The 72,089-nt window shown below is 40.6% G+C and overlaps 1 protein-coding gene across 1 annotated transcript; it reads left to right on the top strand.

The window, feature by feature from the left end:
- Positions 1–17,617: 17,617 nt before the first annotated feature.
- DHX15 (DEAH-box helicase 15) lies at positions 17,618–44,031 on the top strand. Its single transcript, XM_075194747.1, has 14 exons — positions 17,618–17,810; positions 19,928–20,261; positions 22,118–22,311; positions 23,244–23,403; positions 24,671–24,889; positions 30,532–30,699; positions 31,904–31,990; positions 32,231–32,380; positions 33,567–33,675; positions 35,396–35,587; positions 38,052–38,174; positions 39,699–39,889; positions 42,246–42,415; positions 43,472–44,031. The coding sequence occupies exons 1-14, from the start codon at positions 17,746–17,748 to the stop codon at positions 43,587–43,589; spliced, it is 2,280 nt and encodes a 759-aa protein (XP_075050848.1). The 5' UTR covers positions 17,618–17,745; the 3' UTR covers positions 43,590–44,031.
- The last annotated feature ends 28,058 nt before the right edge of the window (positions 44,032–72,089 follow it).

Genomic DNA, 72,089 nt, shown 5'->3' with positions numbered 1-72,089 from the left:
GCAGAAAGTCGCAGCTATTATCAGATGAATATTGTTGCAGGCTGCAAAACTGGAGTCCACAATTAAGAACAATAAGGCTAGGAGACTTCTATACAGAAGATCCTGACCTCATACCAGCTCTCAGGTGTAGGCAAACTTATTAATCCCCCGACCCTCCATGGCAGAAGTCTGACTTTCCCAACCATATCTAGATAAATAATTAAATTCTAAATGGCGGGTGTCTGAACAATGTATTAAATGAATAGAAAAAGGCTGGAGAGCCATATACGGCCTAGATATCCTTCGAAGCATTACCTTCTTTCATTAGTTTACCCCATTAAAAAGGCATGGGATGTTTCCAAATTAAACCTAATCTCTATCAAGTAATATTTCAAAGAATCAATTGCCCATTTTTCTGCCAACCATTACTTCTCAATGACTAAATATTTTGTTTCCCTATCCCATAATCTTCTTGGCCAATCCTTAAAATTAGACTTTTCGAGGCTACCTCCACTAGCAGTCGGCCATGTTGTATCATAAGTGTCTGTCAGCTGTAGGATCACTTTCACTCAAAAAGGCACTCATGGGTTAAATGAGGGTTGGAACAGAGACTTAATCGCGTTAATTTTCACTACATGACAAATAGGTGCACTCAGTTTATGTTTAGCTCTATTGCTGCTCAGATCGGCTAATTTAGCCACATGCAACCTTTTGTGCTAGCAAGGAAACTCGTTTTCCCTCTGGGTTCGGAATCACTAACACAGACAACTGGCAATGTACACTTGTACTTTATATAAAAATATATCTATTTACAGTTCATACAAAGGTGCATGCAATTAACAAACAGTCAGGTGGCTCACACACAAGGAAACTTGTTTGGCCAACCCTACATCAAATTGTCACAAATCGGGATCTTAGCCGCACTTACCTCATCCGCCGCTGTCATATCACGGCTACCTGGGTCCCTTCTGGCCATCTGCAGCATTCCCATCCTCCACACCTCCGTTCGTAAACAAACACATACTGTTTGTTCTGCTGCATGGGCGCGGCCATCTTGGATGCAGTCAGGTGATCATTCCAGACCAATCAGATTCTGCAGCTGTGATCACATGAACTGATCAGCCAATAGTTGTTTGGGACACCCTATTTAAACCTGCTGCTGTGATCTGTTCATTGCCAGAACAACACACTTCTCTCCAGAGGATAGTTCTTGGCTCCAGTGATCCTGTCTGCACTCCTAAGTGCAGTGTTCCTGACTGCATTACAAGTGCAGTGTTCCTGACTGCATTACAAGTGCAGTGTTCCTGACTGCATTACAAGTGCAGTGTTCCTGTCTACATTTCCAGACTGCTAATTCCCCTGCTATATTCTACAATCAGCAAGAACATGAGCAAGAAGTTCATCCAGGCTGCTAAGTTCTGTTTCACTCCTGCTCCAGCTAGTCCCAAGGGTCCCGAATCGGATCAAGAAATTCAGACGACCGTGACAGTTTCTTCTGGCCCAATGGATCCGCTAGGGGAACATACCCCGAGGGAGGACTCTGTCCAAATATTAGCTGGACGCATTGAGAGACAAGAAACTAACCAGGGGCAAATTTTGAGATTGCTGCAGGATGTTTCTACACGTATGGATACCTTGCAGTTATTCCGCAGTCAACCATCCCATACTCCGCCTGAGCCAGTATTACCTGCTTCACTACCCACTTCATCCGGACTCCATCTTCCCACGCCAGCTAAATACAATGGCGATCCGAAGAATTGCCGCGGGTTTCTCAACCAGTGTAGTATACACTTTGAATTACAACCCGGGAATTTCCCTACTGCACGTACCAAAACTGCTTATATTGTTTCGCTACTATCAGGGCAAGCTCTGGCATGGGCATCACCACTCTGGGAAAAATCTGACCCAATTTTATCTGATATTGATAGCTTCCTGTCTACCTTCCGCAGAATATTCGACGAGCCTGGAAGAACAGCGTCAGCCGCTTTAGATATTCTGCGGCTTCGGCAAGGGCAGCAGACCGTGGGCCAGTATGCCGTTCAATTTCAAACACTTTCCTCTGAGCTGTCTTGGAATAACGATGCTCTTGTTGCGGTCTTCTGGCAGGGCCTGTCTGACCACATTAAAGATGTATTAGCATCTCGGGATTTACCTACAACGCTAGACCAATTGATTGCCATCTGCAATCGGGTTGATATTCGGTTCAGAGAGAGAGCTCTAGAAAAGAGGAGGCTGAAACACCCCAAGTTCCTCCCTATTCAACGGGTCTGCGCATTGTCTCCTTTCCCTGAAGGACCCATGCAACTAAGCAAAGCACGTCTTTCACCCACCGAACGACAACGGCGAGTTAGAGAGAAACTTTGCTTATACTGTGCCAGTTCCGGACATCTGCTACATTATTGTCCTCGCAAACCAGGTAAACATACCCTCCTAGCTGACTATGAGGAGGTGAGCCTAGGAGTGGCCCTTCGCTCCCCACAAGGCAAGGACTGTATTATCCCAGTCACCCTGAAACACGCTCAAGACTCCCAATACATTTCAGCCCTGCTGGATTCAGGAGCAGCTGGGAATTTCATGTCTGCCAAATTAGCTGCTGAACTAGCCATTCCACTAGTGAAAATTCCAGTAACCATCTTTCTCTCTGCGGTTGATGGTAGCCATATTCCAGGGGGTACCATTACCCATCAGACTTCTCCAGTGACTCTCCAAATAGGAGTTCTGCATTCTGAATCCCTTACCTTTTTGGTCATCCCAGAAGCCACTAGTCCTGTGGTTCTCGGGTTTCCATGGCTTCAATTGCATAACCCCCATATCGACTGGTCGACTCCACAAATCTTGGCGTGGGCTCCAACTTGTTTCGAGTCCTGTTTACGTGTTCTTCCACATTGCTCCACCTCTGATAAAGAAGTTTCGACAGTTCCTTCTGCCTACCAAGAGTTCACAGACGTTTTCAGTAAGCAGGCTGCTGAAACTCTACCACCTCATCGGGATTGGGACTGTCCCATTGATCTAGTTCCAGGTAAAACCGCACCACGTGGCAGAGTCTACCCTCTTTCTATCCCTGAGACAAACTCTATGTCTGAATATATAAAAGAGAACTTGAAAAGGGGTTTCATTCGTCCATCCTCTTCACCAGCAGGAGCCGGGTTCTTTTTTGTAAAGAAAAAGGATGGTGGATTACGTCCCTGCATCGATTACAGAGGTCTCAATGACATTACCATCAAGAACCGGTATCCTCTGCCCCTAATCACAGAGTTATTTGACAGAGTCAAAGGTGCCCAAATATTCACAAAGTTGGATCTCCGCGGGGCCTACAATTTGATTCGCATTAGGCGTGGCGTCGAATGGAAAACCGCCTTTAACACCAGGACTGGGCACTACGAATATCTAGTCATGCCATTCGGTCTGAGCAATGCCCCAGCAGTTTTTCAGAATTTCATAAATGAAATATTTCGGGACTTACTGTACCATACTATTGTGGTATATTTGGACGATATCCTCGTTTTCTCCTCTGATATCCAGTCCCATCGCAGACATGTTAAAGAGGTCCTCAGCCGTCTCAGAAGGAATAAACTGTATTGCAAGCTTGAAAAATGCACCTTCGAAGTTAAATCCATCCCATTCTTGGGGTATATCATCTCAGGTACTGGTCTCCGTATGGACCCAGAGAAGGTGCAAGCTATTCTTAACTGGCCTCAACCATCTACACTAAAGGCAGTACAGCGATTTCTGGGATTCGCGAACTATTATCGAAAATTTATTCGTGGCTACTCTACTGTAGTAGCACCACTCACCGCCCTCACCAGAAAAGGAGCTAATCCTGCCAAGTGGTCTGAAGAAGCCCAAACAGCTTTTCAACTTCTGAAACAAGCATTTATTTCTGCTCCCATACTCAGGCAACCAGATTTAACCTGTCCATTCTACTTGGAAGTTGATGCCTCATCTGTCGGAGTAGGGGCAGTTCTTTCCCAAAAACCAGCTGATGAGCAATGGCATCCCTGCGGGTTCTTCTCCAGGAAATTTTTACCAGCTGAACGAAATTATGCCATAGGGGACAAAGAACTGCTTGCCATCAAATTGGCGCTTGAAGAGTGGAGGCATTTACTTGAGGGAGCTCGTTATCCTGTCACAATATACACGGATCACAAGAATCTGCTCTACCTTAAAACTGCACAGTGCATGAATCCACGACAGGCCCGATGGACACTATTCTTTTCTCGATTTGATATCCATGTCACCTTCCGTCCCGGTTCCAAAAATCGCAAGGCCGATGCTCTGTCACGTTCTATGGTGAAAGAGGAAGATTCCATCACTGTGGATCCACGGCCTATTATCAGCCCACTCAGCATCGCAGTCAGTAGACCCGACAATACACCTCCCCAGGGAAAAACTTTTGTTTCTGAGAATCTGCGTAAAAAATTGCTCCAATGGGCACATTGTTCTAGATTTGCCGGTCATGCGGGCATCCGCAAAACTCAATCTTTCATATCGAGAAGCTACTGGTGGCCTACTCTTCATCAGGATGTTCAGCAATTTGTTTCCGCATGTGGCAGCTGTGCCCAACATAAAAGTTCAAGACAATCTTCAGCGGGTCAACTTTTGCCTCTGCCTATTCCCACCAAACCCTGGACCCATATTTCTATGGACTTTGTTTCTGATTTGCCAAATTCTAATAATTTCAATACCATCTGGGTCATCGTTGACCGATTCTCTAAAATGGCGCATTTTGTTCCTCTCCGTGGCCTCCCATCAGCACCTATACTGGCTCAGCAATTTATAAAGGAGATCTTCCGTTTGCATGGGTGTCCTGAAGAAATCGTCTCAGATAGAGGAGTTCAGTTTGTGGCGAAATTCTGGAGATCCTTATGCCAAGCACTACAGATCAAACTAAACTTCTCTTCGGCCTATCATCCACAGTCCAACGAGCAAACGGAAAGAGTCAATCAGGACCTAGAAACATTTCTCCGTTTGTACATATCTTCTTCTCAAGACAACTGGGTAGATCTGCTTCCTTGGGCAGAATTTGCTCATAATAATCATTATCACGAATCTTCTGCTTCCACTCCATTTCATACGGTCTATGGCCTACACCCCAGGGTACCCTTGTTTACTCCACTTCCTACAGCCTCAGTACCTGCCTCTGAAGTTTTCCTAAAGAATTTTTCAGGCCACTGGCGCCAAGTACGGGAATCTCTACTTAAAGCGTCCCAACGCTACAAAATTCAGGCCTACAAAAAGCGACGAGCCATTCCAAGCTTGAAACCGGGAGACAGAGTATGGCTGTCTACTCGCAATCTACGCCTCAGAGTTCCATCTATGAAATTCGCTCCCCGCTTTATTGGACCGTTTAACATCTCCCGGGTCATCAATCCAGTGTCCTACAAATTACATTTACCATCTTACCTCAAGGTACCCAACTCCTTCCATATTTCTCTCTTAAAACCACTGGTGCTAAATCGGTTTTATACACCCAAACTGGTTTCTCCTGAAGTGCAGACTGAACATGGTGATGAATATGAAATTAAAGAGATCTTGGACTCTCGGTTTCGACATAAGACCTTACAATATCTAGTCGACTGGAAGGGCTATGGTCCAGAAGAGAGAGCCTGGATCAAAGCTTCTGATGTCCATGCTCCATCTCTCATCAGAAAATTTCACCGAAAGTTTCCAACTAAACCCCAATCTAAGTGTCCAGTGGCCACTCGTAAGGGAGGGGGTACTGTCACAAATCGGGATCTTAGCCGCACTTACCTCATCCGCCGCTGTCATATCACGGCTACCTGGGTCCCTTCTGGCCGTCTGCAGCATTCCCATCCTCCACACCTCCGTTCGTAAACAAACACATACTGTTTGTTCTGCTGCATGGGCGCGGCCATCTTGGATGCAGTCAGGTGATCATTCCAGACCAATCAGATTCTGCAGCTGTGATCACATGAACTGATCAGCCAATAGTTGTTTGGGACACCCTATTTAAACCTGCTGCTGTGATCTGTTCATTGCCAGAACAACACACTTCTCTCCAGAGGATAGTTCTTGGCTCCAGTGATCTGGTCTGCACTCCTAAGTGCAGTGTTCCTGACTGCATTACAAGTGCAGTGTTCCTGACTGCATTACAAGTGCAGTGTTCCTGACTGCATTACAAGTGCAGTGTTCCTGTCTACATTTCCAGACTGCTAATTCCCCTGCTATATTCTACAATCAGCAAGAACATGAGGGGGGGGCCCGCTCGTTTTTTTCGGCGGACCCCACTCCCTAGGAAATCCAGCCCAGCGCTGAACAGTCTAGGGTTGGTTAGTCATTATGGCAGGGGGACCCCTGCCGCGCGTCTCCCTGCTATAGTGCCGCCAACCCTGGCTGGTTTGCCTAGTGCTGGTAAAGTGAAAATCGGGGGAACCCCACGCAAAATTTTTCCCCGATTTTCACGGGACCAGCACTAGACAGGCAGCACTAGGGTTAAGCATTAATAGTGGGGGGACCTCACGCTTTTTTTTTTTTCAACTTTTATCTATTCTTTACAGTTTTAACACTGCCAGGGCAGTGTAACAGTGATGTGTTTGTACAACACGCTGCTATCAAGCAGCGTGTTGTATCTGGCGTATTTTGAAGCAAACTCTCCTGAGTTTACTAACTCGCAGCTTCATACATTTGAGAGCTGTATAGCTGCAGTGGCAAACAGTCGGGAGTTGGATCTCTGGCGATTTTGCAAACAGCGATTTTGACAGAAGCAGAACTCTGGCGATTTTGCATGAAATCTCAGCTTCATACATCGGCGAGTTTCAACTCTCCCGAGAAAATCGCTGGAGTTGCAAAATCGCACTTTGATACATTTACCCCCCAGTCTCTTCCTACAAGTACTGGTGCTGTGAAAAACAAAGTTCCACTTAATCTATAGCTATTTTACCCTGGAGATCCACAAATGAAGAGGGATATGGTTTTGTATCCTGGTATATACAAGTAATAATCAATTTATCCCTGATGACCTTTGTCCTTGGGATGCCAGGATCAAAGTTTTTTTCAGAGCCTGAGTTCTGTATTTGTGGGTCTTTCTTTCGCCTGGAGGAACCAGATCATGTGGGACGTGTAACGTTTGGTAAAGGCACAATCATTTTGTGGGCACTCTTCTTCCTTCTTGAAACGAAAGTTTTCCAGAGGTGAAGGTGCCAGGAATAGAAAAGCTGGCTCCAGGAACTTGGGTGTAGCTGTCTGTTTCTGGGTTCATTCTAAAAATGAGCGGGCAACTCATCTTAGCAGGAGCCCTTGCCAGGGTAGGGCTTTAGAAACTTGGTTCAGCTGTGAACATGATTCAACCATGCTTGTGTCCCTGGTCGTGGTCTATCAGACTCTGACAACATCAGGATCTGACATCAATGCCCAGAAGTTGCATGGGACTGATGGTTTCTCCAGTACTCATGGCATTGGCTAGTCAAGCACGGTTTCTCCAGGTATCCTACCAGGGTCCTGTAGAAGTGTCAGTTTTAGTGTCCAAAATGAATGTGACTGATGACCCTGATGCATTTCTTACTAAATTTGTACATCCTCGAACATTCTGAAGCACTCATGATGATTTTGACTAGTGTGATCTTAGTGAGTAAAGAATTACATTGTTGTAACCAGACCCAGCAACTTAAAGAAGGTTGGAGATCTTGGGTAAATTGTTCTAGAACAGTGAGCTCAACAATATGTTTCTTAGACAGTGACTGTGGTCTAACCCATTTAGAACAAATTAGAAATAAAGATTATTCTGCGCTCAGATCTACAGCAGGTCTTTGTTGTGTCTAATGAGTTTTGTCCAGTATAGGTGGGAAACTGAAATTGTGGCAAATGGTACAGTACACTCTGCTGAATTGTGTAGTTGTAAAGTCCCTTGTTACACAGAGAACTGTTACTTATTTCATGGTAAATGTGTTGATAGTCCTTCAAATTCACCATTCATATTTTTCACTACTTAGAAGCCAGATCCATCAGACTGTGTGCCAATGCCCAGGACAGGGTAGCAGAGGTGAATCAAAACAAAATTTAAGACAATAGGCTTCAGGACTAAGCCCTAAAGTATCAGCAATGGCCTCTTAATTTAGCATAGCCCACGTTTTCTTTGACTGAAAGCTACTTGAGCATCCACACACTGCAGTGGAGCAGTTCGAGTTGCCCAGGTGGTAGGGGGTCAATCTTGGGCCATAGTCAGATGTTCAAATATTGTGAGAAATGTGTCTCTTGGGCAATAAAGCTACAGGAGCCTGCAGGAAACGTATCTTTAATTTTCTCATTTCTTCCTAGTTTTTGGCTTTCCCCCTCTAGAGCAGAGTTGATAAACCCTGGGTGTGATGTTTTAGTCGTCCTTGCTGAGGACCTTTACTTTCCTTTGTTTTAAGAATAACTTCTTCATGACCACCTCCTTCTTGGCTTTTATCAGTTGAAGGTATAGACTAATACTTCTAATACCAACTGCAAACGTGGAGTCCAAGGTCAAAAAGTCTCCAGGGCAAGTTTTTTTTATGCTTTATTCCCTCTATAAGAAGTGTTCCACAAATAATTAAAGCACTTTAGCAGCAACATAAGTTAGACCTTCCTTGGTTTAGTGGAAGACTGTGAGGATGATGCCAACAATGATGTTAAATATTACAATGTCATGGACAGATAAGTAAAGGAAATCTACAAATATACAAAAACAGAACAGACAGACCTAATAAAACAGTGTAGGCAGAGGGTGCTGATACTGTGGGATGGAGGAGCTGACACTGCCTTAATTAGAAAAGTGGCAATAGCAAAGGAGACAGGGCAATGTCATGCAGTCATAAACCTGGCTAATGCATTATTTTCATTCTCTATAGAGATGTGGTAACACTTTAAAGCCAATCTTCAGGAATACCTACACCCTCCTATCATATGTCATGGACTGGTGGTTAGTGACTTAAGCATGCTCAACTGGATGTGAGTACTTTATATTAACAGCATGGTCCGACGACTAAGGCCAAAATGAAAGAAGCTCTCTCTAAACTAATCGCTCAGATGGAGATTATAGAATGGACAAGAACGAGGACAATGTGGAGGGACCTGGCCAAGAGTTAACATTTCTTAGTATAGTGTTGTCTGGACCCCAGTGCAAAATTGTGTAAAAAGTTATACAAATTGTGCCGGGTCAAGAACAAAAAGAGGCCCAACAGTTATGTTCTGGATATCTTCATACCCCATCTAGGACTGATTACATAACAGTTAGCTGAGCTGTTCACTTTCACTTCTGATCAACAAGATGTGGCCACCTCCATACTCCAACATCCTCAATGAAGGAGACCATACCATTCAAAGAACTGAATAAAAATAAGAAAAAAAACCTGTGGCTCACTAATGGGTCAGCCAGTGATATAATGGATTGCTGCCTCCTACTGTACCTAGTAGAATTGATGCAGTTTTGAAGGCAAAGAATAGTCGCACCAAATATTGATTTGATTTAGATTTCTCTTCTGTTCATTCACTTTGCATTTTGTTAATTGATAAAAAATTAAACTATTAACACTTCTATTTTTGAAAGCATTCTTACTTTGCAGCATTTTTTGGACACCTGCTTAAAACACATGATTTCTAGAGAGGGTGTTTCCATGCCACGCCACTATAGTTGTGAACATCATGCAAGGGGGCATGGGTATAATTTTGTTAGGCCCCTCTCCAACCCTTTCCCATTCTATTCATATACATGGGAAATGCTGCATAAACTAGTGTTAGGTGCCTGCAGATCCTCCTTTTCAAATAAAGCAGTGTGAACCTGGACATATCTCTTGACTGTCACTTCAGATTGGATAAAATGTTGACTGAGGACAGTCACCCAAAATCAGTCCCAGGAGAATCAGGACAGTTGGCAGACTGTCATGCTCTCTCCTACTTGTGCTTGCAGCTTTCACTACCTGCGGCTGCTGGTATCTTAAGCTCATTTGTTGCTTGACTGGATCCTGGAATGTTGGGGTCCTGTTTGGAGAAAGGATAGTTACATGATATATTAAATTAATAGTATTAACATTTAATAAATACACCTATTCCCCCCCCCAAAGAGCCCTGACATTAAATAATTGGTATTCACATTAAATAAATATTATTATTATCGTTTATTTGTAAGGCGCCACATGGTTTCCGCAGCGCCGTACACAGTACAAACAGTAGACCATACAGGGCAAAACAGTACAGAACATTAAACATAAAATACCAATACTTCGTAAACTCCGGGCAGGCAAATACAGTAGAGACGGAGTGGAAGAACAGGTATGGAGACAGGAGGAAAGAGGGCCCTGCTCATACGAGCTTACATCCTAAGGGAGGGTGGAATAGACCTCCTTTGCCTCAAACTCAGCCCCAAATTCAATAAATAGCCCCCAAACCACCCTAGCATTAAAGTAATCATCTCATTATACAACGTTAAATTAAAAGCCACTATCATAAGCCCCTTATTAAATTAAATAGCTCCGATATCAAATCAATTGCCCTCACTAATACATTAATATCACCCATAACATATTAAATTAGCCACTGCCATAAGATATAAATGTATAGCCCACTGACCCATCCACATTACATGAAGACCACTCCCTGCTTCCACACTCACCTTTTTGCATATGGCTCTGTAAGTTTCAGAGGCACTCTTCTGTCTGCTTCTCTTGAATGCCCCGAGTCCCCTGCAACTGGCTCGCCCGACACAGCCAGCAATGAGCTGGCTTCCCCCAACTGCTTTCGCAGCATGATACCAGCAAGCAGACGGAGAAAGACCATTTTCTTTTGAGTGTCACAAATATGTGCCACTGCTTACTTAATAGTGGATAAATAAGCCATAGTGCAGTTGTTACAGGTACTGAAAGTACATCTTTAGCGGTAGTTTGTTTTCTTTAATCGTCATACCTTGGAAACTGGGCAAAGCTGTGATGTTTTTCATTATATCTCCCATTGCCACAACCATCCTATAATATTCCAAACCTAGTTCCACCACTGCCATTTAATGTGGGCTACAGAACTTTTCCAACATACAAAAGTAGAGGTATTAAGCTCTTCAGCTATTGTAATGCCACATATTATACTATTGGTATTATTAATAATGATAATGACAATAATGATAACTAGAATAACATCAAAAACAACAATGGCTATGTAGCACTTCTTTACTTGTGCCTCAAAGTGGTTTATAGTTTATATGCAGTTATATAGATGGAAGAAAACTGCATCAGAGAACAGGAAAAGGATATTGTAGTGTGAAAATAAATAACCTTAACATGGGTCTTCCTCAATTTTAATATTTAAATGTACATAAATTTATACAATAGACAAATTGAATATTTTCTTGATGAGAGCCCCTACCCTAGTTATAATCTTTTGTTAGATACAATATATCTACTATATAAATGCCTAGTGGCGTGTGTGAAAAAAAAAAAACCAAGCTGCAGCGCCACCTGCTGGGCAGAGTTATACACTGACCTATATATTTCTTGAAGGAGAAGTGACAGTTGGGAGTGGTTGGTGGTTGCCGGGGGTGACAGTGGGGAGTTTTTAACACCTTAAGTAGCTTGATGAAGGATGTGGCGATGAAGATGAAGGATGAGGTGATGGAGAAAAATGATGAGGTGGTGACATGTGGACAAAACCACGTTAAAAAAGGGCGCTTGCGTCGGGAAGTAACGCTCTTCCCCTGAGGAGGCATGGGCTAGGCCCAAATGCATGACAAGAACCTTTTTAACACCTTAAGTAGCTTGATTTGACTAGAATGCATGAGTATCATGCACGGGTTAACTTGTTTATATATATATATATATATATATATATATATATATATGTGTGTGTGTGTGTGTGTGTGTGTGTGAACTTAAAAGATAGTTAATTTACTGTAAAAAATAACTACAATATGCTTGACTTAACGTCAATAGCGATAGGACAGTAGTTGTTTTTGTTAAATAGGTTTTGCTTGGGGACGTCTTTGTCACAGTGCCCTAGAGATAGTCATCACTGGCGGTAGCCTTTAATAGGCGGAAGCCCTATATGCAGTGAAAACACACATTTTCGCTGGAGAAAGGGTATTTCATTTAATAAATAGACCCCCAAGTAAAAATTGTTTAATATATGAAGAGGATTCTTATTTACAGATCAATTGAGTAGTAATGGGTATGATTTTGCACCAAGATTTTCAAATTCATTTATTTTATATTTGGCACAGTAATGGTTTTACACAATAATGAGTTTTCTTCTCCACTATATATATATATTGTGGCAAAGAGGGATATTTGCCACAGTTCCCTGTAAGGGAACGGGTAGGAACACGGTTAGTCTGCAGCAGCAGGCTGCAGACAGGGTTAAGTTTTTCTTAGGTTCCTTTTTGAGCACACACACACACAGGTGTTCCACATGGGTGTGATTGCTTTGCTGTGATTTGTTGTAGTGCTTGGGGTGGAGGATAAAGACACTGTCTGTATGTGTGGGTGGCACCGATGCCAGTAAGTGGCCGGCGAGCAGACAGGGAAGTAATGTCTAGCTAGATGTAGGTGGTGGTGATTTCCGTGTACTGTTACTGGATATGATTGCTGTACCAGCATTGGAGCTGTTTAACCATCCTGGCAACTGCCAATAAACAGCCAAATGGTTCAGCATACCTGTGTCCGATTCCTGTGAATGGTGTACTTTCTCACAATATATATATATAGCACTTGAATTCACTACATTCTATTTTTATCTTAACTGAAATTCATTTAATTAAGTGACTCAAATGGGAATAGGAATTGCCTTTCTTGATCTTCACGTACAGTTAAATCCCAGGTTCAGGTAAAACTGAAACAGATGCACACTAAGGTAGGGTTTCCAGTTGCTCATAATGTAAAGCAAATCTGAGAAAGGGTTACTGAAAAGCACCAATCAGGGAAAGGATAGAAGGATATAAGATTTCAAAGACATTTAATATCCTCTGGGGCATTGTCAAGTTCATCATGACCATGGACCAACAATAGCCCGGGCACATCAGGGACTAGAAAACGTGTCTGAAGAGAGTGGAAAATGGAAGGAGTAAAATCTAAAGAAATCTTTCCTTTGAGGGAAACCTGCTGCAGAATGCAAGAGATGTTGGAGTTGGGAGATTCATATTCCACAACAATGACCCAGCATACAGCAAAAGCCACATTGGAGTTGCTTAAATACAAAAAAAATAAAAAAATCCATGTCCTGAAGTGACCTAATCAAAGACCTCCATTTGCTCAAGAATCTATGGGACGATTTGAAAATTGCTAATCACCAACCTTATCCAACCTGATTGAATTCAAGCAATAGAAAAGAAGAATAGGTAAAAATAGCCAGATGAGCAAAGCACATCTGTAATTACAGCAGAAGTACTTCTAGAAGGGGCTGAATACTCATGTAATCATTGTCTGTTTTACCTTGTAATTAAGAAAAGCTTTAGAGGTTTTTTTAGTTGACATTACGAAATGTCTTTTTGCTGATCAGTGGTAAGAATTCCAGAATAAATCCATTTTGATTCCATGATGTGAGAAAATAAAATGTGAAGGGGGTGAGAACTTTTTAAAGCTACTGTACCTGCAACAATACTTATACAAAGTATTTTTTAAAATACTTTGTTAGCTGTGTTTTTATGTTAAAGAATATAGTATGTTATTCAGTTATCTTTAATGTCTTTCTGAGCTTTACTAAAATTCATGTTTTTGTACCACTGCTAAATAAAGTTTTATTAAAGCAGAAATCAAACAAGTACCACATTAAGAACACTGGGCCTGATTCATTAAGGATCTTAACTTTAAAAACTTCTTATTTCAGTCTCCTGGACAAAACCATGTTACAATGCAAGGGGTGCAAACTAGTTTTCTGTTTTGCACATAAGTTATATACTGACTGTTTTTTCATGTAGCACACAAATACTTGATAGTTTATTTGTACACTGAAATTTAAAGTTGATATTTTTGTGATACATGATAAAACAGTCAGTATTTAACTTAATGAATCAGGCCCACTATTTCTAAATCTCCCCCCACCTGTACTGCTCACAGCCAAACTCTAGGGGCCTTAATCACTAAGGAAAGTAAAGCAAAAAAAAAAGGAATTATTCTTTGGGACAAACCATGTTGCAATGCAAGGGGTGCAAATTAGTTTATTATTTTGCACACAAGTTAAATACTGGCTGATTTTTTCATGTAGCACACAAATACTTGATAGCTTTATTTTTACACTGAAATTTAAAGTTGATGTAGGACATGCACTACCCCAACTATAAATTTGTCCCCACGTTTTAAGTTTACTTCCCCGTCCTATGCAACATGGTTTTGCCCATGTGCAAAGTTACTCCTTTTTTTATGCTTTACTCTCCTTACTGACTCAGGCCCTAAGACTATAAGGATCATGACACAGTGCTGCCCTTGGTACATCAGGTGCTCTCAAATATCAGAATGTCAATGTCTATCCTGTCTATCCTGACCTCTACCGAAATCCAAAAGCAAAAGGTTAATTTTAGAGCCACAAAACAACAACTCAGAAAATGAAATTCAATGTTTTCCATCCAAATTGAGTTTAGACAGAAAGGGATGACACATTTCTTTCATTCCATATGCGAGTACTACACAGTGCTTTCCTATTCCCCACAACCACAAGCTTGTCCATTTTAGCCTCAATTTCCTGTACTTACTGTGGAGTTATGTTCTGCCCAATAGGGTGCAGTATTTGCCTAGCTCATGCAATGTGAAACAATATGTCACAGCTCATTTGTGTATGATTAATATTTACACAGAAAATGGTTGCGATCTCAAGGTAGCATACCAAATTTATGATTTTAAACATGTATAATTAAAAAACTGGTTGGGCATATTCTTACACACATTTGGGATGTGGAGCAGGAAGACATGGGTGTCAGTTGATTTTAGTACTTGATTACTTAGTCCTAAATGCAAATAACCCATAGCAACCAATCAGGTATCTACTAGCACAAGAGCAATGTAAGCTAACTCTTCATTGGTTACCACAGGTTACTGCACATTTGAACTATGATAGTAAATAATCCCCAATATCTCCAAATACTTCACGCATTTTAGACTAGTAAACATCCAGAGATTTGCTTTCCGATAATAAAATCAAATATGTTAAAATTCACTCAGTATTTCAAGTAAACTAAGGCTGGTACATATAAAGCAAGTTCTATCTCTAAGAATAGGTGAAGTATTGTATAAGAAATTATACTACATTTACTCCAGATGCAACAATCCTAATGATCCATTGACTGACATTGATAACATACAACCTTGTCAGGTTCTTCCCCTTTGCTAATAGCCTAATGCTGGCCACAGGTGCCAATATTGTTGCCAATATCACAAAATAGGTTGGATAATGCTAGCAATATCACAAAATAGGTTTGATATTGCCATATAGATGGCTTTGATTCAGTGGAATCATTATTGGGTGCAATTGTGATTGCCAAATGTAGACCTCAGAATACAAGCTTTGTAATTAGCCCAATAGAGCAAACTACTATTAAAGACAGTGCAAGAATAAAAACAAGACAATAGAGGGCCCTGCTCATGAGAGAGCTTCCGATCTAGTGGGAGAAGGACAGAGCTGAAACAAGAGGAGAATGTGTGGCCCATAGCAGAGACTGGGACAGCATTGAGGATGTACCAGTATGAATAGTATAGGTGGGATTAGTGTAGTCTCTAGTAAACACGTGGAATTTCATTGTGCATTTAAAGATTTAAAGGCTGGATAAGAATACACTCAGGGTTTGTAGGGAATGTCATCAGTGGATAACATCTTGTAGACCTGGTTATCAGAAAGGAGGTGTGCATACGTTTCAACTATCTTGATTTTGCCGGGACATTCTTATTCGCTTGTTGCAAATTAGGCAGGGCTTAATATAAATTGGATGGAGTTTTAACCACGTGTAGGCAGGTTTGGGTGGAACAGGGGTAGTACTTATTATGTCCCAATTTTGTGATTCCACAACAGTGGAAGGCATGGATGAGGCTCAAGTCTGATGCAGATTATTTCAATATGAGGTTTGCTATATAAAAAAGGGGTAGTGTTCTGAAGGACTTTGTAGGTGAAGTTGAGCCATTTCAATTGGATACTGGAGGTCACGGGCAGTCATTGTAGTGATTTGCAGAATGATGCAGCAAACATAGAGTAGAATTTCAGTCTTATCCCAGCATTTAGGATGGATAGTAAAGGAACAAAAAACTACAGGCCTGTCATTAAGTCATTTAAGAAAGTAAGGCAAAAAAAGAAGTAAATGTTTTCTGGGACAAACCATGTTACAATGCAAGGGGTGCAAATTAGTTTATTATTTTGCACATAGCTTAAATACTGGCTGTTTTTTCATCTAGCACACAAATACTTTATAGCTCTCTTTTTACACTGAAATTTAAAGTTCATTTAGAACATGCCCTACCACAACTATCAATCTGTCCCTATACTTTAAATTTACCTCCCCCTCCAACAACATGGTTTTGCCCAGGTGAAAAGTTACTCTTTTTTTATGCTTTGCTCTCCTTAATGACTCAGGCCCTGTATGGTAAATATAAGACTTAATTTTTATCGACTTGCATTAAAAATGCAAATTAAAAACAAGCTGAGTCTTTGTATCATGAAAACAATCTAAGCATGATAAGTCTGATTTAGTTATGTGCAAATGTTTCCTGAGTGCAATATGTATGAGATACCAGGATGTTAGGGTAGGCACCCAGAACAAAGTCCTGGGGGTAAATGTATCAAGCTGAGAGTTTTCCGGCGGGTTTGAAAAACCAATCAGATTCTAGCTATAATTTATTTAGTACATTCTACAAAATGACAGCTAGAATCTGATTGGTTGCTATAGGCAACATCTCCACTTTTCAGACCTGCCGGAAAACTCTCAGCTTAATACATTTACCCCCTGGTATCCAGGCTGTTGCAATTTACATCTGGATAAACCATATTGCACTGCAAAGAGTGCAAATGCAATTTTTGCATGCAGGGTAAATACTGCATTGCATTATGCACACTAATACTGGTATTTTTACATTGGGTTTTACAATAAAGCAATGTTGTGCTACCCCCCCCCCTCCTCCTAAGTCTATAAATGGTTGTGCGTTTTACATCAACCATCTGCATCACAAAACGGTTTGTCCAGTAGCTAATTGTGTATAAATTATAATTCTATAGTGTATATTTCTCCATTTTATGATAAATAGCTTTATGCTCCGCTAGCTTTTGGATAATGTGGTGATTACTGACACAGACTCAACCCTTTCAGACAATAGAAGTGGTCTTACATTTAACTTGCAAATTATTATCCCCTTTTATTTCTCTTTTGTTTTCTAATGTTAGTCTTTATCTGTGATACATGTTATATAATACAGGAAGGCTTAGTGAGGTTGCACAGGTTACTCATCACCGTACATGTAATTTGATGTAACACACGTCACACGCCCGGACTGGGGGAGACACCGCTATATCCCCCAGTAACATGAGCGCAGGTTTGACGCAGCAGCAGAATCCCCTGACGCAATGACGTGCGGTTTACGTCCGTTCGTCGGATTGGCCAATTACCGCTCACTGCCTACGGTACGTCGTCCATCCCCACCGTCCAATCGTGTTCCCTGCCTGTTCCCTTACGTCACACCGCCTTACACGCCCCTTTCCCGCCTCAGTCCCTGCGCAGGCGCACTCCTCTTTCTCGCGGGCCCCCCTCAGCCCCGTCGCACGCTGCTCTTCCCTACACCCCCCCAGCACAGACACGTGACCCCGCCACCCGCGGGCCCCTGCTACGGGATAACGATCATGTCGAAGCGGCATCGGCTGGACCTGGGCGATGACTATGCCTCGAGCAAGAAGAGAGGAGAAGGGTGAGTGTTAGGGGCGGGGATCTGTCCTTTGTCCGCCGAGGAGCATGGCGCCGGCCTGGCTATGGCGACCTGGATGTGCACCGGCTGCCGCTGGGACCTGAGCGATCCTGTCGGCCTTAGATCAGCAGTCGGCGCGGCCTGAGCGGAAGAGTGTGACCTGGAGGCCCTGTGGAGATGTCCATCTGAGCGCCTAGATGTGTGGGAGCGGGGTGATGGTTATGGAGGGGGTATTATACGGATATTATTATTATTTTAACTGGGCCATCACTTACTGCCTATGCTAAAATATCCGGTATAATGTAAATAGCGGGGGGGTATTACCGCCATATTAGATGATTGACATTACATGCAAAGTGTTGCAGCATTTGTGGGTCATCCCCAGCTGGGGTCTGGACGATCAGTGACCGCATGTAACGTGTGGGGTGCTCATCAGTGGCTCCTGATGTCTGGATCTTCCAGTGTGTGCAGAGTGGCTGTATGATTACATGTGTGGCTGTATGATTACATGTGTGGCTGTATGATTACATGTGTGGCTGTATGATTACATGTGTGGGTACCTGTGCCTGGAACAAATGCTGTTGGTCCTCTTCACCACATCTTTTACTATTGTCACACTCAGATATTTATATGCATCTTGCTGTTGGCTGTGTGTGTTGCAAACATATTCACTTTTTTTGCAAGCTTTAGTGAAAAGTTTTGTTTTAGTCAGGATATAACAGGAGGTTTGTGCTTGTAAGAACTTATGTTTTTCGGCATGATCATGGTGCCTCTGGTGTGGGAAATTGGTACAGTGGCTGTGGTCTTAGTATCCAAGTCGCCTGCTTTTGTCAAAACAAATTGTCTGGTTATGTCTTGTCTTCATCTGGAGTAATGGGCAGACAAAATCACATGTTTTTATAAATTGCACATAGTGGGCTTGTAATAGGAGTTGGTTTTCTTTAATATAATGCATACGTCTGGAATAAAAAGTGCAAGTCATCGGTATCAGGTGCAGTATTTGTGAAGCAACTGAGGTCCTCTGGGAGACTAAAAGTGCATTGCTATTTACATAATCATGTGGGCTGTTTACTAGTTGCTGAGGCACTTCTCGCTCAGAGTAATATTCAACATTCATGACACCAATTAAACCCCTTACTAGTTTGCCCCAATCTTTATTTTTTTATAAATAGAATGACTTATCTGTTTTCAAGATTTTAAAGCTATTACTGCCTTGATTTTATAAAGATTCTCAGAGTAGCCATTGAAAAGCATCTATCAGTGGCCAGACATTTTTACCACAGTTGAAGAAATTCCTAGGTATACAGAGCACCTACAAATTTATTGCTAGATTGTAAATAGCATTTATTTGTATTCCAATCAATGCTCTGCTTTCCTGGAGTTTGTATGTTCTCCCCGTGTTTGCATAGGTTTCCTCCAGGTGCTCCGGTTTCCGTCCAAAAAACATACTGGTAGGTTAATTGGCTGCTCACAAATTGACCCTAGTCTGTCTGTGTGTGTGTCTCTCTGTCTGTGGGTGTGTGTGTGTTAGGGAATTTAGACTGTAAGCCCCAATGGGCAGGGACTGATGTGAGTGTTCTCTGTACAGCGCTGCGGAATTAGTGGCGCTATATAAATAAATGGTGATGATGGTTCCATAAAGATCACGTTGACTCCAAGTGAGATCTGCATTATTTTGCCCAACGCTGATGTACACTATGTAGAAGAGACAAGTGCATGCAGTAAATTTATTTTTGCAAGTTGTTTAAGTTCTTCCTCCTAACACAATTAGAAGCTAACCCTAGAGTGTTAAGACGTAATCATTTCTGCTTTGTTGCTTACTTGGTTCCTACTGTTTGGGCCAGATATGTTGGCCTCTGTAACGAGAAAAGTTTCTCTTTCACATCTGCCCTTGCACTGTTGCAATGTTCTGCTTTCAAAAGGATGTGAACTCAGTGTAAGCACACTTTTTATACATTTGCTTTCCTCTGGTTACATATTTGAGCAGGAAGTATAGATTGTCCTGTGATCTGATTATTTAAATAACTGGTACCTGTTAAGATGAATGGTTTGTGTTGTAATATTCTATTTATTCCCCCCCAACCACCTTGGTAATATTGCAAACATCCTTTATCTTTTAGGAAGGAGAGAGATCGAGATAGAGATGACCGGTCAAAAGACCGGGATCGTGATAGAGATCGTGACCGTGAAAGGGATAGAGACAAAGATAAAGAGTCGCGGGGTGTATCAAATACCCCATATATCACAGCTGGAGTTCCATCTATAAAGGCAGCAGCACTTCCTCAAGGCCTCAATCCATTTACCAACTTGCCCCATACGCCTCGATACTATGACATCTTAAAAAACCGTCTTCAGCTGCCAGTCTGGGAGTACAAAGAACGTTTTACAGATATCCTCATGAGGAACCAGTCCTTTGTTTTGGTGGGAGAGACTGGTTCTGGGAAAACAACACAGGTACAGCCTCATTATCTGACTTCATCAAGGCATCTTTGTACAATGCAAGATTGCAATCTAGTTATATAGCATATAATGTTTCATGTCTTCGAATATCCCTATTGTAGATACGGTCATGAGTGATTTTTATAGAAAATGTATCATTTAAAATAGTGCTCCCTGTTAATTTTCTATAGGTATGCTGCTTATTTTTTTTTATTTTTTTGGGCTAATGGCCATTTTGTGTGTTTCAAAAACATATTTTCTTTATATTACTAATGGGTTACATAAGTTATATTTTTTAAATTAACTAAGACTAAGGGGCAGATTCAGTTATCTGTGAGGTTCCATAATAGTATCACGCGTTATGTTTGAGCGTGATATTTAGGTAATGATCGTCGCTCATTTTTTACAAGATAAAGAATACTTTCTCCCTGGCACAAAAAGGACGCGTAAGACTGGGTACATACTGGAGAATTTTCTGACAAACATGTTATCTACAATGATTGTACCTACAACTGAAGGTCCAATTGCTCAGGCGATTCATGCGTACATACTAGATTAAGCATTTAGACCGACCGTCCAGGAAGCGACTTTTCACAGCCATTTTGTCGTGTTAAGACTCTCATTTCGTACACCCTGAAACGACATGACGTCCCTGCAGCAATATTGCTAAGAAATTTAATAAAGTTAAAATAAAGGCACAGGTATAAAACATGCAACAGACATGCGTGGTGTTCCAAAACACATCTACTAATTATATTCCCATTAGCTTTTGTTCATCACTAGGTGTAAACAGGTGTTTATTGGTTCTGTCTGCTGGCATAATGATACATCTATAGAAAATAGGTATGTGTTTATCTTGTAGACTGTGCAGACAAAGTTGTATAATTAGACATATGCTATATACCTAAATGCAATAGACAGCTTTTATTGCTTTTCCATTACAAGCACCTAAATGGAAACTGACGCGCAGACAGCGCGCTGGTGGGACAGCTACAGACATCCGAAATGTACATATACATGCCCATGCAAGGAGTCACAGTTTGAGGAACTATAGGCATTTGGGCGTGAATTCATACACATTACCTGATTGGAAAGTGACTGAAACGAGATTATTAAACAGTACAACCAACCTAATGAGCCGTCAATTGGGACTTCGGGGTGACTTTCGACCATCGTGTGGTTTTACACACTAATGCGACATCCAACTGAACTGTCGTATCTCGGGTGATTGGTACGATTATTGGACAAAAAAAGCTCCAGAGTGTATCTAGCCTAAGTTTGCATGTGGAATTTTGGGGATCAGTGTATAGACACAAGTTTGTTTCGTGCGTAATAAATGGAAGTCTTTTAATAGGCATACGTTTCTATTTTAAGTGGAATGACATAGGGTAAACAATTTAGTAGCATCAAGTGTCATTCCACTTTTACGCCTATTATAATACCTCCTTTTATCACTCGCGATACAAACCTGTTTCTGCACACTGACAGCAGCTTTCCGCATGCAAGCTCACTCATCCTTTTGCTCCTGGGAGAATTTTTTTTTAATCTCACATCGCTGTTTGGGAGGGCAGGGGTCGCCCCCTTTTTTTTTTTTTTTTTTTTTTTTTTTTTTTTTTTTCTTCCATTTGGCTGCATAAATTTATACACACATTAGGGAGCGCAGATAAGGATCTTCTTTTTTATTTTCACTTATTTTGTGCTTGCTTCTTATAGGGGTGCGAGCCAAAATGAGTGATACTATTACCATAATTGGGCATGTAAACATAACGAGCAAGGCTATCACAGAACCTTGCCGCTAATCGAATCTCCCCCCAAGTGTCTGTATTTGAGAACCCATGGCTGTCCAGTAACACAGTGATGTATTATTGTAGATTCCTCAGTGGTGTGTAGAGTACATGAGGTCATTGCCTGGTCCCAAGAGAGGTGTTGCTTGTACCCAACCCAGAAGAGTCGCTGCAATGAGTGTGGCCCAGAGAGTCGCAGATGAAATGGATGTCCTGCTTGGCCAGGAAGTTGGTTACTCTATTCGATTTGAAGACTGCAGCAGTGCAAAAACAATCTTGAAGTAAGTAAAAGTGGTTTAAACCTCTTCCCTCAAAGTTATACAAATGTTCAGATATGTTTAATTTATACCATATACCTACTTAGCAATAGCTGCCACTTTGTAGACCGAAGTAATATCCAGCCCTTCAATTCACTATACAATTATATGCACTATTGTGTGATTTGTGAAAGTTACCATTTATTTCTAACTTGCATTTTATGTCCATATGGACTGTATTTGGACAACACTAATGAAAGGTTCCCGCATCCTTCTTCTTGCTTGTAGTATTTTGTTTATATTTGCTTAGAAGGAACTTATAAGATACAAAATGTTTAATTTGTTATTCAACCAGGGTTGTTTGTGCTTTAGGAATGTCAGGTTTCATAAATGTTCATCAGGCAATAACTAGAGATGTCAGTGGTGTGTAGTGAATTGATAGGCTGCATACAGACAGGAAACCTACCTGATACTGGAAATTTCAGTAGTTCTCCACTATTGTTAACAATACATTTGCTCTATACTTAAATGAGCTCAATAACTAATAAACTGTTAGCTACTATTAGGAGAGCCTTGTCATGGATCCTCTATATTATTACATGGTACTGCCATACAGTGTGGCGACAGCAGGAGATTCTTCCTGTTAACTATTAAAAAATATTTGGATTAATCTTTATCTGTTAGGATTTCAATGCTGATTTAGTTGGATTGCGTTGTACATTTCACAGTAGTAGATGGTAATGTCAAGAGCTTTGTAATGGTGAGTTAATAAAACGCTGCTGTGGTAGTTTAATGCTAAGAACAAACAAAATAAGCAAATGATTACTTTAATATGCTTTTAATAAAGTATAACATTGGTTACATATGTCTGTCTTGTGTGAAGTTCATTAGTATAATTTTACTAGGGGTGTGCTATATTTTTATCTTATGCATGTAACGGCTATCTATCTCTCCAGGTACATGACTGATGGTATGTTACTCCGGGAAGCTATGAATGACCCATTGTTGGAGCGATACGGTGTGGTTATTCTTGATGAAGCTCACGAAAGAACTTTAGCTACAGATATTTTAATGGGGGTGTTAAAAGAGGTTGTACGGCAAAGGAATGATTTAAAGGTAATGTATCTGTAGTTATTTCCATTTTTGTACATGTGTTTTGTATATATATTAAATTCATTTATATTAAACCTTAAATTTTGGTGTCGATAAGTCTTCATAGACACTGGCATTAATTTTAAACTTTTGACCCTCTGAAAGCCAGCAGAACATGAAAATAGTCCCCAGAATATGTAGGGGAATGTACCTGTACACACACCTCTGGTTAGTGTTCACTTTGCTTTACGTCCGTTATCTGCAGTGTTCAGAAGCGTTAGCGCTAGGTAGAATACAATTCAGCCTTGGGACATTGAGTTCATAGAAGCAAGTTCATTAATGCATTGGTTTGTAAATGTTTCCAGTCCTTTTAAGTATACAATGTTTCAATGGTGTTATTCTAAACACTTGACATTTTTAACAAGAGGTTTACGCAATGTGAAATGCTTTTATGATAGAGGATCCAGTTACGACCTATTTCTATGGTTGGAACATTGCCTGCAAAAGGATACATTTACATCACAGCACATTGATACATCTTATAAAATGCTTCTGTCTTAGGGACTACTTACAGCTTAGTATGCTGTAAACTCCACTGTCTAAAACAATCTTTCTCAACGTTGATCTTCAAGTACTCCCCAGCAGGTCATGGATTTGATAATGTCTTTAATCATGCACATGTCATCGGGCCAGTAATTATCCTTTCTGCTTCCCCTGAGTTAAATTCTCAAAATATGACCTATTTTGGAGGGTAGGAAAGGACACTTGAGAATTGTAGTTTAGAAACCCTGAATTACGGCAGCTAGTTATTTCATAGTGTATTTTAGATGTGAATAAGCAGACCGCATGGAGATCCATGAGCCATAAGGCAAAATCACTTTCCAAGCATTGGTGATTTAACATCAGCACTTTTGTAAACGCACCTTTAATTTGGTGTGTCATTTCATCCCAAATATATTATTACTGCCATTTATTTTAAGGGCTTGATAGGTGGGCTAAGAAACTATTGTTCAACTTTAATAGATAAAGCAGTAAAAATAAACAGCCCACTAACAGGCCTAGAACAGTCTCAAGTATTTGTATGGTACATGGCCAGGTTTGTGAACTAAATATAAGTGTCCATTAACACATCCAGTTCTACAGCTTGGTTTTGTGCCTTATTGCCCTTTTAAGGCGTGCTTACTTTTTGAGTGCCAAGCTTTAGCCAGGAATAAAGATTACATTGAAGCATCTACCCTGCTTTGTATTTCCATGATTTCCTCATCTTTTGCCCGATTTTTGTTTTATTTAGGTGATAGTCATGAGTGCCACACTTGATGCAGGCAAATTCCAAGTTTATTTTGATAGCTGTCCTCTCTTAACAATTCCTGGCCGTACACATCCTGTAGAAATCTTTTACACCCCAGAGCCAGAGAGGGACTACCTAGAAGCAGCCATCCGTACAGTCATCCAGATTCATATGTGTGAAGAGGAGGAAGGAGATCTTCTGCTGTTCCTCACAGGCCAGGAGGTTCGTATGCCTTGTGCTGTCTAATGTTTTGTGTTGTAGGGAATTGTCCGATTTTTCTCAATCCCTTATAATGAAACAGTCATTCTGTTGGTGTACATGCGCTATTACCTCTATCATGTTTGTTTGCTTGTGCATAATACAGGGAAAAACATAGGTTAGACATAGTTAATGGCCATAGCCTTCATAGAGGGATGATCTGGTCTTTGGGAGCAGTCTGCACTTCTTTGCCTTCTCGTCATATTTTTACACCACTTAAAACCTGGCCACACCAATGGTCCCCTGGGCCATGCTATATACAGTTGTGTGTTATGTAACATAATAGTACTTAAGGGTATTATGAGTCAAAGGTAAACAGCAGAAGTCTATTGAAATGTGAGGCGTGCAAGCAGATGTATTAACACCCTTACCGAAAATGATTAGTCATAAGCATTTTATTGATTAATCTTTAAATAGTTTTATTAGTCAATTGCAAAGAATTAATGTAGGAAAAAAAATAAAAGTCCTTTTTAGTAGTGACAATGCTAATGGACTCCATTTCCATCTTATTAACTATCATTTTTTAAGTTGTGAACTGGGTCCCCCACAGTACCTGTGCTATTTGAGTGATACCGTGTTTCGCCGCATAATTGTCACACCCAGTCCAAAAATTGGTTTATAACCTTTCATCGTGTGATCGTCGCATAGTAATTTTGTTTGTCGTGCTGCTTAAAAGGTAAACAGTGCAGCAACATATCCACCTGTGGCATATGGATGTGCATACAACACTCGCGGATTGCAAGCCTAGAATTCTCAATGCATGCGCATTGTCAGTGTGTTTCTGAAAGCCGACTTGTGTGGTCTGTTTAGAGCACTGCAGTACTAACAGTATTGTCGCTCAACCCAATAAAGAGCCATAGGCGCAAGAGAAGCGGGCGGGGGGCGAAGCTGCCATGAGTAAGTCATGTGATAGGGTAAGACTCGCATCTTTACACACTATTTAAATTGTACACTTCATCTGTTAGCGATACATTAGCCTGCAAAGCAATTCCGGCATAATTTTCTTTTTTCACATATTGGTCACACCCCACTTTTTTGACCAAAAATTTGGCTTAAAATCTGCGATGATTAGGCTGTGAAATACGGTATTTGATTCCACATCTCAACACTTCTTTAATGGCTAATTCTGGAAAGAGACCCTTGTTTTCTGATAACAGAGAGAGATGGAGAGTTTACGATTAAAAAAATAAATAAATCTTTTTATCTGGCTCTGGTCAATGATCTGAGTAGTTCCCAATATAACCATTCTATCCTCTGCTAATAATGGTTCGTTTTCCCTCTGGAGAACTTTAAATGAGTCCAGAACGCTCATTGGATAGTACAGCAGTCCTCCCATCAGCTTGTTATATATATTTGAAGATTGGATTCATTCAAAGATCTTTTGTCAAGCCATGAGGGGAAACTTGATGGGAAAAGTCAAAGGCAGGTGTCGATGGGCCATGGGATACTCACAGTTAGATTGGGGAGAAGTAAAAAAATAAAACTGGTAGAATATAAAACACCAATCCCATATTTAATTTTTCCTTTTAAACAGCACGTTAAGTACCCTTTTAAGCATCCATCTGATATCCTTCTACAAATCATTCTCTTCTTTCTCTTTCATCCAGTCTGGGGGACACTGCTTACCATGGGTTGTGGAGGGGAGCTGGCAGTTGGCACCTAACTAGTTAACTTTAGTGCTGCTGATAGACCCCTCCCCTCTTCAATCCCCCTGCCTCTTCCTGTACAATCCAGTTTTTTTTAGGTGCCCTGGAGTTGGGCAGCCTTTTTGCTTAGTGCTTAGTTTAATGTTAAGAAATTTTATTTTTTTTCTTCTACTTTTTTTCAGGTGGCAGCGCTGGAGTGTGTTCTAATATAGAGAGCACACTCACAGCTTGGCAGCGCAGGCATTCCCCTGTCAGCAGAGAGCCAGCGGTTCTCACTGACAGGGACTGAAGTACAAAGTGCCTGATTGAAGGGAGTGACAAGCGGTCTCATGGACCGCTGCACTCCCATAACCTCCCCGTTAACCGGCGCTGCCATTACAGGCATAGAGCGCCGGTTATCGGATAATGAAAATGGCGGCGGCCATCTTGGATTTCGGCAGCAGCGCCGGGAAGGGGGCTAAACCAAGATTCCCCCCTCAGACATAGGAGGGGGCCGTCGGAAAGTACCGCTGCGGAGACCTCTGTCCTGGGAAGAGGAACTAATAGAGGTCTCCACAAATCTGCCACCAAAAGCCGTTTTTTCCTATGGATTTTCAAGCAGGAACATCGGCATCAGGGAAGAGGGGGGAGCTAAAACATAGAGTTCCCCCCCTTCCTACAGAGAAAGAGAGATGGACTGTCCCAGGGTTCTGGCGCCAAAGCAGAAGCCCGGGAACAGGAACAGAGCTGAGGGAGAGCACAGACTGCTGTTGGACTTCTCCCTGTCTTGGTGGCCCTTGGGCTAAGTACAAGCTTATTTAAACACATATTTGTTGTTTTATTACTGGCTTAGCAGGTTTACATTATAGTCTCCTGCTAGCCTAAAATATTTATGGTGTTTAAAATATTCAAGTACAACTTTTTCAAAGACATTAGTTGATTACTTGTAATTTACTCTGTTCTTTTAATATTTTACTCTCTCTCTCTCTTCCTTTATCTCTATCTGTATATTCAGCTAGATTGATTTTGTGTGATTGGTGTGCCTTCCTTTATATAAAATGACAGATAAGGGAAACGGCCCTATGGCAAAATATTTCACATGTTCTAAATGTCATGTTAAATTACCGTGTGGGCAGAAGGACCCTTTTGGCGCTCTGCGCTGCATGCGAAGCAGGGGCCCCCTCTGTGCAAAGCCAGCAGGTTACAGCCCCTTCGTCTGAGGAACCGGCCTGGGTAACCTCCCTAACAGTCTGTTACCTCCCTAGCCCAAATGGTTTTTCAATCAAATCAGTTGCTATCAACTGTGGCAACTTCGGTGGCTAGCAATACTAATACGCAGTCAGTCCCCCAGGCTTTCTCAGATGCCAGTGGATCGAGTTTGCCGGGAACTTCCACATCACATGCTGACCCAGCCCCTGCTAATACAGACCCGGCTTGGTCTACAGCCTTTTTGAAGGGATTAAACAAGCTTAACCAGTTGCTAGATTCCTCTAATGCCCCGCCTGCTAAGAGAAGGAGGTTTAGAGTGGTAAATCCCCTTGTGGTCCTTTCAGATTCGGAGGAAGAGTCTGAGGAAGAGGGGGAAATCTATTCGGATGCTGACCATAGTCTTTCCTCAGAGCAGGAAGTGTACCCTAGAAACCAATTTGTTAATGATTTGGTTTTAGCGGTTAGACAGGCGCTGGACTTCCCAGAGCCGGAGGAGGTTTCCTCCAGGGACAGAAGTCTGTTCAAAAAGGCCAAAAGAAAAACCAACCGTTTCCCTCCTTCTGCAGAACTCAGAGAGATTGCTGAAGGGGCTTGGAAACAACCTGAGAAAAGGTTTTTCATTCCCAAAAGGTTCACCTCTTTGTATCCTCTTCAGGAGGAAGAGGCGACTCGCTGGGAGAGTATTCCCAAGGTAGACATTCCTATTGCTCGCCTGGCTAAACATACTCTACTCCCAGCCCCGGGTTCAGCGTCTCTTCCAGACGCCAATGACCGTAAGGTAGAATCCCAGCTCAAATCAATATTTGCGGGTTCTGGCTTTAGACCCACATTTGCTTCAGCCTGGGTAGCAAAAGCCATGGAAGCATGGGCAGACCAGCTGGCAGAAGCTTTACAGGACTCCAAGCTCCTTCCCCATGCTTTGCATTTAAAGGAAGCTTCGGGGTATCTCTATGAGGCGGCCCAGAATTCAGCGGCGGTTTCCTCTGCTATTCAGGCGGCCTCCATTTCAGCAAGGAGAACACTATGGCTGAAATCCTGGGAAGGTGATGCAGAGTCAAAGCGGTCCGTTGAAACCATCCCCTTTTCTGCAGCGGGCTTATTCCGCCCGGAATTGGATACCCTCATTTCCCAGGCTACGGGGGGCAAAAGCACTTCTTTGCCAGTATACGCTAACAGAAGCCGCGCTCAGAGGAATAGCTCCTTCCGACAGCCCTTTCGAGGGACCTCCTTCCAAAGGGGTCAGTCCTTCAGAGGAAGGCAATCTAATTCCCGAGGCTCCTCCTCTAGGGGAAGATCCTCGTTTACTTCCAAGCGCCAGGCCGCTAAGACCCAGGAAAAGCCTGCGTCCTGACGACCAACCTGTTCTACAGGGGGCGCCAGTGGGAGGACGTCTGTCCCTGTTTCAGAAACAGTGGACAGCGTCTTCCCAAGATCCTTGGATTCGGAAAATCATTTCAGAGGGGTACAGAATAGACATATTGGGCCCGGCTCCACAGCGTTTCTTCCAGACCCCGCTACCTCAGGATCTTTTAAAAAGACAAGGATCTTTTAAAAAGACGGGCTATACAGGATTGTGTTGCTTCTCTTTTACTCCAGCAGGTCATCTGCAGAGTGCCAGATGGGCAGAAAGGAAGGGGTTTTTATTCAAACCTGTTCCTAGTCAAGAAGCCGGACGGCTCCTTTCGGCCCATCCTAAACTTTAAGGGCCTCAATGTTCACTTAAGGGTGGACAAATTTCGGATGGAATCTCTGAGGTCAGTAATAAACGGCCTAGAGATAAATCAGTTCATGGCGTCCATAGATATAAAGGACGCTTATCTCCACATTCCCATCTGGATCCACCACCAGTCTCTCCTCAGATTCTTGGTAGGATCTGCTCACTATCAGTTTCGGGCCCTCCCCTTTGGCCTCTCAACTGCGCCAAGGGTCTTCACGAAGATTGTCAGTTATGGCAGCATGTCTTCACCTGCAGGGAGTTCAGGTCGTTCCTTACTTGGACGACCTATTCGTCAAGGCTTCCTCAGAAGGTTGCCTGCGTTATCACCTGTCCCTCACCCAGGCAGTTCTCGAGGGCCACGGTTGGCTAATAAATTCAAAGAAATCACAGTTGATCCTGTGTCAGCGCATGGTATTCCTGGGACTCATCATGGACACCAGGAGGCAAAGAGTGTTTCTCCCAGCAGAGAAAATCTCCCCTATTCAGTCGGTAACCTCCCAGGTTTTGTCTTACCCCAGCCCCTCAATACAGTTTGCTGCTGTAATAACCAGAATTTAACTTACTGCCGTATGACCTGTATTGTTTTATGTGGATGAATGCACTACATTGCTTACAAACATACCACACTGCAGATATGCTTGATGCCTGGATCATATACGAGCTTGTATCTAAAGTCAATTTAGTATTTCCAAAAATCACTGTTCTTGTTGTTTATCTTTCTGAGAATGGATGTTACTATAAATGTATGTTGTCATTGGTTACAATAATGCCACCACTCTGTGTAACATTAGCTGTATGTGACATTAAAGCACAGTTAACTGGTTTGTCTCCCAGCTCTTCCCTTGTCCTTGAACATGACTTTTTCTCAGACTGTAAATTGGACAAGTCAAAGGTGAATGTAATATTCCTCAGTGCAAATCCTGACTAATATAAAGTGTGGGCCATCTACAGGAATCAGCGCACACTGTTTTATACTGCACACTGCTTTTTATATATACTGCACACGTTGTGCAGTCAATATCGATTTTATACTAAGACTTTTTTTTTTTTTGTAGGAAATTGATGAAGCATGTAAAAGGATTAAACGAGAGATCGATGACTTAGGCCCTGAAGTTGGGGACATAAAGATCATCCCCTTGTATTCCACCCTCCCACCCCAGCAACAGCAGAGGATTTTTGAGCCGCCTCCACCCAAGAAAGCTAATGGTGCAATAGGAAGGAAAGTAAGTATAAGCGTTTGTCACTTCAATGTCCATCCAATCTGTGTATCGACTGCATTTGTTCAATTTGTATGCAGCATGTTGTAAAACCTGTCTTAGAGGCTCACTCTTTATGGGTGACCCTTAATAAAAAGCGCATCTATCGGCAGGTCTTGATCATTGCATATGTCTGACAGAGCTACGTATGGCGGCCTTTCTCTGCACAAAGTGGTAGATGCATGCATCTTCCCGGCTCCTTTACTTTCATGTGTCCCACTTTGTTTATTGCTTCAGTTTATCAAGGGCATTTTTTACGTGCTAAGAATGAATGATATATGGTTGCTGAATGTATAGTGTGCTATTGAATCTCATTTATTTCAACACTGCATGAGGCAGGTGCTGTTAGTGCGCAGACTAAGGAATTCATCTTGGCAATTTATTATGGATGTGAATTAATATTAATCTTCAGAGAAGTATTTTTTTATACATATATCATTTCACTGTCCCTTGATGAAACCGTTGTAAATAGTATTTTACTGTGAAGGGGAGTATAGTATGGTTTTTGTTTTCAAAATGCTTATTTTGTAAAGTTTACATTTTCGGCAAATTTGCAAACCAAATTGAAGGTTTTTGTTACAATAAACAGATTGTTTCTGACAAGGTCACAGGGAGGACTCCTTCCTAATTTGATGATTTGAATTGAAACCAATCTGCAAAGTGTATACAGCATTGCAGTGTGTGACCTTTTTCTAACCTCCAGTGTGAAATCTGCTTTTAGGGTACCGTCTTGTTGGAGGAAATGGCACTCATTCATTTATATAAATATACTGGTTTACCATATATTGTAGCTTATAAAATGCATCAAATGTTTAGATGAAAATGATTTATGACAAGTCCGTTTATGCATAGACATACGTGCACATCATATACCTTAAACTTCAGTAATAGTTATATTTTCTTGTGGGGTTATGAGCAATGTGTACGTTTAGAGAAGAATTAGGATACTTAGGAATGAGGATATATTTTGGGTGACTGTTCTATTGGGTTCATAAGATTAAAATGCTTGTTAGGATACACTATGTTATGGTATATGGGGATTACATTTAGTTTTTATTACTGGTTGATGTATATAAGCTATAAAGGTTTTGTATAGAAATTTGTGTGTGTGTATATTGTCTATACATAAGTGTTAACTTTTTTTTTTTTTCTTTTTGACCCCTTCTGTTAGGTTGTGGTTTCCACCAACATTGCTGAGACCTCGTTAACAATTGATGGTGTTGTGTTTGTTATTGATCCTGGATTTGCTAAGCAAAAGGTATGCCAGTGTTACTCCTTTATACAAAGCAGCAGGGATTCCTGCCAGTGGAAGCATTAGGAATCGTTCACAATGGCCACACAATCCAAGAATTGCTTAAGGGATGTTATGTTATACTGTATTAAACCTTATGACTCTGCTGCTTGGTTATCTTGTTTTTTAATGCTGCGTTTTCAAGTTATGCAATAATTATAACTTTTAGCATATTATTCTGGCTAATCTCCAGCTTCTTGTGCATAGGTGTATAACCCGCGTATTCGAGTAGAGTCTCTCTTGGTGACGGCCATCAGCAAGGCTTCAGCACAGCAAAGGGCCGGCCGCGCTGGTCGTACCAGGCCGGGAAAGTGCTTCCGACTTTACACAGAGAAAGCGTACAAAACAGAAATGCAGGTATGTGTGTTTTATTTACCTGGTGTTTCTGCCTTATCACAATTTACAAATTTGGAGACATGACCCAAAAGAGGAGATTTCTCATATGAGCACTGAAAGGGCTTCTACTATTTATAGTCAGGATTACAGTGAAGACCGCATCGCAGACTCACTGGAAACACTGGCAGCTTGAAAGGCAGACTTCACTAAACTGCGGCAGCTGAAGAGGCCGACAGCGTCCGATGACGTCACAATCAAGAGACACGGTCATCTGAGGTCTTAAGGTGCAAATTTAAGGAGGCGCCGCCTGTACAATGTAAATGGCTTAGTAAAGAACCTTGTACAGGCGGCGACTCCTTAAATTTGCACCTTAAGACCTCGCATGACCGTGTCTCTTGATTGTGACGTCATCGGACGCTGTCGGCCTCTTCAGCTGCCGCAGTTTAGTGAAGTCTGCCTTTCAAGCTGCCAGTGTTTTCAGTGGTCGGCGATGTGGTCTTTGCTGTAATCCTGCCGGGTTAAGTAGTGTCGGGATATCCAGCATCGTAAAATAGTACCCAACCCCCTCATTGCGCTCCTCTTGCTCTGATCCTCTCCAATGACTTTGTGCCTGCTGTCTGTTTGCCCTCCCTTTAGATTTTAAGCTCTTGCAAGCAGGGCCCACTTCCCTCCTATCTCACTACCTATTACTTCTGCCCCAGCTACAATGGTATTAGCTGTGCTTAGGGCTATTGAAGTCTTAGTGGTTCTCATTTATTGTCTGTGCTGTATTACCATGTATGGTCTATTGTTTGTATCTGTACAGCGCTGCGGACACTTTGTGGCGCCTTATAAATAAAAGATAATAATGCTCATACTAAGGAAATGGTAATTCTATGGTTGAGTAATTCTCCTGTCTATGGTAAGGTGTAAAGGCCATAGGTAATGATCTAAATAAATTGCCTTGATCGTGCGACTGACATTAGAAGAGCATATAATAGATATATATAGTAATATTTGTTATGACAAACATACCGTATAAGTGATTTTGAACCTGATTATATGTGATAACATAAGTGCTATATAATATGTAATGTATATTGCCCTATATATAATGGTCTCTTCCTGCCCCATGACAATGACTGGAGCCTGCTCAGTAGTCCCTGTATGTTCCTGGTGATTTTTGTAAGAGAAGTGCTCACCTATGTGCTTTTGTTTCTTTGTCTAGGACAACACATACCCTGAGATTCTGAGGTCTAATCTGGGTTCTGTGGTGTTGCAGCTTAAAAAACTTGGTATTGATGACTTAGTCCACTTTGATTTTATGGATCCTCCAGGTATGATATTTTGGGGTCTTTCTTTCATCTTTGCATTCCTGTACAGCTCAAAACTATATATGTACCGTGCAGGTAACCTGCTTTTTATATAGTCTATTAAATGTAAGTATAAGGTTTCCGAAATATGTCTTTGTAGATCTAATTCACGAGCTCATTCTTATAGCCATTGTCAGACAGGAAATGCAGTAAGCACAGCTATCACTTTGTCTGATCTTGGTGTGGATGGCTTTTCTTAATGAAACAACAGTATATTAGAGGATCGAAATTATCTAATGGATTTGGACTTTTTGCCTGTTTCACCTATTGGCTCACTTTGTCTACATTTGAAGTTTTGTTATAAAACGCACCCATCACCTGCGCTGAGTGATGTCACCAGAGCCTAGTGACTTCACAGACTGCATTCAGCTATAGGATCAGCCCATATAATGTCTGCCTCCTATTGTGTGTAGGATATGGGTGCTCTTCTAGTTTTACATTTCTAGCTCTTTTTGAAGCACTTATCACCAATGGATGTTTAAACTATACTGCAGTCATGTGCTGAATAAAACAGGGGCTCCATGTATGACCTTTTGAAGACTGCCAGAAGTGTATACAGTCTGATATACAAATGGAAAGAAATTAGTTTCCATTAAACAATGTCTTATGTAGTGAAAATAGACCTAAATAGGATTTCTTTTGAACGTTTAACACTCGCTGGAAAGTCCTTAATCCTTCTATAGATGTTTTTTCTATATTTCTTCTCACTTTTCCAGGGATGATTACTCAGCTAATCAGACTGAGCAAACCTAGCTGGCTGTTAGAAGTGAGATGTATAATACATGGTCTTCCATACGTTATGTAGATAGATGGTATTGCAGCCATTGTTTGATCAGGTTGTTACTACCATTCATTTAAATATGAGTGGAGAATCCCATTCAGCTTACAAGAGAGGAGAAACTATGTGGATCGGTGGTATATACAAATGTTTTACCGTATTAATGACAGATTAGTAGATGAGCTCTTTACCTTTAAATAATAGTATTCTCTAGAGCTGTTCCCTCCATATGATTTGTCAGTCTCTTCTGTCATGTATTCTGTGATCTTGTGTAACATGAAAGTTACTATTGAGTTTGGTCCGCGCACATCATTCTCGAGTTGCTTGTAATTAAGTATTTTGCCGTTAGCCATGTAAATCAAGCACATCTATTAAAGTTCTGTTTCAGTTGTGGATTGAGATACTGACAAGAACAGTTGACTGCTTGGAGCAGAGTTACAAACATCTGTTCAAGTCAAAATATCACTTCCTTTAAGACTCCTTTTTGTATTTTTGATATAGATTAAAAAATAAACACTAACATATAAAACAAGACAAAATAAATCACTGTGCACCAATTGTAATTATATCATTTATTGGAAATTGCCTGTCTTTGTTACATAATAAAGATTTAACAGAAAAAGTGTCTTAGGTGATATTGTAGCAATTTACAAATCTGCTTTAGTGTTGGCGGTAATACAAACTGTAAAGATGGGTAAGGGCTTCGTAATGTTGGACTTAATCTGCTTTTTCTTTGCGCTTGGAGAGGTCCGTTCTTTAATGGCAGTTTCTGTGAAATCAATGGTGCGGTCACTGCTGATACTTTAATTTGTACTTTTTGTTCTGTATAGTCTTGAGCAAGAGAGAAGAGTAATTGTATTTGGGTGCATCTAAAATCCATGTCCTATTTTGTTTTTCTTCCCATAGCCCCTGAAACTTTAATGCGAGCCCTAGAGCTATTGAATTACCTCGCTGCTTTAAATGATGATGGTGACCTCACTGAACTGGGATCTATGATGGCAGAATTTCCACTGGACCCTCAGCTCGCCAAGATGGTTATAGCCAGTTGTGATTACAACTGTTCTAATGAGATCCTATCTATAACCGCTATGTTGTCAGGTAATAGCAGGGCACATATAAAGGAAATGCTTCTTTTCCCCAACACTATTAAATCAGAGGCCCTACAACCATATGAAGCAGCACAATAGAGCACGCACTATGCCAATAAGCATCAATCGACACCCATTTCATATACAACATATAGATATGGCTAAAGCTGCTGGTTGTAACCAGAAATATCCCGGCTGACAGTAGGTAGGGTAACCAGTGTATCAAATTGACTTTGTACAGAGTTGGTTCCAGTAGTTGGCATAAAACTAATATTATAAGTAGCCCTTCATGAAACATTCCCAAGTATAAAACAGAGATGGGCTTGTGCACACGGACGGTCACTCTATCTTCCCTGTTTTTTGACAGGTGTACGATAAAATCAATCTGTTGTAGAGAGCATTGAGCTGTATTGATAGATACCAGTACACACAGCCATCTTCTGGAGTGGGATCGCAAAACATTATTCTCCTCTCTGTCCCTATTTGTCCACTCTGGAAGGAACCGATAGTCCTTAAGCTTTCATAAATCATGCCCGTGTGCACATTGTCTGACAAAGTGTCTCTCTAACTGTCTGCCAAAGGGGGGACTGGTAGTTCCATGACTGCGCTGGAGAGGCTACTGACCTCTAGTGTAAAACATGCAGGAACTTGTCAGAACTGAAGATTTGTTGGGGTTCTGTTCTTTACTTCACTTTTTCCAATGCACTTCATGTGTGAAAGTATCAGAAAGCAAAGACTTCCTCAGCTTCAAATGCTTTATATTCTTAATAGTACAAGAAATACTGCAGATGTTTCGGTGTTGCACGGTATTCAATCACCCTTTTAATGCAATTTATAGCGTTATATTTACATCCTCTGAAATTTAGTGTCACACTTGCCACTTGTATATCTTAATGGAATGTCCATAGTTTGTCATGTGGCAGATAACCGATTATATCAGTTTCCCAAACTCAATCCTCAGGTACCCCCCAACAGTGCATGTTTTCCATATCTTTTGCTGGAGCACAGGTGTATTCATTACTGACTGACACATAAATATACCACCTGTGGATCTAGTACAGTGTGTACTTGCACTGTTATGGGTACCCAAGGACTGAGTTTGAGAAACACTGGTTTATATTAAACAAAGCAACTGTAAAGTGAACTTTAGACATGTTTTTTCAGCCTCTGGAATGGGTTAATGAAGTTCTTTCATTTTACTAAAACTTATAGAATAAGAATATATTTTTTGTATGCTGAGGTATGTAAATATTTTATTTAGATAAATATGCTCATTCATTTTCAGATCTTTTTTTTTTTTTTTTGAGGTGTCTTTCAGATGATTCAGACTCAGAGCAGATGGGCAGGGCAGAGTCTACTTTTATTAATGTTTTTCTGTGGAGGTGGCAGTAGCTTAGTGCGTGTGTAGGAGATTTCAGCGCTGTACTAAAGGCTGCAATAACTATTTTTCTATAATACATATGAAGAGCCATTTCAAACTGATTTTTTTGTGGTGTTTTTGTTTTTTGTTTTTGTTTTTTTTTGGATGAAAATGAGCGTTCCCGAAGTAATTCATGTTACCCCTTCTCCTGACTCCAGTAAACATGTTTGGCTTCTGTGGTTACAAAAGTAACTCATGTGAAAAATAGCAACTGTACAGTAAACCAACCAGCAACTAGCTGCTCAAACTCCCGCAAGTTAGATTGTAAAATGAAATGGCTGGTTGCTATGCCTTTTACCGTACACTTTATGCATTATTCTTATTGTGGAACCAATACATAGAGAATAATTCAGTTATTTGATATTCTTTCCTTTTCTGCCATAAGAGGCAGCACAAGCTCAAATAATACCTTCCAAATAGCACCCACTTCATATAGAGCTTTTGGAGTGGACTGAAACATGGAGAGAAATGGTTCATAACCTGGTATCCTAGTTTATAATTTATTTAGGGTCCCTGAGAATGTATAGGAAGTGGCATTGCCTCCTTCTAGTTCCATACATACCACAATCCACTACTGCTGTCACCTCCACAGTGTGTTGTATTGAGCTGATTGGAAAGAATAGCCATTAGTGGCAGTAAGACTGCATTATGAAAGGAAACAAACACAAAGTGCATAGATCCAGAGTTCTATCCTATTGCCCTAGATTCCGTTTTTTGACAAGGCAGCCGTTCTAGATCCTTCCATTGAGACCTTGTGGCCCTAATGTATACAACTGCTCCCTTGGTGGCTGTCATGTCTATGCCCATACTAAGTTCTAAGTTCTAGCTCGTACAATCCGGTGCTTTGTAGTTTTGAAACCCTCTTGTCTTACAGATGTGGTTAGGTGTTGATGTACCAAAGAAAGGTAGCATACAGCCCAAGATGCAGTTGGAGGTCCATCCTGCCCTGCCCTATGCTCTGTGAACTGACCTAGCTAGGCCTTGTTCCTCTGTCAGTGAATGCGTGACTCATCGATATGGGCATTTGTGTTGGGCCCATACCAACCTTGTTTAGTCCCACAGTGTTTCATTCGTCCCACGGAAGTCAAGAAAGCTGCAGATGAATCCAAGATGAGGTTTGCCCACATAGATGGCGACCATCTGACGCTGCTGAATGTGTACCACGCTTTCAAACAAAGTGAGTAGTGTTCTTTTATGTTTAGTGCGTAAAGCAGTTGGCTCAGTTATTAGTATAATTCTGGCAGTTGACCTGCTCCGATAACAGTTGTCATGAAAGGTCAATAATAAGAACCTCTTGTAAGTGGAATGTGTTTCCCACTCTAATCCATTACTCTAAAGCAAATATGTTAGTAACCACTATCAGTTGCAGCATCTCGGGTTAACTATTAAACTGGTTTCAATGCATTCAGATGCTTCGCTGAAATACTGAAGTGATACATAGACTGTATCCGGTTATCTAATCTATTCAAATGAGGTCATTGAGATTTGCTTTTTTCTGTGAGATTCTGACCCATCTCAGATGGTCTACGAACATTTAAGACGTTTGTTTACAAATAATTTTGCCTTCAGCAGTTTAGACACCAGATATGTACTGTTAAAATGTAAATTCTCAAAGATTTACTGCTAAATAGTTTAATCACCTTTTTGGAATCTTTGTCTAGAAAACTATCTTGTACACACTTCAGTATTACTTTTCATGCTTTTAATCTTTGAAATGTTGTACTTATGTTATTTTCATGAACAATTTTGCACAAAAGACTTTTAAGGGTATGCATTTAATCTTAATATGGTTTTCACCTTCGTAAGACTAATAGCGGTCATTTAGAAGGATGCAGGGGAAGGTCCCCTTCCTCCACAAAAATTGCTAATAATTATGGTGCCCATATCCTCACTTGGCCCCATCCGAGCCCCCCAAAATACCAGCCATACTCGTGGCACTGACGCATATGCATGAATGCCATGCAGAATGTGATCCCAATCCTACAAGAAAGTGCCGCAAACTCTCTTGCTTGCCTGCCGACGGACTATCCCATCTTCTGACCTAAGGATCTGTCCTTATGAATGCTGTGCACCTGTCTGCAGCTATGCTGTAGCGTCTATCCTCTGTCTCTGGCCCAGTAACTGTGTTATACTTAATACAAAGTACACACATTTAGCATCTGTACCTGCTTCTTAAATTTGTCTTGTTTCTTTATTTACCCTTTCTTTTTGCACATTTATTCCAATGTGCTACCAAATGAAAGTATTTTCTGTCCCTAAAGAAAGAAGTGCAATTTGCTTTAATAGACTAAAAAATACATTATGTATTTCCTGTGAAGCACTTCTCCAAAACCGTAAAATTGGCCTGGTCACGAAGGGGCGAAAACCCTGCGGTCATTAGTTAATGAAGTGTCTATTATTCTTTACTAGGTTGCGGAATGATTGATCTTATTTACAAACCCTGCGCCCATCACTCTAGGTCCAGGCAGGTCTGCTTCTGTAGAAACACAGGAGAGCGGACTGCTTGGCCATTAACTAGACCAAACACCTGGCCATCATTATTTGCCTTCTGAAAATGAACCCCAGCCTATATAATCACTTTATGCAAATTTCACCCAGTGGTTTCCTACACAATATGGAAGCTAGAGAATCGTTGCTTGGTACACTCTTTCTGATGTTTTTCTTCTCTGATCAAGGTGTCTAATTCTCCTTCCTCCACCAGATCATGAGTCGTCTCAGTGGTGTTATGACAACTTCATTAACTACAGGTCCCTGATGTCTGCAGACAATGTACGGCAGCAGCTGTCACGAATCATGGACAGATTTAACTTGCCGCGTAGAAGCACAGACTTCACAAGCCGGGATTATTACATTAATATTAGGAAAGCTTTGGTTACTGGCTATTTTATGCAGGTACGTTTCAGCATATGTAAAAAGAAGTTTGAATTCCTGCCTTTGAGGTTAAGTTCAGATGGGAAATAAATTGCATAAACGATTATGAGAGTCACTAAAATCATATAACAAGGTCTTTTAGGAATTCCTATGTGAGAACTAGAGGGACTTGAGAAAGTACAAGCAATTAACTCCACATAAATGGATCTTGGCCTCCCTACTGATCTATGATATGAGGAAATTAACTCCTGATGTGCATGTTGACTCGTGTTCTGTTTTGCTTTTTAAGCCACTTGAATTAGAGGAAATTATGAAGCATATGGCACATTGTCAAGTGTGTCACCTCAGATCTAGATAAATATTGCATGCACGGAAATGTATCTGTCTTTCTCCTCCGATCTCTAGACAACTGGGGATTACCCATCAAGGACTGTTTCAGATGGTTATTTAGATCAATGACATTGACACGTCTACATTGGATAATGCATTAACTTGCAAGCCTAAATATTTAGCCTATAAAACTCTTAAGTTGAGTCCTTTTTGTAAATGTATTGTTGGAAGGGTATTGTACATTTTTCTGGATTGATAAAACTACAATTGCAGAGCTGTAGCTTGGATTTGCATGGTCATCCATAGGTTTTGAAGGGAAGGTTGTGGTCAATTACTGTTTAAAGGGATGAGATGCAGACTATTCTCTAAGGAATCTTTCTGAGCGCTTTACAAATCTCGCTGGTCTTGGTTTTTTCAAAACTGATATATAAATGCTCAGGAAATACCGCAGACACAAAGGTCTTTGATCCCTGCGCCAGCATGCGTCGTCTGCTCACGCAGGCAGCAGTGTAAAACACGGCACACAACAAAAATCGTTTGTGTGTTTAGATTAAATATAATTCTATACAATTTTTTTTTTTTTTTTTTCTACCCAAAATATTGGCAGGACCTTCTGTTTTGTGTGTGTGTGTCTCCATATTATGCTATAGTTTAAGGGGAATTCAAAATATACTGTCAGAGCATCACTATAGCGGACTGCCCCTGTACAATAATTTTGGCCAGATAGCAGTAACAGCCACAGTGCAGGCTTAACCCTACAAAATCACTTATATACAAAGTTGAAAATATTGATATTGAAAACATTCAAATGAATGCGGACAGATTATATTTATTGTTAAGACCACGCAGCTGTCCAGTGTGAATGCCTACCTCTATACTGTGTGAATGCCTACCTCTATACTGTGTGCCTACCTCTATACTGTGTGCCTACCTCTATACTGTGTGTGTGCCTACCTCTATACTGTGTGTGTGCCTACCTCTATACTGTGTGTGTGCCTACCTCTATACTGTGTGTGTGCCTACCTCTATACTGTGTGAGTGCCTACCTCTATACTGTGTGAGTGCCTACCTCTATACTGTGTGAATGCCTACCTCTATACTGTGTGAATGCCTACCTCTATACTGTGTGAGTAGCTACCTCTATACTGTGTGAATGCCTACCTCTATACTGTGTGAATGTCTACCTCTATACTGTGTGAATGTCTACCTCTATACTGTGTGAATGTCTACCTCTATACTGTGTGAATGCCTACCCCAGCCTAAGGAGTACCTGGTGGTGTCACATCTGTTACCTGTCACAAGGAGTACTGCATCTAATTTGACTTCAGTTTATGTAAAGTCAAGAACCAAACCTAGAGCTGTTGCTTGGCCAGTTGTCATTGACCTTGTAATCCAGAGATGGTGGAGTGAGCAGCAAAGGGATACAGTGAGCAGCAAAGGGATACAGTGAGCAGCAAAGGGATACAGTGAGCAGCAAAGGGATACAGTGAGCAGCAAAGGGATACAGTGAGCAGCAAAGGGATACAGTGAGCAGCAAAGGGATACAGTGAGCAGCAAGGGATACAGTGAGCAGCAAGGGATACAACACCATAGCAGTCTTGTTTGTCTAAGTAGAAGAACCACTCTGCATTGTGTGCAGATGAGTGACTTTTCACACACTGGGTTGGACCCAGTTTATTTGAATATAACTTGCTGTAATCATTGCTTATTCGAAGTAATGGTTTTTTTGTAACCCTCACAGGTAAATATATCCACATATATTAGTCTTATTGGCATTATTAAAATAATGGATTTGTGTTCTCTACGGGCTTGTGGTTTAGCGAGTGCAGCAGTGCGCTGTGGCAGTACAGTTTTAATTTACCATGTTCGTTGTCAACATCTCTGCATCTGTATAGTCTTATGATTATTGACTGTAGAGAGATTTGTCTATGCCCTTGAGCAATGAAGTGTAAATAAACTGTTTACTATCTGTGTGTATGTTTTATTGAACAGTTTTGTAGGAGGTAGTAATTTAATTCTAAAAGTTGTCTTTATCTCCTGATATAAGGTGGCACATCTGGAACGAACTGGTCATTACCTAACCGTGAAAGACAACCAAGTAGTGCAGTTACATCCCTCAACGGTTCTTGACCACAAGCCTGAGTGGGTCCTGTATAACGAATTTGTTCTAACAACAAAGAATTACATCCGCACATGCACAGACATAAAGCCAGAATGGTATGTACAAAGCTGTCTTATATCGTGTGTGGAGATGGTTAAAGGGAATGTATTGCCTTAATTAAAGGTGGGGTGCCCCATGGTACTCAAATCACATGCCCAAGCACAGGACATACAATAAGTCTTTTCATTTTAATTATCCTTCATGTACTTATCCATAGGTTATTAGATAGGCTGTTAAAATACAGTCCTTTATGTATTAATGGACTGAAATTAACATTTTCTCTCTGCACAGTGCTGAGCCATTTCTTCAGCTGTAACAAGTAGTTTTCATTCTGTACTTTACACAAACTGATCTGTGCTTTTATCCTTGAATAAGAGATAATAGTGCATGGTATTTTATACATCTGTGCAGTTTACCTGATCTTTTAGCAGTGAGAGAAAACATTATGTGGCACTTGCATAGTAAACTTCAGTGTTAAGAACTCCCACCCCTCACCCTTCTGTCCTGGTAATCACAATACAGCATCCAACCTTCCATCCAGGCTAATAATGGTAACCTGTGATACAGCAAGGTTTTACATGGTTTGCAGCTACCAGATCACACATGGAGTCTTCTGGTCATGGCATTTGGAACTAATTTAAAAAGCTAAAATACACTTATCAGCTATATATTTTCTTTGAAAAAATTGGGCATTTATAATCTATATTTATTTACATACATTAAGGGGTCCGCAGGTTCTGGTAGTGGCGAGTTTCTCCCAAACCAGCTCTACTGGTTAGTGGATTGGGTTTTATTGCCAAAAAGTTTTAAGAAAACAAAACATATATATATATATATATATATATATATATATATATATATATATATATATATATATATATATATATATATATATATATATATATATATATATATATATATATATATATATATATATGAGGTTGCAATGATTGCATAAAAATTATGATTTTCATGCAATCATTGCAACCTCATATATATATATATATATATATATATATATATATATATATATATATATATATATATATATATATATATATGAGGTTGCAATGATTGCATGAAAATCATAATTTTTATTTTTTCTACTTTAGGTTGGTGAAAATTGCTGCCCAGTACTATGACATGGGCAACTTCCCACAGTGTGAAGCCAAGAGGCAGTTGGAACGAATTATTGCCAAATTTCAAACAAAGGAGTACTCTCAATACTGAGGCTTGGAATGTTTGAGTTTTTTGTTGAGAGCAACTTTAGAACGTGGACTGATCATTTTGTGTTCTAGGTGATGGTTCAGTGATGGCCTTTATTTGAAAGCTTTTTAATTTTTTTCTTTCATTACAGTAAATATTACGTTATTTCATAAATGAAACATTTATGGCTCCCCTTTGTGTTGACACTGTAGCTCGTACTGGAAATGTCGATCAATGTTTTGCAGTTTATTGGAAGTAGTTCTATATATAACAAGGTTATAAGCATTTCTCTAGAAATGTTTGAATATGCTTCTAAAATATGATCACAGTCCATGTTATGCATGATTGTTGTAACTGTTGACATTCCTTTTAGAAGTTGTAAATTGTTACAACTTGTACATCTGTTGTCCCAACCTTCAGCCTCAGTGTGGAGGCCTTGGCTTCAATAAAGTCTATTTATACTAAATGAGTGATTCTTTAAAAAAAAAAAAAAAAAAGCAAAAACAACAATCTAAATAGTAATCTTAGTATAACATGGAAGTGGTTGTTTATCTTCTCTAGTATTGGAAAGTAGTGAGGCTGTATCAAATACTGCAAGGAAACAGTTCTCATCCTTACACATTGGGAAACTGACCTGTCCATTACTCCTGATTACATGAAGTGACCATAATGTAATATAGCAATATGAGGCTTTCCTGAGCCTCGTGCCTTCATACAGAATTCAGCATGACACCACATAGCCATGGTTATTACTCTATACTATACTGAGAATCTTGTGACCTTCTAGTAGATGGGGAACTACAAGTGTCAGCATGTTTTGGCAACTGTTGCCTGGGCTGGCAAGCTGGGACTTGAGGTTCACAACCAGCCACCAATCCTTGTGTTTGACTTATTTGTTCTGAGACGTCTGCTATCTTTTGGTTTGTGCGGTCTACTTCTTGCACTGCTCTCTACTTGGTGCAGTCACCACTGCATGGTAAACTCGAGGAAAAATTACCATGGAGCCTTCACATGGTGTAATCGTACATACTTATGCGGCACAGCCATTGAGAATAGAGTGGTTAGATACTTGGCAGTTGAGGCAGAGGCCTCTTACGGAGGAATAAAAGTATAGGATTCCTATCGGAAAAGACAAACGTGGCATGGAATGTTATACTCCTGTGGCACCTTTGTAAAGGGTAGACAATGTTTGGTTTGCACTGCTTTGTTCTCCAGGCTTGTAACTGCGGCCAGTGGTTCATTTGCTTCTCTCCAGCCTTAATGGCCGACACTGCATACTAATAGATGCAGGACGGTGGGCTGTTTAATGTACATGGTAATATTCAGTCACTGCCATAAAGTACATTACTCCAGTGAGAAGAAAGCAGTGTGCCTGGCAGTGCTTACAAAACTGGCATAAGGGAGTCCCAGCTTCAATGCTTGTCACTACTGATTTAGTCTGTGGCTTGGGCATCTGTGTCTTCTACAATCAACCTGGGAGAAGAGGAAACTGATGGCAGCATGAATCGGGAGGGAGTAGAAGGGAGTGCTGATTGGGTGTTATGGTGTCACTAAAGGACTATGATCAGTTTTATGGTGACATCATGCCTCCTACAGTCCTTGCTCCCAATGCACTGCTTTCCACTCCTGTATGGCCAACATGGGCAGATTCAGTAACTCAGTGGGCAGGTTCCCAATGTTCCCCTCAACCAGTTAATAATTTATAATTTTATGGATGTGACTCCTTTCTCTAGGACTCAAAGCACTTTATGTTTGCAGAATAAAACACATGATACAAAATGAACAGAAAAGAAATTCTATTCATAAAATACTTCAATACGCAGTTCTTGTTTTTGAAGGTTTCCAAAAAGGTGGCTTCTTGGACTGTATGAGGCAGCGAGTTCCTGAATGCAGGAGCCATAAAGCTAAAAGCTTGGGCCTGATATGAATGAAGTATAAGAGATGTTCTGATTCTATGTAATGTTAGTAGTCCATCATATATGGATCAAAATGAGCAAGTGAGAGTATAGGGAACCACAAGCTCCTTCAAGTATCTAGGACATATGATCTGGAGAGACCGGGAAAGTCGGGATTTAGAGATAATTACAATCGTCCAATGTGATCCTTATTGACTGTGACCATAACATATATCGGACATTAGAGACCTCATTGAATATATATATCCCCCACTTTATTACACCATCCTCTAGGAAGCACACTGATTTTTTTTTTTTTACCAGTCCAAGTGGCCCTCATTTATAATCTACCAGGCAATGTCAGAATTCCTGACTAAACCACCACTGTGACCTTAGCCGATTATAGATCAGACATGAAATTAAAATGCTTTGAGCTTTGTGAATTGTCTCCAATATAGCCCGATTAGAATTCCACCAAGGCACATAATGATGGCAGTTTGGCTGGTGCAGGCCACCAGAGAGTGGGATTCAAGGGGTTGGACAGAAGGGGGGGATTTTCTTTGTAGGTGGTAGCGGGATATAGATATTAAATGTGAATGCTGTTTAATGTTGGCTATTTGGTTGGGAGGAAGGAAGCCTAATTATTAAACTTGGGTGCTATTAAATTAATGTTGTGACTGTATGGGCAGCATATTTATTTAATGTGAATACTATTCATTAAATTCTGTGGCTGTTGGGTGGTTGTTTGGGGGGCAGAGAGAGGCCTAGATTGCTTACTCACTGTTCAGCTTCACAGGAGGTGAATAGTAACTCCATATCCAAACAGGGTTCTGACATTCCAGGATCTGGCTAAGCAACTACTGAGCCTAAGACACCAGCAGCAGCACCAAGTAGTCAAAGCTACAAGAACATGGAGAGCGCTCAGAAGAAGGATCTAGTCCTACCAAGATGAGGTGCCCGGGGCATCTAAATGTCTAGTGATGCCTCTGAATGTACCTGTGACAGGATGAACCTTCTATGCCACCCTGTCTGTTTTGTTGCTGGGGACCAGCTGGGCTTGCCTTGCATCATCCTCTTTCTCCCAAATGCTCCCTCTAACAGTAGGAGGGGCTTTTGCTGCTGCCATGACTAGGCTCCTAAGCGGCATCTAGAACCGCATCCTTCTGGGTAACTCTCGCTGCTAGTGTACCCACTTGCTGGTACCCCTGACCTCTTTCCTTCAGATCAGGGTTGCTGTGTATGGTTCCCCCTATCACACTGGCCAGAGTTGCAGGCAGAGCATTGGTACTGGATGCTGGATCCTAACCTCAGAACAGCTGGATAACTGATTAGGTTGGTCTAATATGTAGGTCACATGAATTACAGCACAGGTAAGTAGTTATCAAAGCAGGATCTTGAAGCAATGATCTTTTAGCTCAAGTAGCCCTTATAAGGACAGTTAAATAAGTTTGTGGTACTAGTTATCTTTCAAGAGTTACGGATGGAATAATACTAATACATGGTCAAACAGTGTGCCTTTTATACAGAATTACAGACATATCCTGGCAGGAGGTAATCCAGCCTCCTGCTCCTCTAACCAATCCAGGTGCTTCATGCAGCCTGCACATAACTCAGTCTGAAGGGGTTTAACACCTTTATACACTGTTGCTATTGGCATCTCTATGTCTAAGGTTTTCTATTGAATGTTTACCATCAGGATCTAACATTTCTCTAATCTTGCTTTGCATGTAATTTAACTTGCAAAACTCATTCATCTGTGCTCATTTGCGTAGGGAGTCTAACGGCAAGTATAACTACCTCCTCCTGTCTGTCGGCCTCAACAGACGTTTTGGTCATTCATCGATGAAAAGGTCTAATTAACATGAGATTACCTATCTCCAGACAGTTGCAAAACACAAACATGACATACTGTGGCAGAAGTCCATACATTTTCACACATACCAATATAAAAAGAGAAGTACATTTGCAATGATATATAGAGGTGCATTGCACTCCTAATTAAAATAAATAACTACAATAAGTTATTTCTATGCGATCCAGCCCCAGTACCCATCACAGAATTCAGACTCACAGGTCTATACTTTATTGGTTCTGATTTTGTTCACTTTTAAAAGATGTTTTCTGTTAATCTTCTGGCACACACTCAGTTATGTGGAAAATGGGTGCCTCCATTTTGTATGCCAGTCTAATGGGCAGAATCTGAGGGAACATATTTTTTTTCAGCTTGGAGTGTTTAGAAAAGTTGACTGCTTCCAAGTTTGGTTTTGTGTAATGATAATACCACAACTTCTCCAAGAGAGAAATCATCCTGTTGTGTGTATATATGGGTATATATACATCCATATTTTTATTCAACATTTTCAAAAGTATATGGGGTACAGAAAAAGGGAGAAAGGACATACAAAGGGAAACACACAAGGAATCCCCGTGCAGGGGGACAGGGGCGTGTATGTATGTGTGTGTATATATATATATATATATATATATATATATATATATATATATATATATATATATATATATATATATATATATATATATATATTATGTTTATTTATTTTGAAGGGTGAGGTGTGGTGCTAAAGCTGGGGCTTTGGGCCTTTGGATTCTTCCCAAAAGGGATTGGGTTCTGTTCCTCCCCATCTCCCGGGGCCAAAAGGCCCCTTTGGGGGACAAGGGTCTTCAAACCTCCTTTGCTGAAGCTAGAAGGGCCCCTTGACATCCCTGACACCTGGAGCGATAAGGCCCTTTAGGGAACAAGGGACTTCAGGACCTCCTCCACCATAAGGCTCAGTTGGTTCCCTTTCTCTCCGAAGTTGGTCGAAACTTCCCCCAGGCGACTGGTTCTTCAGTTCTCTCCAGAAGGAGGGAGCCTCCAATAACTTGGGGGAGAGTATTGCCCATAAATGTCCCCCCAAAACCTTTGAGAAATTTGGAAACTCACAGTTCCTTTCTTCAGAGCATTTACTTATTATTTTAACTCTTTATCATCATCATCATTTATTTATTTATATGGCGCCAACATATTCCATAGCGCTTTACAATTGGGGGCAAACACAGTAATAAACAAACTGGGTAAAACAGACAAAGAGGTGAGAAGGCCCTGCTCGCAAGCTTACAATATATGGAAGAACCTGCTCGCAAGCTTACAATATATGGTTTAAATATTATGAACATGTTGTACATCTGTATGGGACACCAGCATTTTATTCATGCATATCAGTCCCTGTGTAGATTACAATATAACTTACCTACCACATACTCGCACACGTGAGGAGCAATTTAGTAAGAATTCAATGCTTGATGGTATAGGAAGGGGAGAGGGACCTCTGAATGAATGACTTTCTTATAGATAGGAGGCTGGCATGGCCTGTCTGTGCGGTGTGTCAAATGTATTTTTGTTTACACAATATAGTCACACTCCTCTTACATGGCAGTTTTCAGTTCTACATTAATAAATACTTTGGGTTGTAGCACAATACTTTATAACCTTTCTTTGTGTCTGCTTACTGTGACTCCGCCTACCACTGCGTGTTCCGTTAGCCTCACCTGCCACTGATAACTGATGCGGTTATGGATAATCAAGTTAATCCCGCCTACTTTTGTGTTAGACCGGCCAACTGTTTGGTACCGCCCATGTGAGGCCACTTCCAGAATTCTTTCTAGGGCCACTCTAAGTTCACAAACCGCCCCTGAGTGACGGTGTGGTGTGACCTGACGTCACACTGATGTTCCCGCCGCCACTGTAAGAATAAGGAGCAAGGAGCAGCAGCTGCAACATATGGGTAAGTATATTTTAAAGATATTTTATTATCACATTTTTTTTACTCTGAATTTTGTAGGAGATTAGGCTTCCAAGTATGATAATGGATTAAGCCAGTGGTTCCCAAACTTTTGCAGTTTGTGGCACCCTTAGGGGGGTATTCAATTGTCCGACTTGACGGCCGAAAAACTCGCGCTCTAAAACTATTACCGTTAATACGGTAAAATTGCGCTTAAAAACCGTTCATACGGTAATTTACTCACTGAATTTTTTTCAAGGCACCCCTCCAAAATAATTATTGAGCAGTCCTGTTTTAGAAGTAGTTGGGTCAAAAAATTGTAATAAGTATTTAGGTCAGGACAGAAATACTTATTTAGTTGTATGCAAAAATGCCCCCTCTGCATCCAGACACTCTGCCCTCAGGCACTCTGCCCCCTCTGCATCTAGACACACTGCCCTCTCTCGCACTGACCCCTCTGCTCTCTGTAACGCTGTCCCCCGTCCTCTGCTCTCTGTCATGCTGTCCCCCGTCCTCTGCTCTCTGTCACGCTGTCCCCCCTCCTCTGTCACGCTGTCCCCCTCCTCTGCCCTCTGTCACGCTGTCCCCCTCCTCTGCCCCCTGTCACGCTGTCCCCCTCCTCTGTCCCTCTCACACGCTTTGTCCCCCTCCACTGTCCCTCTCACGCTGTGTCTCCCTCCACTGCCCCTCTCACTTTGTGTCCCCCTCCACTGCCCCTCTCACGCTGTGTCTCCCTCCACTGCCCCTCTCACGCTGTGTCCCCCTCCACTGCCCCTCTCACTTTGTGTCCCCCTCCACTGCCCCTCTCACGCTGTGTCCCCCTCCACTGCCCCTCTCACGCTGTGCCCCTCCTCTGCCCCACTGTCACCCTCCTCTGCCCTGCTGTCACCCTCCTCTGCCCCACTGTCACCCTCCTCTGCCCTCTCTCACGCTGTTCCCTCCTCTGCCCTCTCTCACGCTGTCCCCCTCCTCTGCCCTCTCTCACGCTGTCCCCCTCCTCTGCCCCGCTGTCCCCCTCCTCTGCCCCGCTGTCACCTTCCTCTGCTCCCTGTCCCCCTTCTCTGCCCCGCTGTCCCCCTCCTCTGCTCTTTGTCCCCCTCCTCTGCCTTGCTGTCACCCTCCTCTGCTCTCTGTCCCCCTTCTCTGCCCCGCTGTCCCCCTCCTCTGCTCTCTGTCCCCCTCCTCTGCCCTGCTGTCACCCTCTTCTGCCCTGCTGTCAACCTCCTCTGCCCTGCTGTCAACCTCCTCTGCTCTCTGTCCCCCTCCTCTGCCCTGCTGTCACCCTCCTCTGCCCCGCTGTCACCCTCCTCTGCCCCGCTGTCACGATCCCTCTCACTCCTCTGCCCCGTGCCAGCCATAGAAAAAAAGAGAGAACACGGAAACTTACCAATCCGCCGGGCGGTGGGACCCATCAGCCTCCTCTCTCCCGGGAGAGAGGAGGCTGCTGGGTCCCACCGCCCGGCGGATTGGTAAGTTTCTGTGTTCTCTCTTTTTTTTTTATGGCTGGCCCGCGGCACCCCAGTGACAGCGCCGCGGCGCACACTTTGGGAACCGCCGGGTTAAGCTGTATTTCTTGAGGAATATGAGGGATAATAGTTATTTTCTCCCTTAATGTCATAAATTTAGTTTTTGTTGTTTTTTTGGGGGGTGGGGTTGACATTCACCAAGAGGGGTGGAGGTATTCAGAGGGCCCTGCCTATTTCATTTGTACTGGGCCCCACGATTTCTGATGGCAGCCCTGGTGATACTGCTTGATATGGTGATAGAGGATTGGTCCGGTTCTGGTGCAACTAAAATCTCTTGTGGAGCACCAATGGATAATACCAAAATTACATAATGCGTTCTATGGTGATTTTGTTAAGGCTTCTGTATTTAGGGTCCAAGAGTAATATTTATCTCTGAAGAATATATCTGATCCAACAGGGAAGGAGGATGTTTTGATGAAACTTTGATGAATTTGCTCCTTATGCAGAAAATCAACTTGAAGAACAAGAGAGTTCGTTTGAAACTGGATAGAATTTCTGGATATTACCTCTTTAGATTAAAAGAAGACAATCAGTCTTATATTTTCCTTTGTATTATAAATTAAAGATGTTTCTCTTTGGATTGTTCATTAAGGACATTTCCCATTGGATTACGCGTTTTTACCTTCGGATTAAATTAACATTTGTCTTGGATTTCTCTTTGTATTACAAATTAAAGACAATGTTCTTTGCATTAAATCCCAGAGATCCCATTTACTTAGAGCCATGGTTTGCATATATTATGATAGTAATATATATATATATATATATATATATCTACTATATAAATGCCTAGTGGCGTGTGCGGAAAAAAAACAACAAGCTGCAGCGCCACCTGCTGGGCAGAGGTATACACTGACCTAAATATTTCTTGAAGGAGAAGTGACAGTTGGGAGTGGTTGGTGGTTGCCGGGGGTGACAGTGGGGAGTTTTTAACACCTTAAGTAGCTTGATGAAGGATGTGGCGATGAAGATGAAGGATGAGGTGGTGGAGAAAAATGATGAGGTGGTGACATGTGGACAAAACCACGTTAAAAAAGGGCGCTTGCGTCGGGAAGTAACGCTCTTTCCCTGAGGAGGCCTGGGCTAGGCCCAAATGCATGACAAGAACCTTTTTAACACCTTAAGTAGCTTGATTTGACTAGAATGCATGAGTATCATGCACAGGTTAACTTGTGTATATATATACATATATATACATATACATATATTTATATATACATATTTTTATATATATATATTTTTATACATTATGTATATATAATATACATATATATATATATATATGCACCATACTAGGGGCTGAATTTAAAATAATTCAATCACACGGTTATACTTTATTTTATCACAATCGACATGCCTCGCAAGCGACTAATATCTGATTTACATTCCATGCGAAGTTTACGAACAGTGCTCTCTCCATAGCTAGGAGTCTATACTTTTTAGTTACACAATAGGCACATCTGCAGCCACAATCTTCAGAGACCTTTGATAGTGGCAATGAAGTAGATAGAAATATTCTGTTAAATTTTCTACTGATTGACTGTCAATTGATCTAATAACAGCCATGCTACACTGTGTCAGCTGCTTAATTGAAACCAATAAATAACTAGTTATTGCCTTATAATTCCATGGGGACACTATTATTGCTTTAATATACTACCGTGGCACTATATTTGATTTAATATACTATGGGGGCACTATTATTGATTTATATTAGGATGGGGGCAACACTTGTAGTGCACCCTCTTGTGGTAGTGTACATGTGCATGCTGGCATTTGTAGTACAAGAGTGTGTTGAGATTATTACCATGGTACCCACTGTCCAGTCTTTGGAAGAGGTACTCTCTCCCCATGGGTCCAAATTTGGTCTATTAAGCACTACAGAAATGGAACTGGTTAGGTCCCTGATTTAACTTCCAAACAGTTAAACAAGTAACAAAGGATACTGTGGCCTTTGCTGCTTATATGAATCCCTTGGAATTTAGTGTATATGATTTTTTAATGATTTAATATTATACAGTAGTATGTATATTCTATGATTTATGTTTTTTTATGCAAATGTTAATTATGTATGTATTTCTAATATTGATTATGTATATTGCAAGCATAAATAAAGTGTGGAGCGAGAGTAGTGAAGGAGTGTTTATGTTTGTTTAAACTTTATTTTTACAAATGTGTGTTTCTGTTTTATTTAATTTTTATACTATATTTGTATAATTGACAGGGCTCAAAAGGCAAGACCCCAGCGCTTTGTTGTAGTTTTTTTGAGGGGGGAGGGGGGCTGCCTGATTTTTATATTATTTATTTATATACTAGTGAAGCTTCTCCTATTCATTTCAATAGTGTTTCTACACTCTGGAAACCCAATTGAAATGGATGGACTATTAAAATGAATGGGAAAAGTTCATGGCACATGCATTCTGGAAAACATTCACAAATGTGTAAGCGAGTGTGGTTGTACCGCATATCAGCCGCCTGCAGAAACGCATAGCGTATACATGCATTCTCACAGGCGGCTTGTGTTTTTGATGGAAACGCAATGCCAGTGGGTAACTGGTTCCTACACTAACAAAAAAATCATTTCATTGGACATTTATAAAGCAATGCTTGTGACAGCCTGGGTCAAATAACTCCCAAAGTGTTTTATACTGTAGAATATGTGCACTTTTCTGGGGGAGCGACTGAGCTGGAAACCCCAGTCTGATAATTCAGCTCTAATACCTTCATTGTGCTAATAATTTGATTTAATACAGAGCAGGGAGTTAAATATAGAATTTCAACAAGACACCTCAGGGATATTTCCAAGCTATCTTCAGGTTATTTTAAAGAGAGCGTTTAGCAGATGTGACCTTCTTCACTTTATGCTAATGATTTTTGCATACAAAATCACTTTACGCGACCTGCAGTGTAATTACTAGTACAGGTAAGAATATTTTTTTTTATGCTGTAAATCTGGTTTGGGTGGCGTTTTATACTCCAGCTACTACTTAACCACTTCATACATGAAGCTCAAACATTACTCTTTTGTCTTTAGCGAAATTAAAAGATTGTTACTTTTAACTTCATATATGTAACAGTTATTGCTGCATAATGAACCCTCACTGATAATCTACATCATACTTGTCAACTTTGCAACTCTCCCCTCTGGAGCAACCTTGAGGGGAAGTCAAGTGGCATTGTAACTGCAGGGGGTTAGGCCAGAATGATGCAATTAGCTTCAAATTGCGTCATCGGGGATGCCAAGGATCTGGAAAGAAGGACTTTTCTCCTGGGTATCTGGGAGATTTACCTGAAACTCGGGAGTTCCCCCAGACATGCCGAGAGAGTAGACAGGTATGGTCTACATATATTTGCTTACTGAGGTATTAAGCTACACACAGGGCCGAATTAACGGCAGGACAGGCCTCGGGCAGCTGGGGGGCCCCTAAGAAAGATCTGCCGGCAGCGTTTTATGTATATATATATATAATATATAAATGTCTAGTGGCGTGTGTTAGTCTGTCTGTGTGTGTGTGTGTGTGGAAAAAATAAAACCAAGCTGCAGCGCCACCTGCTGGGCGAAGTTATACACTGACCTACTAAATTCTTAGTGTGTGTGGAAAAAAAAATTCAGAAAGGGCTGAAATTTGGTATACTAAGATGTTTTTAATTTGTTAATTTAATTTAATTGTTAAATGTGTTTATAAAGATTTAAAAAATATATATATATATTTCTTGAAGGAGAAGTGACAGTTGGGAATGGTTGGTGGTTGCCGGGGGTGACAGTGGGGAGTGGTTGGTGGTTGAGGCCTGGGCTATGGCCCAAATGCATGACAAGAACCTTTTTAACACCTTAAGTAGCTTGATTTGACTAGAATGCATGAGTATCATGCACGGGTTAACTTGTATATATATATATATATATATATATATATATATATATATATTTATTTATATTTATTTTTTTTAATTTTTTTTACATAATGCCAGCGATCGCTGTCAGTGCAGGTATGGCGCACCCTGCATTGCTTAGTGAGGAGGTCTCGTGAGGTTGTGATCTCATGTGACCTGTAGGGAGCACTATGCCCACACTGACAGGGCAAGAAGTCAGAGGTGCCGCTGGAGCCTGTAGAGAAGAGACGGAGAGGAAAAAGACAGCAAGTAGGTAAGAAAAATATATTCTGTTGCCAATGGTGCCCAACATCTTTATTCAGTAATGCTCAGAAAGTAACAGCAGTGCCCAATACCTTTATCTAGTAATTATTAGCATGTATCAGCAGCGCAAAATACGTATGTCTATCTGTGTCCAGCATGTGGTTGTTTTGCCCTACACGTTTACTCACCTATGAATAGCATGTGCTCAACACACATTACCAGACTTTCTAGGGATAGGTCTCCATTCTTCTGCTCTGTTTGCTTTAACTGTTGGCAGCTGCTATTTATGTTTGCTGTTTACTGCACAAAGTTCCCCATCTAACATCAAGCGCAAATCCATACAACTTGGAAACCTAGGAACTAAATCTCAGGCATCCACCTTACTCAAACAAGACTGCACTAAATAAGGGAAATCTGGATGGTTTTATTGATAATTTGAATTTACTTTTCGATGATCTTAACCACTGTGTCACTGCTGAACCATCATGACAACTCTCTCAGGAGGACGTACAGTGGCAGACTATGCTGGTGAATACCACAGATAAATTGCTGACACTATCTGGAAACCCTCTGCACAGAAACATCATTTTCACAGAGGTTTACTTACCCAAACAAATAAGAAATTAGCTCAAGTTCTTGAAAAAGCAAACAATTTGGATGTGTATAGGAAGTATATATATTGCTCAAATAGTTATGTGAGAAGAATGGAGAGACAATAGACATCCCAACTACACCTTAGATAGAAAAGTTGTGCATATGATACTCAAAACTAATCTAAAACTATTTCTACTCTGGATCTCGTGCCTGGTTGCCGTTGTATTTGATTTGAGGTCCTCTCTTTTCTGAAGAGAGTTTCTGACAACACGTTGAAGATTTGTACTGCGGTAGGTCTAGTGTAGCTAATTGTCCTAACATAACAGTGTTGAGTGTTAGAAACTCAGGTGGGGACAAGCTGATGTGCAATATCACTTTTATTGGTGAATAACACAGACCAAGTAAGTGGGCTGTCACTGACAGAAGTACTCAGGAAAAAGAAGTAGATGATCAGATACAGAAGAGATGATTATTTGGCTATATTAATAAACAGAAAACAGCATGACTGAAAATCCACACAGACCAGCCAAGTTCAGAGGCAGGATACAGGCAGAATGGTCAGAGACAGTCCAGAGATCAGGGCAGGGCAGCTAACAACAAGATCAGGAACATAATCCTGTGTTAAGGAGCAGAGAAAACAGTGTAGTCCAAATCCAAACCCGGGTCAATGCACAAAGACACAGGAAATCAGACAAACTGCTTTAAGGCTGGAAACATAGACACATGGTCTTGGCAAGGCATTACCCTAAGCCTCTGATTTTCATCAGCAGCTGTGTGTGGGGAGAAGCATTGAGCATGCCCCAGAACGAAGCATACTAACCATGCCCAGTGACTTAGAAATGCCCAGGAACTCAAAAGACTTTCTGCACAGAGACTGTAATTAGGCATGCTCAGAGAAAAAGAATAATCCAGACAGCACATCAAGTGGACAATGTTTACAGTAGATAACAGGAGAATAAGCTCTGGGGACTTGTATGCCAATGTTATTCTTCTATCACACAATCTGTGCTCCTTACATCTCAGGAAGATAAAAGTAAGCTGACCCTGATTCATCCTCATCTGTTAGCACCAATAATAATTACATACAGTACACATATGATTTCTACTACAAAACCACATTATGTCCAGGTCCAAATCATCTCATATAATAATGGAATCTGTTGATTCTTCACCTCAGAACTATAGACCTTTCACTCATGAGACAGGACTGGATATTTCACTGCAAAGCCATCTGTTTTCATCTTTAGTGATATTGATAAGAGAAATTTAAATGAAATGTGTTATTTAATCTAGATATAGATAAACTACAAATTGTCAATACAATAGCCACAGAAGACCAGATCCCCCCATATGGACTTTTCCAAATATAAGTCTCTTCGATGAGAGCCATTTAGAGATTGGCATTACTGGGGGCAAATCTGGTCCCCATGGCTATACCGTGAACCTGTAAGTAATAATAGTTATGTTGTAATATAAATCATATAAAATTCAAAAATAGGTCATGGTGACTCTCTGATCACATAGTCCTTTTGTGAATAGTATAATCCCTGGAAAATACAACTGATATCTATCTGTGAATCAGACCAGCTTACTTTAGGAATAGAGCGTGTTTCTCATCTGAGTTTGAATAGCTGTAGTTCTCTCTGGTAAGAAAGTTTGTAATTGCTAAATTAATTTTCAGCAAAACAGCTATCAAAAATGATTCTGTTTACATTTGGCTGTGAACTAGAGAGCTATTTCAGCTCAGGTAAGATTTAAATGTATGTAAACCTCCATCTCTATGAGTGATATTCAGCATGTGTATTCATTTAGCCTACACATGGATTATCTCCTTGCATTCCGATTTGGTTTGTATTTCCAATCAATGTTCTATGTATGAACATACAATCAATTTTATAATACCACTGGACAGCATTGGTTATATTGTTTTAATATCTGAAACTAAGGGGCTAATGCAGAGTTGTTGGAAAAATGGGCGAAAATTACTGTAAAAATAAAAAGCACATAAAAATATTGTATTTCCACCCATATACAGAGCTATACACTTCTCCAGATCAGCAGCATATGTGTAAACACATCTTTACTTTATTCGGCCTACATTAGAACGCCCCTTTCCTCCCCATCCTGACACACCAAGTGCAGGCAGACGCAAATACCAGAATTGTCCAAGCCTACATAGGCTCATATGCATGTACCCACTTTCTGGGCACAGGCAGAGTGTGCCTATGTTTGCTGTGCAAACTGGCATATGTCCAACTCTGCATCAGCCCCTAAGTATCTAAAAAGACATAAAAAGGACTAACTGTTGACATACTATTATTTCTAAGGAAATGTCACACTTTAATGTCTTAGGGCTAGATTTACTAAACTGCGGGTTTGAGAAAGTGGAGATGTTGCCTATAGCAACCAATCAGATTCTAGCTTTCATTTTGTAGAATCACTAAATTAATGATAGCTAGAATCTGATTGGTTGCTATAGACAACATCTTCACTTTTTTAAACCCGCCATTTAGTAAATATACCCCTTAATGTCTTATTGTGCAACAATAATCCACAGATGGTTATTAGATATGATTTTATACTCTGTTTTTATCTAATGAAAGCATTGGGACTCTTAAAATATGTCCTATTTTAAGGGTTATATTAAGGCTGCATTATTGTATTAATGTTAATCAATATAACAAGATGAATTCCAATTTGGTTTGTATTTCCAATCAATTTCCTTCCTATGTATGAACATACAATTAATTGATGATAATATATAGAACACTCTAGTTTGAGTGCGTATCTTTTTTGTATTCATTTTTTTTTTACTTTTAAATAGATTGCCAATACATATATCTGTCAAACTTGGGAATTTTTAATTGCTATTCGAATCTAGACATACATCATCAGCTATTTATATAGCGCTACTAATTCCGCAGCGCTGTACAGAGATCTCAATGAATCAGTCCCTGCCCCATTGGTGCTTGCAGTCTAAATTCCCTAACATACACACACATAGACATAGAGGGAGACTAGGGTCAATTTGAGCAGCCAATTAACCTACTAATATGTTTTTGGAGTGTGGGAGGAAACTGGAGCACCCGGAGGAAACCCACACAAATACGGGGAAAACATTTAAACTCCACACAGATAAGGCCATGGTCGGGAATCGAACTCCTGACCCCAGTGCTGTGAGTCTGAAGTGCTAATCACTTAGCCACTGTGCTGCCCAATACATTTGAATATCTTAGCGCCAATAGGGAGAGTTGTTTTTTCTTGTGCAGTTCCATGCATATACGATCTTTAGTTCTAAACGTGTGTAGTTCTAAACTTAAACAAGTACTTTAAACTGTCCTTTATTTGGACATAATTGGCTGATAATTAATTTAAGTGGGATTGCAGCCTTAATCATGTTAATAAATACAAATATACAAATACATACTTTTTTCAGGGCAGAATTGCATATATCCAGATGTTTTACTCAATGTTAATAGAAAAGTTAAATCACCATAAAGAAAATGGTTGTAATTCCCTGGTACATTAAAAGCCTTCTTAAATTCATGTGCTCATAGTTATAGCCAGTATTATGCCATAGAACTAAAGCGTGGATTTATAACTTTAGGATTTGAGGGTGGAGACAAGCAAATCAGTTCTTGTTTGCCCTTAAGGCCATCAATTCAAACAGAGCTGTATATATAGTACAGTAAGGGCCGAAAAACAGATCCATAAATCCATCTCTCAGACAGCTTCTTCATTCTTATTATATATTATTATTGTAAAATATTGAGCAATGGCTTCTGAGTACAGGAAGAAAAATTGTTATGCTGGGATAAAAGAGCCTAAAAGCCCAACACTGTCCATAATATAGTAAAAACCATCCAAAAAAAGAAGATATTCACATGCTCGTCTAGTTTAATCCTAGTTAGAGCAGCATAGATGAGAGAGGCAGGTGCTTCATTCAGGCAGATGAAAAATTCTGTTTAGTTCATGTTCTATCTGAAACTTCTAATTATGAAAACTCTGTGAGGAAAACAGTGTCAAGTTCACCAACAGGGAGTATTGTACAATTGTAACTTTAGTAATAATAATGATATTGCCTGGATACAACCATATTGAACTTCGTGAAATGTAATTTGGTAGTGCTGATAAATAGGCAATACGGTCAATGAAACAGTTAACCTTTCACCCTGTACAAAGAGAGAGGTTGAAGAAAGATCCCGCATGAAATTAGTTTAGGGTTTATATGGCCCAAGGTGTATTTGACATTACAGAATCAAGTTAGCGCATTAAATGAAGGCATTGTGCTCAGGGTGCATTGCAGACATACCTGCGGTAATGTTACAAAATGCCTTGTGCATGAGGAAGGGTGACTATTGCAATTAGGCTAATGTCATTTCTAGGTCACTGAGCGAATTGAATCATACGTCAGCTGCCAACACACAATCCTGGGATGCGGAAGAGAAGTACAGTTACTGTATGTACTATGACGACTGTTCTCATAGGAAACACAGATAACACAGTAATTTCATTATATAACTCTTTTCATACTTAGATATAAAATTGCATTTTATCTAGCACCTTTGTGTGTGCGTGTTGTGTTGGCACTGTATATAAAAATATAGAATTTTCCCATTTTTTTTATTACAGTTATTGCATTGACATGGAAAGACTGTCTGATTTGGAAAATAGACGTTATAATAATTTACACACTCTAGAGAATTACACGAGAAATTCTCCAAGATGAAATTTCCCACTTCTAGTAACTATAACAATTGTAAAATAAAGAGTAAGAGAATACTTTATAATATCAGAAAAGAGCAAACAAAGCACAAATATATTAAATATATTTCTTTCGATACATATAAATCAAAGATTTAGAGAAATGTACTAGGCTGAGGTCGCCCAATGTTGGCAACACACTGTGAGATCAATGCCTAATTTCTGTTATACCATGACTCACAAACAGTCGCAATATTACATTGCAACAATATCACAAAAGCCACCAAACACAGACACTAGTTAGTAATGGTTCTGGTTCTGGTTCCTAATTTAGTCCCGAGGAAAGGACTAGGTTTAAGCAAACCAGGAAATTAAATTTTCTGTTTTGGCTCCAATCTCTCTGTACACATGGTAGTACAATTTTGCAGACTGTATACACAGACATAATTAATTTTATAAGAATGCTATTATATGGGACATTTAAATAGGCTCACATCTCGCAACACCATGGGCCAATTCAAATATCTGTGAGGTTCCGTAGTAACATCACTGTTATATTACCATGTCACATTGTAGGTAATGATCTTCCAAAGGGTGCAAGCCAAAATAAGAGAAGCTTGGATTACCATTATTGCCATTAAGGCGTGGAAACTAGAGATGTTCACTGACCCCCCTGTTCATGTTTTGGTTTTGGATCTGGATTAACTTCGTGTTTTGGTTTTGGTTTAGAGCAATGACACAAACACACGGCAGTTCATAGCACATCTAGAAAACATTGACACACAGCAGTGGCAGAAAAGAAAAGTGGTGCAAGATGGAATTGTCCTTGGGCCCTCCCACCCACTCTTATGTAAGATATTGAAAATGACATGTACAGTTTAACAAACCAAGCACTCCAGCGACAAGCAGTGCCACATTTGTGGCTGAAGGGCTTGGTTTGTTTGGGCCCCCACAAAACAAGCTAACAATAGCTTAGCTGCCTTGAGCCCAACACTGCTGTCAACGAACTCTACATTATTAAACCATGTCTGCTCGTGCTGCATCTTTAATCTCCTTCTCCTCTGTGGATACCTCCCTCTCATCCCTGAAGGACTGCCAAACCTATGTAGACACAGGAATGGATATTACAACTGGAGTGGCATTATATCTGCTTCAGATAGACTGTGACACGGAACATGTGGGCAGCATGGAATCCATCATGTTGGAATACGGTGCATTGAACAGAGATTTAAACCAATATACAGACGCAGTTGAGGAGGCCGTACTTAAGTTAAAACGTGACCCACCGGATGAGATCTCGGATTTAAGAGAGCTTGTACACGAGAGATACACTGTGCTTTAGAAGAATTATACAGAGGGGGCCCTGAGGCAGGACGATAAATATGTCTAGTTTAAAGAACAGCTAAGAAACCTGAGAAAACAATACGTGTGTCACCGGCCTCTGCAGACTAAGCTTTGGAAGATGAAGACAAGGAAATCGCCGTCACCCTGAACACATGGCCGGTACAGTGAAATTGAGAATAAATCATGAAATCAGTTATGGTTCATTTGATCGCTCTACCCTGGATAACTGTGGTAATTCTACAGCTAATACATGGCGAGGAGCACTGCCCCCCTTCCCCCCCAGGATGCGTGCTTTTATCAGACCAAGACCAATCCAGGGTGCCAGACAATGCACTGAAAAGAGCCATTGTAATTCACAGCAAAAAGCAAGTTCATCACTGAGCTTCGAATCAGCCCCAATTCCCTAAAAAATTATTATATAGTTAGGTACCTTTGACGTAAAGTGCAGATTACAAACACTTTGTGCAATACTGATGAAAGAGCAGTAAAGTGGAAAGTCTAAGTAATACATATACACTTCTATTTAGACATCCATGCTTACATTACTTCTGCAAGCAACGTTGTTCTTTGTTACTAAAACTGTTGTCTTTATACCGTTCAAAAAAATAAACAATAATCACAACTCTTTGGATGTTGATAGTTGATAGTAAGATCAGGTAAAGTTACAGCAGCGGTGTCACTAATTTTGGTCAATTATTTTACAGTAGACAAGACCAGGGGGTAAATGTATCAAGGTATGATTTTGCAAATCCAGCGATTTTCTCGGGAGAGTTGAAACTCGCAGATGTATGAAGCTGAGATTTCCTGTAGAATCACCAGAGTTGTTGTGCTTCTGTCAAGATCACTATTTCCAAAATCGTTAGAGATCAAACTCCCGACTGTTTGTCACTCCAGCTATACAAGTCGCAAATGTATGAAGCTGCGATTTAGCGAACTCTTTTGAGTTTGTTTTAAAACACGCCAGATACAACACGCTGCTTGTTAGCACCATGTTCAGTAAACACATCACTGTTACACTGCCTGTCATACAGCCGGAGGTTCTGGCAGCTGTCAAAACTGAGAAAAATAAATTAAAGTTTTAAATAAAAAGCGTGGGGTCCCCCCTATATTCACTATCAACCCTAGTGCTGCCAGAATACTGCTGGTTCCGTGAAAATCGGGGAAAAAATTTGCGTGGGGTCCCCCCGATTTTCACTGAAGCAGCACTAGGCAAACCAGCCGGGTTTGGTGGCACTATAGCAGGGGGACACGCGGCAGGGGTCCCCCTGCCATAATGACAAACCAACCCCAGGCTGTTCAGTGCTGGGCTGGATTCCCTAGGGAGTGGGGTCCGCATGAAAAAAATAAACAAACGCTATTTTGCTTTGTGGAACTACAAGTCCTAGCCAGCCAGGGTGCCATAAATAGTGTGGGCATTCTGATACTTGTATACCTACAAGCACCAGCATACCCATGGCAGCCAGGGCATGTTGGCAGTTGGGAGAACCACAAGTGCCAACATGTCCTGACACCCATGGCTGGCTGGGAATTGTAGATCCACAAAAGAAAATGTTAAATAAACCACCACTCTCTCATTAAAACCACATACATTTAATAAAAATAATAAACCCACAATAAAGACAGTAAACACCCACATTTATACCACACATTTTTATTATAAATAATAAATGCCCTTATACTCACCACAGATATTTTCATCTGTTGTCAGCAGCTTTTATTCCGAAAATGGCTGTCAACCAAGTCCCAAATAATTTTGTATCCAATAGTCCGACTTGAAAAAGTCCAAATTAAATTTATAATTCCCAGTCCGGCTTGAAATGTCCAAAAAGTATTTGTATCCAAAAGTCCATGCTTGTAATGTCTTCTGTTCTTCTTGGGCAAAAAGCCCCCCTAGTTGATTGTAGTCTTCATTTCTTCTCGGCCAGGGGGGCCCCCTTGTTGCTTGAAGTTTTCTTGTCTTCAGCCAGGAGGGCCCCTGATTTGTAATATCCTGAACAAGCTTGAGTAAAAAAAAAAAAAATTGAACAGAGTCGCCGCAAACAACTTCTACACTGTAGAAGCTCCGATGCGCAATGAACTTAGTTCATTGCGCTAGGTCTATTTATAGTATTAGGCGATTTTCCCTCGACTGACCTTAGAAGAAGATGCTTCAGTGACAGTTGCAGAACTAGCACTCATAGAGAACGGTGAAGGCCTCATTCTTTCCTTGCCACTGCATGTGTAGAATGGCATGTTGGCAATTTTATTTTTTTCTGCCGATAACTTTGCCTGGATTACAGGTCTTTTTTTCTTAACCAAGGTAAAAGGTGTTTTTTTACATTTTTGTTTCCCTGACTTAAAAACACTATGCACTTTAACATAGGCTTAATCAGATGACGTAAAGGGATTACTATAATCATGACTGATTAGCACGGTGGCCTAGTGGTTAGCACTTCTGCCTCGCAGCACTGGGGTCATGATTTCAATTCCCGACCATGGCCTTATCTGTGTGGAGTTTGTATGTTCTCCCCGTGTTTGCGTGGGTTTCCTCCGGGTGCTCCGGTTTCCTCCCACACTCCCAAAACATACTAGTAGGTTAATTGGCTGCTTTCAAAATTGACCCTAGTCTCTCTCTGTCTGTGTGTCTCCCTCTCCATGTGAGTGTGTGTCTATATTAGGGAATTTGGAATGTAAGCTCCAATGGGGCAGGGACAGATGTGACTGAGTTCTCTGTACAGCGCTGCTGAATCAGTGGCGCTATATAAATACATGGTGATGATGATGATGATGATGACTGGTGCTAGCAGCTGCTTGGTGCTCCTGCTCTTCTGTGTACTGATGTGAATCCACTTTGATAACACAGTACAATGTTACTGCAGATTAAGAACAACACTGCAGCCCTATTATTTCTATTTCAGCAATGACAATTAGCAATGGAGCAAAGGAGCTCTCCCGTTTGTGTGTTAGCTATATAACACTGTACAATGTGACTGCAGATTTAGACCAAGACTGCCAGCCCTATTATTTCTATTTCACCAATGACAATTAGCAATGGAGCAATGGAGCTCTCCTGTTTGTGTGTGAGCTATATAACACAGTACAATGTGACTGCAGATTTAGACCAAGACTGCCATCCCTATTATTTCTATTTCAGCAATGACAATTAGTAATGGAGCTCTCCTGAATGTCACTAGAGACTTTGAAGAATACTGCTACCCCTCCTCTTTTTTTTCTAGCTATGATGCTAACCAACTGCACTAGAGACTACCAAGAACTGTGCTAACCCTTCTGTGTCCCTCTGTGAAATGGTGCTGGATCGCCATGGAGGGAGGTACTTATAGAATCCAAAACTCGCGAGATCTGACAATGTAACAATGACGTTTTGCCTCGTTTTCAATTACGAGTGCGCGCGAAAGTACAGAGCCGGCTCGGCTCGGTACTCGGATCGGCCAAGTTCGGATGTGCTTGGTTCTCGGGGAACCAAGTCTGAGCATCTGAAGTAGAACCATAGCTCCAAAAGTTACTATGGAACCGCATGGCTAATTGAATCACCTCCTTCAGTCACCAATCCAACATGTTTCGCTAGGAAATAATTTAACTTCCTCATCATAACCGGTTAGGTTAACATGCTCAGTGGATAACAGCACTGACCATATAACATTGACACTAAGAAATTGATTCCCTCTAATCTAAGCCCTAAATACTAAATTATCACTCAAATGGACAGGCAAATTGTGTCAGATTAATTCCTTTTGCAGTGCTGCATAAACTGGTGTGCTATATAAACATTGTGAAGGAATAAGAAAATAATTAGGAATATAATGCAATGTGTAAACATTACATTAAACACCATATAAGACACAAAGGAGTGAAGTTTTTTTGTTTTGTACCATCAGGTTAGGGCAAAAACTAAAAATTACATTATATTGAAGATGGTACTCGAGAGGCATCCACCTCTGCATCAGCAGCATATGTGCCTGGTTTACAATAAGTCATCGTCATCAGTGAGTATTTGTACCTGCCATATAGGAAATGGAAAACATACACATACTAACAGGCAAATATGCATGTCTGCAGGTCTGCATGAGCCCTTTTTGTGTGAACATGCCTCTAGTGTACTCAGCCTGCATTTGCAGCCTCTTCCCTCCCTTGTCCCTCATCTCCAGGTGCAGGTAGGCGTTAGTGCAACAATCACGTAAGTCTGCATAGGAGCATATGCATGCGTCCACCTTATGGGCATGCGTAGAGCAATATCACACAAGGTACAAACTGGTGCCCCACTCTGCATCAGACCCTTAAAGTATTCCTGGGCAATTTTAATGACAAATATACCCAAAACTAAATATGTCATCTTTGATAGAGAAAGGTGAAAGAGTTAAAACAGCAGAAGCTAACGGCCAGTCCAACAGATCCTTTAATGTCTCTATGAGGAAGGTTCAATCCAGCACGATGTGTCACATGGTGCCCAGGGCCATAACTAGGGCTGTGCTAAAGAGTGTAGGGGGTGTTATGTGAGTTAATATCGTCACCAATAAAGATTGTCCAATGCGATTAATGTGATTCCATTGCACAAAGATATTTAATAGTAAAATATAGCAGAATTACAGCAAAATATAAGAAGTATAACATAGTACAAGAAAGTGTAACCGATACATTAAGCTTGCATACTGAATTCAGAAACAGCCATCAATCCTGAAGTCTGCAGTCAAAGAGGCAGTTACTAGGTCCAGTGTTTGTTTATATGCAGTCTGGTTTGAAAAAAACAGTAATGATGTCACAATGTACACAAGATAACACTAAGATCTTTCTTCACTGGTCCAGGGGTCAAGTCAGTCCAGTACAATGCAGGTCATAGGTCAGTTCAAACGATTTTCTTCCAAAAGTGGGGGCAACTTACTCCAACAGCTGCATATGTGTCTTCCCACCAAAAAACTGGTTTAAACTGACCCATTAACAGAGTACTTTTGAGAATTATTCTTATACTAATCATAACTAGCGAGAGCTTTTCTGATGAAAGAGGATTCCTGCTGGTGAAATGAGGATTAATTTAAGACTCACCACCATACATTTCTTAGGACCTGAACCATAAATACCTTTAATGTAAATTTATCTTTGTATAAATAACCTTTAAGTTTTACTAATAAAATGATGTGAGTTGGAACTTTATTGAAAGTGAACTCTTTACCAATGTACTTGTGAGTGTAAGTGTATTTGCTGTGTTTTCCTATGTGAATGCACATTTAACATTTGTACGCCGGTGCGTATGAATCGCAATCGCACAGGATTCTATAATAACTGATATTTATTAATTTAAAATGACTTCATCCAATTACTCCACTTTGGCAGAGGGGGCGCAGGGAACAATATTTTACATTAACTTGGTAACAATTGAGGGTTTGGGGATCATCACATTTCTTTCTTGCCCCAAGTGCTAACATTTCTAGTTTTGGCTCTGATGGTGCCGATGTTGGGGCTGAAATCTCTGCTCATTTTTCTTTGCACCTCTATACTTACCTTAAGGTCCGACAATGTGCGCTGATGGACTTCGTGGCCAATTTAAACTCCCAATAACAGTGAGCTTTTGTCATTTACCTCACCAAATGTCACACAAAATAAATCTTTTAATTTTGTGTTGGTGTTATCCTTAATATAAACAATGCTAAAAAATGATGTACTGCAAAAGATGAACTGTGAGGTTCTGGATTTGACTAATTTATATATTCATACCTTTAGTCCCCATAAGAAATAACATACTGGTATCTACCTAAGCAGTGAACCATGGAGACAGCTTCTTCAAACTACAAATATTTCTATAGACAGCAAAACTAAACACACACAATGACAGGTTATCTTAGGATACTACACTGTACAGAGCAAAATATGAAAAGGGGTGCAGCATAATTAGGAAATCCTTTCCTATATTTTTTAATAAATAAAAATGCTCTTGTTTTTTTTTTTTTTTTACGAAAAGGTAATCTTATTAAATTAGAGTAATGAGATACTGTCCAAACAGTGCTATGATATAATGTTTTTACCTTTGCAATCATGTGCATAATGATCATGCAGACCGCTAAGCGTATTCAGCGCCTGTCAGTATTATTATCAGTGGCTTACAGACACTGCTTGTACTCTATCACTATATTGAGGAGTCTACAGAAACTACAAGGACTGTGTAGGTGACACTAATGACAACTATGACACTAGGCAACTATGCCAAGGTACCAGGACCATTCCTGATATTAAAGCTTCATCCCTGAGACTAGACCTATCATCCATATTGACCAACTGTACAGTTATTCTGGTTATAAGATTTAATTCTCTATCTATTGTTATTTTCTGTGTTTTACAATTTAATATTTTATTGAAGAGACGTATTTGACATACTAAAACATCACTGTATAATCATGTCAGGATTGTGGTTCACCGAGGTCCTCTGAGATTGCAGTTCAAGTGATGCGTTTAGATGCACCTAGAAAGCAGCAATGTGGAAATGATATTATGTGCATTTCATTCTTTACTATATTTGTAGATATGCATTTATTCCATTTTTAATTTAGACCTCATTATACAGGCAAGAAAAGTGGTGCCTAGAGGGGCCTTTCAGACGGTACAGTTAAGCACATAATAAATTATGAAATGTAGATTTTCATGCTCAGCAATGAATACACAGAATAAGAACATTGACAAGATCAAGTATTTACAGCCATCCAAATGTAATATTTCTTTGGCTGTATATATTCTCTTATAGATTATTTTGTATGTTTAGGGCTATTGTTAAGCTGCTTGACCCTCAATATATTACGCTTCATTTCAGGAACAAATACTCTGACATTCTATCATTGATCCCTCAATGACTATGAGCCATTATGTACCCAAGGCTGACCTGATGTAGGCCAATACAGTCCCACCAGCATGTTTCATGGTTGGGGGGTTATTTTGAGGGAATGCAGATTATCATGTTATCCTAAAATAACTTTTATTTTTTTATGGCAAAATGTTCTATAATCTTATCATCTACCCGTCTGTCCTTTTGCCATCGAAGACAGCAATATTTTTATTGGAGAGAGGTTCATCACTGGTTTCCTTCAACACACAACATATTTTAGCGTTCTCCTTCCGGGTCACTCAGGAAGATTGACATTAGACAATAAAAGAGAGGTGTTTACATATGTAGTTATTACCCTGGAACTGTTTGTGCTTTCCTTAGTGTAACTGTTTCTTTGGAGTGATTTTTGCTGGATAGATACTCCTAGGAAGAGTAACAATACTATTGAATTTTACTACTGGTACAGTATCTGCATGATAAGGCCAAAGTTTTAAGCAACACTTTATAGCCGTTTTCAACTCAATGACCAAAAACAACTTCTTCTCTGAGATCCTGAGAAATCTTTTTGATGGACATTGGTACACAACTCCCCAAACCTGTATCCGTACAACCCAACACTTCAAAGAGCAAAAAGACCAACGTCCAAATCACCAGGCACGCCCTCAATAGCACAAAGTCTTCCCACTTTATGGTATGTCACTCCTCTGTCAGAATTTGAGAGTCAGGGCTATTAGGAGCTATATAGGGTATCTTGGAGAGTAGGTTCTGTTAGTTAAAACCAAAGTTTTTTTTTTTGTAATATGGTATAGGCCCAGAAATCCACATGTGACTGTCATCATATCTATTGGAACATCTGACTCAAATTACTCCCTTGTTATTCATCCAATCAGATTGTTTTTATCTATTATTAGCATTTAAATTTAGATCAGATCCTATGTTAGGTCAAATCAATGAGGAGATACAGAAAATTCTAACAAGTTCACAAACGTTATTTCACGATTAAATTAAAAAGGTGTATTTAACAACCAATAATACCAATAGTAACCATTAATAATTAATTATATCACAAATCTGGTGGAAAACTGCATCTAATGAAATTAAGGCTTATTTAATAATTTTATGCAAACAGCATTTATTTGCTGTCTCAAATAGCAAACAATCAGATATTACTTTTCATTAATCTAACTTCCAATAGGCTGATGAAAGGTACGCTTTTTAATTTATTCTATTTAAATGTCATAATTCGTCTTTATGACATTATCATAAATTGATTTGTTACAAACATTTATGTCATAGAAATCATAGATTTAATTTAAAAAGAGAGCATTAAACAATGTTGGGGAAGAGTTATAAAAGTTAAACCTACAAGCGCCACCATTTTGAACCCTTTATTAGATGTACATGGATTATAAGAGTGACCACAGAAAAATTAACTAAACTCGTTTAACATGGTCTCCATGTTATCCCAAATATATGTTCAGCTATGTACAGAAGTGGCAGCTGATCCAATATTTATGACAATGCAGCCTAACAATCCATTAGGAAATGTAACATTGTGGGGACAATTTGTAGACTAGCCCACAAAGAGGATTCCTCCACTGGTGGTATTATTATTACTACTATTATTATCCTTTATTTGTTAGGCGCCACAAGAGTTCCTCAGCGCCGTACACAGTACAAACAGTAGACTATACAGGGTGACACAGTACAGAACAATAAACATAAAATACCAATACTTCAGAAACTCCAGGCAGGCTAATGCAGTAAAGACGGAGCAGAAGAACAGGTGTGGAGACAGGAGGGAAGGGGGCCCTGCTCATACGAGCTTACATCCTAAGGGAGGGTAAACAAAACTCAGGCGCAAAGGAAGCCAGTTGAAGTATGTGGGGAGAGAACATAGGGACCGGAAGGAGAGAGGGGAAAACGAGCGGAGGAGATGAGGGTGTTAGGTAATGTTCAAAGCAGTCATACCGCAAAACCACTTGGTTTTACCACGGTGCTCATGGATGGTTTGCCAAGCACACATTACGGTGGAGGTCTACTCTACACTTTCGGGAGCTGCTGCCACAAACTAGAAGTCAGCCTTGGTTTGAGGGGAGGTGGTAAAATCTGAAGAGATGCACTGTGCAAAGTGTAAAGGCCACATCAAAAACACTTCTTTCATTGCATTGAACTTTTCAGTTTTACTCCTAACATATTGGTTGGTTTAGTCTCATTCATGGATTAAATTGACTGTGAGAGTAATCAGACACCAATGTTGTCATTATTATGCGTCACTTTTTTGTTTGAGAAGCTTTTCTTTACATTACTACTCGGTTTGCACCTAGAAATGTGCTTCTCTTCAACATGAATGTGCAAAATGTCTACTATTACAAGTATAGGACAAGACCCACGGACCACCAGCTCTGTGACAGTGTTGTTTCCCTTTTCTTTTTAATAACTTTTTATTTAGTGAAAGATCGGACAATCCAGAGGCTATCAGTACAAAGAGGCGGAATTATAACTGGAAAGTCCTCATTTTGTGACAATTAAGAAGAAAACATTGATGATAACATATCTACAGATATTTCTCATTGACTTTAATTTGAGGAAGATCGTGTCGGCCAACAGAGGAGAATAGAAAGAGGTGGGAGAGGGTGCGAGGAATGTGTGGAACTGAAGAAGGCAGAGAGATGATGGGTGAAGGATATATCAATTAATTGAAGATTGTGCAGTATTAGGTCCTATGACAATGAAGCAAGAATGTAATTACAATAAAACTTACGTATGATTTGTTCTATTTTCTGCACCTCCCGAACTCTTCAAAGCACCAATGGACTGACATAAATAAATGTGTCTTCGAGGCATGAGCCGCACACCCCATCACTAGCCAAGGACCCGGGACCACCCTCCTGGGTCCTGGCTTCCAAGATGTCTTCCCCCCAACTGTCAACAGCCGCACTCCCAACCGCCACACAGGTTCTTATCCTCCCATAACAGCCTTGTTGCCAGGCAACCCTCCTGGTGTATCTCCTCTGGGTCCTAGTGCCGAACCACACACTCAGCCGCGTGGAGGCATCAATAACAACACCAGAGGGGGTGTTACATACCAGATATATACATATGAGTGAAGGAAAGCCTGTGAGAACTCCTGAGAGGTAATAGCATTCAGTTAAGGACTGAGCAGTAGGTGAATGAAGGTAAACTACAGCTGGCATAGCCAGTGGCAGCTCCAAGGACATCCTATTTCTGCAATAGTGTGAAGTGAGCGCCGGCACTAGTCTAGAACAACTTAGTGACTCTGTCTAAGGGGCAGATTCAATTGAGAATATTATTCTAATGCTGCGGTTAAAGTAAAAAAAAAACGCTCTGCATTTACTCTGAAGCTGCGGCCGTTTTCACGTTCTAAAAAGTGCAATTCAATTCCAAAACTATAAATGCCTCCCCCATGCGTGAATCATAGGTGAATGTGAATGTTATGGTAGGAGAGGGGACGACTTAACGCGGCCATGTTGAAGCTATAACAAAAATCTTCGGCAACATCAAACTGTCCTCTCCGGGTTTTCTGGTGATTCCGTTGTGACTCCATCGGATCTATGAGTATTTAGCAATTTTTTGCAGTGAAAAATTAAATTGCATTACATTACACTACCCATTTTTTATTATATTGTAATGACACTACAGTAATTTTCCAGTTATATTCATACCAAAGTACCTCAAAACACATTACTACAAACATATATACATAATAGGGTGAATTT

The sequence above is a fragment of the Mixophyes fleayi genome, chromosome 1, assembly GCF_038048845.1.
Source record: "Mixophyes fleayi isolate aMixFle1 chromosome 1, aMixFle1.hap1, whole genome shotgun sequence".
Taxonomy (NCBI): domain Eukaryota; kingdom Metazoa; phylum Chordata; class Amphibia; order Anura; family Limnodynastidae; genus Mixophyes; species Mixophyes fleayi.
Note: the sequence above shows the minus strand (reverse complement) of the source record. Positions and strands in the feature narration are given on the sequence as shown.

Coding starts and splice junctions, on each gene's coding strand:
- DHX15 (XM_075194747.1), top strand. CDS start 17,746: ATGTCGAAGCGGCATCGGCTGGACCTGGGCGATGACTATGCCTCGAGC. Junction 31,991..32,230: donor CTGGATTTGCTAAGCAAAAG/GTATGCCAGTGT, acceptor TCTTGTGCATAG/GTGTATAACCCGCGTATTCG. Junction 35,588..38,051: donor TATAACCGCTATGTTGTCAG/GTAATAGCAGGG, acceptor AACCTTGTTTAG/TCCCACAGTGTTTCATTCGT.